The sequence below is a fragment of the Lottia gigantea genome (genome assembly GCF_000327385.1).
Source record: "Lottia gigantea unplaced genomic scaffold LOTGIsca_31, whole genome shotgun sequence".
Classification (NCBI taxonomy): domain Eukaryota; kingdom Metazoa; phylum Mollusca; class Gastropoda; family Lottiidae; genus Lottia; species Lottia gigantea.
In genome coordinates this window covers 165636-237724 of record NW_008709027.1, presented here as the reverse complement: position 1 = coordinate 237724, position 72089 = coordinate 165636, and the positions used below count along the sequence as shown (strand labels likewise).

General features: G+C 32.7%; 6 protein-coding genes across 6 annotated transcripts in view; 5 read left to right on the top strand and 1 right to left on the bottom strand.

Annotated features, from left to right (window-relative positions):
- Positions 1 to 8579, top strand: part of LOTGIDRAFT_161773 (hypothetical protein) — a gene marked incomplete at both ends in the record, with an annotated part of 8612 nt that extends 33 nt beyond the window's left edge. The window contains 13 exons of the mRNA XM_009057678.1: positions 1 to 15; positions 2217 to 2348; positions 2917 to 3100; positions 4192 to 4280; positions 4429 to 4496; positions 4669 to 4719; positions 5984 to 6129; positions 6637 to 6772; positions 6972 to 7098; positions 7431 to 7526; positions 7734 to 7867; positions 8151 to 8266; positions 8521 to 8579. The exon at positions 1 to 15 is cut by the window's left edge and continues 33 nt beyond it. Of these exons, the coding sequence (XP_009055926.1) occupies positions 1 to 15; positions 2217 to 2348; positions 2917 to 3100; positions 4192 to 4280; positions 4429 to 4496; positions 4669 to 4719; positions 5984 to 6129; positions 6637 to 6772; positions 6972 to 7098; positions 7431 to 7526; positions 7734 to 7867; positions 8151 to 8266; positions 8521 to 8579 (1353 nt within the window). The remainder of the gene's footprint in view (positions 16 to 2216; positions 2349 to 2916; positions 3101 to 4191; positions 4281 to 4428; positions 4497 to 4668; positions 4720 to 5983; positions 6130 to 6636; positions 6773 to 6971; positions 7099 to 7430; positions 7527 to 7733; positions 7868 to 8150; positions 8267 to 8520) is intronic.
- A 4258-nt stretch (positions 8580 to 12837) lies between these two features.
- On the top strand, positions 12838 to 24489 carry LOTGIDRAFT_161772 (hypothetical protein; the record flags this gene model as incomplete). Its single annotated transcript, XM_009057677.1, has 13 exons — positions 12838 to 12885; positions 17538 to 17669; positions 17946 to 18129; positions 18886 to 18986; positions 19138 to 19205; positions 20542 to 20592; positions 20992 to 21137; positions 21767 to 21902; positions 22072 to 22198; positions 22477 to 22572; positions 22766 to 22899; positions 23937 to 24052; positions 24431 to 24489. 13 exons carry the CDS (start codon positions 12838 to 12840, stop codon positions 24487 to 24489), a joined length of 1398 nt encoding a protein of 465 aa, XP_009055925.1.
- Positions 24490 to 29799: 5310 nt separating this feature from the next.
- On the top strand, positions 29800 to 32715 carry LOTGIDRAFT_119476 (hypothetical protein; the record flags this gene model as incomplete). Its single annotated transcript, XM_009057676.1, has 8 exons — positions 29800 to 30075; positions 30358 to 30465; positions 30678 to 30835; positions 31098 to 31256; positions 31401 to 31510; positions 31745 to 31856; positions 32123 to 32250; positions 32564 to 32715. The coding sequence occupies 8 exons, from the start codon at positions 29800 to 29802 to the stop codon at positions 32713 to 32715; spliced, it is 1203 nt and encodes a 400-aa protein (XP_009055924.1).
- A 10515-nt stretch (positions 32716 to 43230) lies between these two features.
- Positions 43231 to 49046, top strand: LOTGIDRAFT_161770 (hypothetical protein; the record flags this gene model as incomplete). Its single annotated transcript, XM_009057675.1, has 7 exons — positions 43231 to 43320; positions 46754 to 46924; positions 47060 to 47147; positions 47652 to 47751; positions 48007 to 48156; positions 48522 to 48643; positions 48862 to 49046. The coding sequence occupies 7 exons, from the start codon at positions 43231 to 43233 to the stop codon at positions 49044 to 49046; spliced, it is 906 nt and encodes a 301-aa protein (XP_009055923.1).
- A 372-nt stretch (positions 49047 to 49418) lies between these two features.
- Positions 49419 to 54668, bottom strand: LOTGIDRAFT_161769 (hypothetical protein; the record flags this gene model as incomplete). The annotated part of the gene is made up of 12 exons (XM_009057674.1): positions 49419 to 49541; positions 49956 to 50062; positions 50752 to 50808; positions 51093 to 51203; positions 51403 to 51626; positions 51861 to 51985; positions 52246 to 52340; positions 52520 to 52636; positions 53261 to 53360; positions 53698 to 53766; positions 54239 to 54349; positions 54603 to 54668. 12 exons carry the CDS (start codon positions 54666 to 54668, stop codon positions 49419 to 49421), a joined length of 1305 nt encoding a protein of 434 aa, XP_009055922.1.
- A 905-nt stretch (positions 54669 to 55573) lies between these two features.
- LOTGIDRAFT_232675 (hypothetical protein) lies at positions 55574 to 66432 on the top strand (the record flags this gene model as incomplete). The annotated part of the gene is made up of 25 exons (XM_009057673.1): positions 55574 to 55590; positions 56340 to 56576; positions 57096 to 57184; positions 58018 to 58087; positions 58282 to 58364; positions 58860 to 58936; positions 59228 to 59373; positions 59721 to 59859; positions 60054 to 60118; positions 60250 to 60366; positions 60657 to 60714; positions 61143 to 61209; positions 61464 to 61533; positions 61893 to 61996; positions 62251 to 62771; positions 63158 to 63212; positions 63496 to 63560; positions 63762 to 63924; positions 64322 to 64439; positions 64589 to 64645; positions 64817 to 64893; positions 65479 to 65556; positions 65818 to 65917; positions 66159 to 66213; positions 66374 to 66432. Exons 2-25 carry the CDS (start codon positions 56367 to 56369, stop codon positions 66430 to 66432), a joined length of 2643 nt encoding a protein of 880 aa, XP_009055921.1. The 5' UTR covers positions 55574 to 55590; positions 56340 to 56366.
- Between the last annotated feature and the right edge of the window lie 5657 nt (positions 66433 to 72089).

Sequence of the window (72089 nt, the reverse complement as noted above, 5' to 3'; positions counted from 1 at the left end):
GATGATGGATTGCAAGTAAGTAATGGCAACTCACTATACGCATCTTGAATTCACTACCATTTTGTTTACTGTCATATTGGTTACATGATATACATTCTTTCCAATGCCATATGTTAATTATAGATGGTATAGTACAGTATGTTACGATCGATCGATTTCATCACCGCACTATTTAATAAGGCTACACACCAATGATACGATCGATATTTTCAATATCTTAATCGTTATGCTTACCAAGAGGTAAAATAATGTCAACATGTGAAATTTGTTCTGCAGTGTTGCTTTCAAAGCAGAATATGTTGAATGCTTAACATGCCCGGGCACATAGCAGGCCTACAATAGCAGTAACCATTGCCTGAATTAGTCCTGATATTAGATTATAGGTATGAGTTGATATGCAATTTAATCTTATATATCTTGCCATGTTGCAAACTTAACATATGTGATCTAATCCGAGAAGTCCGACAGACAAAGTCAGATATAGGAGATTGATTTCAGTGTTGAACATATGTAACATAATTTAACATTCAACGCGAATAATTTTGGACACATATGGATTTGTAGGCACAAATTTCGACCATTATTATTGATTGACTTAGCTAAAAAAAATCCCGTTTCTGAGACTAAGGTACGATTGATCATAAATTGGCGCATCTGTCTTTAAACTTACTATCTAGTCTACAATAACAGAACCCTATGCCTAGACATTTCTGTGGATGTCTACAGAACTTGTAGACCATAGCTAACAGCTTGTGGTTGAGACCTACCCCAAACACCTCAAATATAACGAAAGAGCTACATAGGTGACGTACTGACAAGAACAGTTAAACACAGTGCTAGACGTTATGTTTGGGTACTCTTTGCTTTTACTGCAAATACTATCAACTCGTCACTGAGAACTGGATTGAGCTAATTAAAACAAACCAGGTTGATTCTACTATATTGGATAAGAATTATTAGCCGTTTTTCAAACAGAACATGTCCTTTATAAAAGAAACGCCGTCCCTTGTATATCAACAGCTGGTTGTCAGAATTGTCAAAAAAAGAAGCGAAGATTTGTCATATAAAAATGTCAAAGTATGTGATATATACATCAACAAAAAAAAACTAAAATAACTTGGTTAGAAGTACATATAATTCGAAATATTTTTTAAATAGTCTTATAAATACATTAATTTTTACGTTTCTTTTTACCATACACGAGTTTTACATTGGTAAGATGAAACATTATATATATACATAAGTCTTGGAGATTACAAGCTCAAGGAAAGCTCACAATTTTGCAAATTGCGAAAATATAAATCGTACGCAACTATGGAATAAATAAACCAAATCTGCAACATTATAGCAAATGTACTTACATTTTGAATATAAATCATTGAAAGTACATAAACTTTTTACATTTTCAAGGTTATATGGTACAGATTTTTTCATGACATTTGTTCCGTAGTCTCAGAAACGCGATTTTTTTTTAGTTAAAGGGGCATTCAGACTTTTTGTAGGTCAAAATTGCTCAAATTTGTGAAACTGATCATATATCAAAAAGAAATGTATCCCTTAACGTATCTTAAACTTTTTAACTATAAAAAATCCAACACTTTAGTTTTAAATGGTCAAAACTATTTAATAAAAAGTTTACAAAACATTACCAGTGCGTTATGCTTTTAAGAATCTGTCTTCTATGTATTCTAAAGGTCCACTATTAATATCGAGCCATTATAAAGCCAAAACTAGGTCAAACTGCTTAAATAACAATTAGTACGATCAGTTATTATTCCTTGTAAAACAAATTCAGTTTGATCAAGTAGATACATAGACGTAAATAGCATATTAAAAAAAAATTTCAGGTGTAAGTTACGACGTTTTTATAATGAAAATTTTGCGAACTGCCCCTTTAAGCTCAAATCCATGTGTATCCAGAATATTCCACGTTTGAAAGTTAAAATGTCGAGCCGTCTTTTCTTAAGACTGTGTCATATATATATATATATGTATAGTAAAACACGCGTAGAAGTAGACAGTGACATTCCTAGTTTGAAGTATTTTTGAAGGAATTTTTCTGTACATTTTTAGTATACTTCCGAAGACTATTTAGTTATATTCAAGACAAAAATCAGACCTCGAAAATGGCGAATCTGTCCCTTTAATGAAAAAACTTTAATGTCTGCTTTATTTCAGATTTAATTGGTAAAATGGAGTTTTTTTGTTTTTTTCAGTTAACTAAAGATATTGGAAGTGGTGCTCCTGTATATTTAGAAGAAGTACAAGACACAGAAGGCAGTACTACTCTCTTGTTTTCGCTCAAAGAAAAAGTTGGAGCTTTGGCCGAAGCTTTGTCGATATTTGATGTGAGTAGGTTTTTATTCTTAATGGTTATTAACCTCCCGTCTTAAGACACTTTCATAGCTTTCATATATCTGAAATATGGCTGGAATGATCTAAGAATTCAACAAAACAATGAGCAAGATGCCATCTGTCTTTGAAATGAAATGAATTGAATGGAGTTTTACGACTTTTCTGATCTATCTTTGAAGAAATTAGAAGCTCATGGTTGGGTTGACAACCTTTCGTTTTTTTTAATTTTGCTTTTAATGTAGCCACTTCAGTTAGAGTCTAACGACACCTTCTTGAACGTTCGTCAAATTAACCTGATAAACACCGCGTCACAGCATGCCGGCACTGGAGAGGGTAGAGATTTGATTGGTTAAAGTAAACGTCATCGAGTTAAGTCTAAAGGTTAATTTGACGAACGTTCTTTAGACCCGAACTGAAGTGGCTATATTAGAAATAAAAGGTGATAAAAAAGGAACGAAAGTTTGGTCTAATTTTAACTATAGGATGACAAGAATCAAGCATTCATGTAATGGTAAAACACTCACTAGCGATTTTTTATCTTTATATCTTTTCTGGTTACAGACTCATCGAGTAAATCTACATCATATTGAGTCTCGACCATCAGTAGAAGATAGTGAAGATTATCAGTTCTTTGTCGCATGTGATAATCAGAGAGGTGGTCTGAAAGAAGCAATAGTTGCTTTGAAACAGAAATGTAAAGATTTGACCATTTTATCACGTAACCCTGGGGAACTGAAGAATGAAGGTATATAACTGTTTTTATGGATACTTAAAAGGAGGATAATTGCTAGTACGTTGAACGTGAACAGAAATTGAGAACATTTAAACTCGAAACTCGAAGTACGACCCCTAACGCAGACTTAATTAGATTGCGGTGTTTCGAAATAGATCTTTTTATAGGATACAAGCGGATTCGGAAAGACGAACATAATGAGTTTGTTTTTGGGTTTAAAGTCTCACTAATTACATTTCACACTTATTTTTTTTTCATTTAAATTCTTTTTTTAAAAATTTATTTATTCAGTTTTCTGTTTTGATATCAGTTTGCCGTTTTTTTTCTCTTTATTATTTTTATTTCACTACTAGGAAAAAATCTAAGATTACAAAATGGGATAACAGGTAGTATTTCCATCATTCTGATTTCCTGTCATATACAGTCTTTATCTTTTTTAAAGCAAAAAAAAAAAAAAAAATAAATAAATGAATAAAAAATGAAATAAAAATTGTCACACAAATTACCATTATATCTTACAATTGTAATGATTTGTTAATTTAACGAATATGACAAAACTTTAAAACAAATTCAACATAATCAATTTTTGCTTTTACAATTTCCATTCAGTATTTTTTGGCCCACTGTGTATTCTCCGAACCTGAAATCTTTCGCCATTCCTATTGCTTGAACCCCAGTCCTTTCATTTTCTTTCCTTTTGAGATTTCCCTTTGCCCAGAAGCTTGATGACCATTTACCTTACCAGTTTTTCCTAGCTCAGTTGTCGCCGACAGCTTTTAACATTTTTGGTATACTTTTGAACGTGTGAAATAAAGCTGAAAGTACTATTTATCCTGAAGATAGTGATCCGTGAAAGTAAATACATTTTGTAATGTAGATTTTCATTCAAACTCCAAGAAAGGAAGTCCAGGATCAAGTTCACAATGACAGCTTCGGACAAAATGATATTAAATGTATTATGTGACTGACCCAAAGGGGGTCATTTTAGGAAATAACACTTATCGAATACATTTGAACCATGGAATATCAATGGTATAAGCTACCTTCTGTCTCCTAAAGCAAGTTGATACCCACATGTAATTTAATGTCTGTCTTTACTCTAGTACCATGGTTTCCGAGGAAAATTGCTGATTTAGATAGATTTGCTAACCAAATATTGAGTTATGGTTCAGAACTGGATTCAGATCACCCTGTAAGTATCATTTTCAGTTTTAAGTGTTAAGCACAACATGATTATACTACACACCCTTGACCATCATAGATTCAATTGCCAGATAAGAATGTTGTCAAAAAGAAGAGAAAATCACAAAATCTTTTACACCATTTTTAATCTCTTACAGGGTTTTACAGATTCAGTTTACAGAGCAAGAAGAAAGGAGTTTGCTGATATTGCCTTTCATTATAAACAGTAAGTATTCTTTCTTGCTTCGTACTTCGCCCATTTAGTTACATATATTGCCATATTAGATGAATATTTTGTTCAACGAGATGCTATATATGGATAACAACATAAGATCATTTGAAGATATACTCTCTTCTTGCATCGTAATGAACATAAGTGATATGTTTACATTTTTCAGTGGACAACCTATTCCTCGAGTTGAATATACCCAAGATGAGATTAAAACATGGTACGTACTCTCTTTGTAACTGGTGTGCAAAAATTGTATTATGTAAGAGAAAATTTGTCTTCTGGTATTTTGTTTTATATGGAAACAAACAAAATACTGTTCCTGTGGGGGCCTCCTTCTGCGTCTTTTCACCGACTGTTTTACCTTTCCTATATCTGTATTTTTACATTCAGCTTGATATTGAATTACCTTAAGAACTTACTTACTGTCATTATCACTAAAAATACACAGCTGAAAAATAACGCGAGTCAGTTCATTAGACCTTTTTGCATTTAGATGAAACTTGGTGTGAGTGTTCGTAATCAACCAAGGATAAACCCTTGTTCTTGAAAAACAAGTTCAATTTATTGTGGACACAATAAGGGGCTGGTTTCTTGATGGATTTTGACAAAACTTGATGTGAGGGTTCATCAATAGGGTTCATACTTGGGTGATTACTAACTCTCACACCAAGTTTCATCTAAATCCGCCAAGAATTGTGCCTTCTGGAGTGTTTAAGAGCTAAAAATTGAACGCGTTTTCAAGGGCAATAACAAAATATTTTTCGATCTTTCTGATTTTCGATAGGGTTCACCCTTACACTCATACCAAATTTCAACAAAATTCGTCAAGAATTGCTCCTGGAAATTTCCAAGAATGTAATCGAAAGTTTTTTTTTGACAGTACTAGACTACTAGTATTTAATCTTCGAAAGTGTCTCAAAAGATGAGGTAATTCAATACAAAGTTCCATTTTGAACAAATGTTCACTATTTTTTCCTCTGGCCAAAAATGTGAATAATGAGTAATTTAACCCGGATGTGCCAGGCTCACCTCATTTATTTGACATAAGTTAATTGATATTCAAAATGTTATGTTATGTTCCAAATCTAAAGCTTCTACATCATACAGGTCAAAAGATATAAGTCAACAAAAATCAACAAAGGTCAAAATTGAAAATTGAAAATATGGAAATTTTAAAACCCGTTCCTTTTTCTGAACTAAAAAGCTGAAGCAACTGAGCTGTCACCGGTTTGCAATAGCAAAGTCTCACAATAAAGATTTAGTAATATGACAGTTTCCGCAAATTTTTACGAAATGCATTTACATGTAATAGCTTTTGCCTTGTGGCAACCTTTTTTAAGACCCTTTACTTTGATTGTGGAAGCTTTCACTTTCCACCTAGTGTAGTTTATGGTTCCTTCTTCATTATCGAGATCAAAAAAGGTTCCCGTGTCTTCACTTTCTAGAATTTACCCTTTGGACTCGACATAATTTCGTTGCAGGGGAACTATCTTCAATGAATTAACCAAACTATACCCTACGCATGCCTGTCGTGAATATAATCATGTTTTCCCACTACTTGTTGATAACTGTGGTTTTAGAGAGGATAACATACCCCAACTAGAAGATATTTCAGAGTTTCTAAAAGGTGCGTGTATAAGTGTAAAATAATATTCATTATTAATCAGTGATCCATTATCTCATACAATTACTGCAAACTCGTTTGTTGGTTTATAATGGGCAAATTTGTATTAAAATGACTAAGTCTTACAACACTTATGTATAAATTGTCATCTTATAAGGGACAGATGCGCCATATTTTTTAACAATTGTATTTTAGTCTCAGAAACGTGATTTTTTTTTTAGCTAAGCCAATCAGAAATAGTGTTCACATGTCACCGTCGCAATTAGAGCCCTCAAATCCATGTGTGTCTAGATTTACCCGCGTTTTAAAGTAAAAAAAACTAGCCGTCTTTTCTTGAGACACTGCTATATATAGAAAAGACATCTATAGAAATAGGAAAAGAAATTCGTAGTTTGAGATAATGAAGGAATTATTACATCTTTCGTATCTTTAATATCACTATAGTCATGATGAACTGTAATTATTGATAGTCATTTGTCTTCAGTTCGAAACCGTTTTTCTTGTTTTTAGATTGTACAGGATTTTCATTGAGACCAGTAGCTGGACTGCTGTCATCTCGAGATTTCTTGGCTGGACTTGCATTTCGTGTATTTCATTCTACCCAATATATTCGTCATGGATCTAAACCAATGTATACACCAGAACCGTGAGTGATACTAAAATTTCAATTGCTCTTCTTAAAATATTCTTATTGAAGAATTGATAAAATTGTGTTAAGTCAAAGGAAGCGGTCACTGTAAGACCCTTTAGATATTTAAACTTTTTTTTAATGAATCCATTGACAATGATGAATAATAATTTTTTTTTTTTATCTAAATGACATACAAACTATTTTTTATTTTCAGTGATGTTTGTCATGAATTGTTAGGACATGTTCCTTTATTTGCTGATCCAGCTTTCGCCCAATTTTCTCAAGAAATCGGTTTGGCTAGTCTTGGGGCTCCGGAGGACTATATTCAAAAATTGGCTACTGTAAGTTTACATCTGGAACATAACATTGAAAAGAGTCGTCATCGCCACTTCATCTTATACTTAAAAAAACTTATAGCAGCACGTTAATGAGTCGTGTTATACCAGAAGAATTGGAAATGATATAATTTTTGAACACGATCGTTTTAAGATGTTATTAGCATCATCCATTTTTCCCTCAAATACAATAATTATTACTCTCTAATGCATGGTAGTCAAGGATCCATAATTGAGCTATGTCAACTTTGTTTAATTAATAATTCCTAGCATGGTGTTTGTTGATTTAAAATACCAATATATCTATTTATCAAATATCATTGTTATTCTTTCGTCAGCTTTACTGGTTTACTGTTGAATTTGGTCTCTGTCGACAAGAAGGACAGTTGAAAGCTTATGGGGCTGGTCTCTTATCATCTTTTGGAGAACTTCAGGTTAGATTCCATTATGTTGTATAATAATGCTGTTGTTATCTTTATTTTATTTGATTTGATAAAAGCCAGGCACATTTTGTTATCAGTTAAATATTCTTATGCTTTTACGGTCCATTCAGTTCGCATTCAAGATTTTATTTTGAAAGCACAATTCGGCAGCGAAGAAGATATTTTCTCGATTTGAATAGAAACTCATATCTTTTTTAGTACTGTATCTCTGATAAACCTGAGAAAAGGGAATTTGATCCAACAATTACAGCTGAACAGAAATATCCAATAACTGAATACCAACCAGTGTACTTTGTCGCTGACAGCTTTGAATCAGCTAAAGTAAAATTAAGGTGAGAGAAATATCTCAAGTATTAAAATGGTTAATTTCAAGAAGATGTAACACAACTGTAAATGTAAATTAAGTCCCGTCTTATTCACATGGCAATCAGTATCTCGCAAATTTTCCGGATTGAACCATGCATTGGCTTGACCGAATTTATTAACCCAATATTAGAAGTAGAATAGTAAATTTCAATTTTACTCCATTTTAAACGACATTTTTTCAAGCACAATTTGCAAGTTTGAGAACAGTTATTCGTTTATATTGACAAATATTTGTTTCCAATTCTTCAGAAATTATGCATGTACCATTCCAAGAGCATTTAGTGTACGTTATAACCCATATACACAGAATGTTGATGTCATCAATAATAAACAACAAATTGTCAACCTTACCAAAGTAATCAAGGGTACGTCAAGCACTTTGTTGAACCTTTTCAAAATCATACAAATAGTTGTATGATCAGATCACAGCTTTTTTTTACCTGCATCATTAAGAGGAAAAAGCAAATGCTCAGGTTGTCTGTAAACAAATTATATGTACGGATGGAATTTACGAAAATCTAAGTCATGAGGTGCATGATTTTGGCATTTTCACTTTATGCTATCATTGGATATTTCTACGCGGCAGAATGTCAATAATAGTTTTTTTTATATATTTTAGGTGATATAGACTTGTTGGAGGAAGCTCTCGTGAAGTGTAGAAATATTCCTGCACATTGAAGTTCACCATAACTGGTTTGGACAAAGTATAAATAAAAGGGTTTTAAATGTTAATATTTGGTATTTTATTATTACTTCATATATAAATTGTATTAGATAAAATGGTTCCATTAAGATTTATCATTTTTATACGCCCACATGAATATGTGGTCGTATATTGTCGTCGGTCCGTCCGTCAACATTTCTTGTGAGCAGTATAGAGACTACAGTTTTTATCTGATTTTGATAAAACTTGGTGTAATGCTTTAGATTGATAAGATCTCGGTCAAGTTCGAATTTGACATATTTTCGATGAACGGTTTTTGAGTTATTGCCCTTGACTTTGTTAAAACGTGTTGAAATTTGTTAAAAATAGTTTTTGAGCAGGATTGAAGCTACAGTTTTCAACCGATTCTGATGAAACTTGGTGTGATCATTGGAATTGATAAGATCTCGGACAAGTTCTAACTTGACGCATTTTCGATGAACGGTTTTTGAGTTATTGCCCTTGACTTTGTAAAAACACGTCAAAATTTGTTAAAAATAGTTTGTGAGCAGGATTGAAGCTACAGTTTTCAACCGATTCTGATGAAAATTGGTGTGATCATTGGAATTGATAAGATCTCAGACAAGTTCTAACTTGACGCATTTTCGATGAACGGTTTTTGAGTTATTGCCCTTGACTTTGTTAAAACGTGTTGAAATTTGTTAAAAATAGTTTGTGAGCAGGATTGACGCTAAAGTTTTCAAACGATTCTGATGAAACTTGGTGTGATCATAAGATCTCGGACAAGTTCTAATTTGACGCATTTTCAATGAACCGTTTTTAGTTATTGCCCTTGACTTTGTTAAAATGCGTCGAAATTTGTTAAAAATAGTTTGTGAGCAGGATTGACGCTACAGTTTTCAACCGATTCCGAAGTTCTAACAAGAGATATTTTTGATGAACATTTTTTGAGTTATTGCCCTTGACTTTGTAAACACGCGTCAAAAGTTGTTTTTTGCCCTTGATTAGAGCTGTGTGATTTAATTGTTTGTTGTATTTGGGTTATTGATATTGATCTTAAAAAATTTTGTGGAATTATTCAGCATAAGTAGTTTCTTCAATATGAGAAAATTCGTACTTTAGTCACTAAAGACTGTTTTATCATTTCTGACAGCTGCCAGTGGGCGTATGTTACCTTGCATCGCAAGCTATCTTACCATAATTCTATCGTTTTAGTTACATTAAGCTCTCCGTCATCATGAATCTTATAATGTAGACTCCTGTTAGACAAATGAAATCTGAAAGACTAAGCGCAACGTTTATGTAAGCTTATTGGGACTTTCCTATTGAACGTATATTGAGCCTCATACGACGCATACGACCAGTTGAAACGTGGATCCTAAATTTTCTCGTCTACTCGTCAATTTCTGAAATTATCTATAAGAGGTGAGTTATGAATCATCAAGAATTGAATTGGTACTGTAGTGGGCATGGGAAATAAAATAAAATATAGATGTTTTAGAAATTTCGACTTACAAAAAAAGCGAAATGTCCCATTAACAGAAGGAAACGTAAGCCTGTATCTTGCATTTTTATGTGGACGTATATTGTCGACACCCCTGTCCGTCCGTCGTCCGTCGGTCCGTCAACATTTGCTTGTAATCGCTCTAAAAACTAGATTTTTTGATGGAATCAATGAAATTCGGTATGTGTATACATATTCATAAAACGAAGATCAAGTTCGAATTTGAGCTATTTTCGACCGTTAGAAGCAGAGTTATTGCCCTTGCCCCAAAATCTTGAATATGCTATCACTCTGTTAGTTTTCAACCGATTTTGATGAAACTTAAAATGGATGTTATTGGACCTAAATCGAAAGGTTTGAAAAAGTTTAGTTAACTTCTGATTAAATTTAAGCCTTTTTCAAGATTTAGGCCTCTTACGTCAGTTTTGTGGAGTTATCGCCCTTTAACCTCTATACAGTAAGTGCTTCTATCAACATCAATTGCTCATAAACACTCTAAAAGCTAGAGTGTTTGAAGGAATCAAATGAAATTCGGTATGTGTATACATATTCATAAAACGAAGATCAAGTTCGAATTTGAGCTATTTTCGACCGTTGAAATCTTGAATATGCTATTACTCTCTTAGTTTTCAACCGATTTTGATGAAACTTAAAATGAATGTTTCGTGAAGGGCGTGTATGTCCACTATCTTACAAGTAAGCATTGTTATCCACCATTCAGATAATAACGCCACGATTGGATTTCTCATTTAAACCTAAAAAACTGACACCCTCTTTTAATTAATCAATCCCAAATCCGGATCAAAACAGCACAAATATTAATCTCTTGATATCAACTTGTGTTGTGGCTTAAATGTCATGCCTTGCACACACTTAATTATGTGTTCTATTGACAATATTCATATTTTCATCGATTGAATAACTGTTTTAATATGTTTATATTGTAGTGTTAAAAAATGTCTGCGTTAATTTAAAATGTATGCTAGACAGAATATTCTAGCTATATTTAACAGATCAATATTGATTGGGATTCCTTCTCATCAATTAGCATTCGACATCATTAATCTACAACTCCTTAACAGTTAATCCTTTCGGTTATGAGAACGTCAATAGCGAACAAATACCTAACAAGAAAATCATTAAAGATGAGTTTCGTTATTTTGTATACGCCCACATGGAAATGTGGGCATATATTGCCGTCGCCTCAGTCCGTCCGTTCACATTTCTTACTACATTTGAGGCTACATTTTTATCCTATCTTCATGAAACTTGGTATGCATGTATGTATTGATGAGATCTCAGTCGTGTTCGAAATTAGTGATAATCGGATGAACGTTTTCAGAGTTATTGCCCTTGACTTGTTAAAACGCGTCAAATTAGGCTTGTAGGCACGATAGACTACAGTTTTTATCTGACCTTGATGAAACTTGGTACGCATGTATGTATTGATGAGATCTCAGTCAAGTTCGAAATTAGTAATCGGATGGACGGTTTCAGAGTTATTGCCGTTGACGAAGTAAAAACGCGTCAAATTTGGCTCATAGGCACGATAGACTTATCTGATCTTGATGAAACTTGGTATGCATGTAGGCCTATATATTGATGAGATCTCGGTCAAGTTCGAAATTGGTAATAATTCGATTACGGGTTTCAGAGTTATTGCCCTTGACTTGATAAAAACGGCTTACAGGCACAAAAGAGACTACAGTTTTTATCTCATCTTGATGAAACTTCGTATGCATGTATATATTGATGAGATCTCATTCAAGTTTGAAATTCGTAATAATCGGATGACTGGTTTCGGAGTTATTGCACTTGACTTAGTAAAAACGTGTCAAATTCGATGGTAGGCACGATAGAGACTACATTTTTTATCCAACCTAGATGAAACTAGGTATGCATGTATATGTTGATGAGATTCTTAATTGGTAACAGTCGGATGAAGGGTTTCATAGTCTTGACTTAGTAAAACTTGTCAAATTCGGCCTGCAGGCATGACAGAGACTACAGTTTTTAACAAATCTTGATGAAACTATATGCATGTATGTATTGATGGGATCTCAGTCAAGTTCGAAATTAGTAATCATTGGAGGAACCGTTATTTCCCTTGTGTGTGAACAGCGAGGAGAATTTGTTCGAATTTGATGATAATTTTATAAACTGTTTCTGAACACACACCAGATTTCGTCATTAAGAATTGTACCTTCTAGAGTGTTTACGATCTAAACTTTGAACGCGTTTTCAAGAACAAGGGCAATAACTCATACTATATATTTCTCGATTTTCAGTAGGGTCCATCCTTGAAAGATAACAAACACTCACACTAAGTTTCATTAAAATCAGTCGAGAATTTTGCTTTCTAGAGTGTTTACATGCAAAAATTGAACTCGTTTTCACAACAAGGGCAGTAACTCATACTAAATATTTATCGATTTTTCTGATTTTCAATAGGGTTCATCCTTGGGTGATTAAAAACAATCATACCAAGTTTCGTCGAAATCGACAATCTTGTAGAGTGGTTACGAGCAATTGTGGATGGACGGACCAACGGATGAATCAACCGACGCACGGACATGAGTGGTGCTAATAAATTTCATGTGGATAGGACGTAATATAAAACAGATGTGTGAATTTGTACTGATTGGATCGTCACGCAATGATGTTAATATGTAGGGTGGCTTGATGAATTAACCAATAAGAAGCCATTTAGCAATTAGGTCATTGTTTCCATCTAATTTCTGGTAAACAAACCACAAACCGAAAACAAAATGGATGCAGGTATCTGTAAAAAGGCAAAAGTTGATGATGGATTGCAAGTAAGTAATGGCAACTCACTATACGCATCTTGAATTCACTACCATTTTGTTTACTGTCATATTGGTTACATGATATACATTCTTTCCAATGCCATGTGTTAATTATAGATGTAGAGTACAGTATGTTACGATCGATCGATTTCATCACCGCACTATTTAATAAGGCTACACACCAATAATGTCAACAGGAGAAATTTGTTGTGCAGCGTTTCTATCATAGAATATGTTGAATGCTTAACATGTCCAGGTACATACCTGGCCTACAACAGCAGTAACCATTGCATGGATTAGTCCTGATATTGGATTGATATGCGATATAATTTTATATATCTTGCCATGTTACAAACTTAACATATGTGATCTAAACTGAAATCTAAAAATCTGAAAAGTCGTCAAGGTAGAAAAAAAATTACATTGAAGTCGTCTAAGTAGATTTTAAAAAACTGAGATGTTGTCCAATACATGTGTATGTTAAAATATTTACATTTCTAATATCACCTTTTCTTTAAACCAGTTACACCAGCTGGCGTTTAATATTCGATAACCTGTAGTTTGCCATGTCATAATACTGCATATTAATTTATCTCTAAACAAAACAAGGACTCGTTGTTGTTTCTTAAAAAATTGTGGAAAATAAAAATAACCGCTTATATAAAATAATGAAGTTGTAATCATAAAATATCCAAATTTTAATATAAATTAAACGTGGTCTCAACAGCATTATTTGAGGCAAAACGCATTTTACCTTGCCTCAAACAGACATGAATGGCATATCATTTAGTTTGTCACGTGATGAATTGCATTTACACACCAATAATGCTGTTTAGATCAGCTCTTAAATGGTTAAATACAATATTTTCCATTTAGAAATACTGTATCAGGGATTGCAGACACCAAATTTAAGCATTTACAGGCCACATCTTTTAAATCAAAATTTAAGTGTTTGTAATCTCAATTTCTGAACCTCCAAAACGAAAATAGATTAAACTCTATCTCTTAATTGCGACAGATTGGTCCAATTCAAGAACACACATGTTGTGAATCGTTGATTGAAATTTAACTGACCTAACCAAGCCATTACAATTGACCATGAGAAAGGGTTTTTGTCCGTTAATAAAACCGAAATCCGGAACAGAGATACAAAATAATTTCTCAGATAATACGACAGCGATAAGAGATCAGTTCTTGGAATAACAGATAACACCACTTTATTATGTGAAAGCCGCCTCGACTTTGTCAACCGAATCAACATATTTCATCAAATCGTCTACGTACATGCTTTTCTTAACAGTTGAAATTAATTCACTATTCCGTCATTTCGATTTGATTCAGCACAATGTTTGATACATATTTTATTTTACTCTTGGAGAGGATATGGTCTTCAAATATAGTATGTTTAAGCATTCTATACTCTTCAATGGGTCCGTTTAAATCATGATCTTTAAACCATAGAAAACAGAAACGTTGCAATCAGCCATTATGACACACTCATGCAAAGACCGCTTTCACCTTTTCGGGTTTAAGCGAATGGAAAACGGAATGGTGGGACGGATACCACACTTTATACTTTAAATTTAAATCGGGTTTCAGTTTGACCCTTTTTCTAAATAGTCTTATATACCAATTTTGTATTTTTCATATAGACCGGTACGTCGAATAAACCGTTTCTTCAGACTGTTTAGTCTACCCATGACAACTGGTTTGGTGCATGATCAGTTACGCCGTTGTTGACCTCTTCACCAACATGCCAAAGAAGAATCCTTAGCAACCCCAGCACAGTATCAAACATAATATTATCAACACCAAACTCCCAACAGATAGTTTCATACCAGGTCCTAAAAGACACCAAACCCCAACAGAATAACCTCAGCACAGCAGAACGCCGAGTCATAAAAGAACTTTGCGACGACAACACCATCTCCCACCCATCCCATACTGCCCAGTACATTCATGCTGGTTCCAACCATCCCGCCTAAACCAAAGCAAGCATCATTTCCACCTTTACCATAAGAGCCAACTCCATTTGCAGTCAAGAACACCTCGCAGATGAAATCAACCACCTCAAAGCATTCTTTACCACCACCAACCAATACTCTCACCACCTCATCGATAACATCATCAGCAGGACCATCAATAATACTGAAACTCAAACCCCAAAGAATCGTCCATCATAATCCATATTTAACAGCTATAAGTTCATTTTCCCTACCATATCCACACTCCAATGAGATGTTTGGGTTTTGCTTGACTCCAATCAGAAGAGTCACTTACTTCAGACTCCCAACAAATCGCCAATAGAAATGTTCCGAAAGTGATAACAAGGCTTCAAATCTCCTGAATTACAGTTTTGAATATTGGCAAATCCTTGCTTCTAACTATTTCGCAGTCCCAAAGAAACACGCAGGTTTTAATAAAGACCCTGTCATATATTTTCATTTTACAAGGAACCCCTTAACAAATTCTTTTCTCGCGAGCCCCAGTTGCAACAGTTGGAGAAGGGCGATTTGTAGAAACATATATATCATTCTTTCTAAACAAATAAAAGTCAGCTTCATGTAATAGCGTATAATATTATGATTCCTATCACGTCTATTCCGCATTTAAAGTTTCGTTTACAGGTTTTAGAGGAGTATCCATAATTTAAACATTTTAAACACAATCAGCTTTCATTTGCAAACTTACCACGATCCTGAGACGAAAGGTTAGAAAATGAATTACACTTCCAAACAAAATGCAACTCTACAATAGTCACATTTCCAAATTAAAGTTAGATTGTCTCCTTTACTATATTACCTATTTTGGTTTTTACTTTACGCAGTCACCAACGTTGATGCAGGTCTTAGAGTAGTAACAGTCTTAGTCTTTGGCCTGATCGAATGTTTACCAGCACTATGTGCATTGAATTTCTCGTCGAATTTAGCATGTACTTTTAAAATTACGAAAACGTCATTGAATTTTGGTTTCGTATCACTCTGGATCTTATGACCAGCTCGTTCAATCCACTTACCCTTTAGAAACGTAGATAATTTGAGTGAAAATTCAATCAAGGTCTTCGAATGATTCAAATCAGACAAATAATCCGAACCCATTCCTACAAGAAGTCTCTAAATTCCGCTCAAATTCCAATAATTTAGTACCATCAGCCACTTAAACATCAGGCACATTTCGTAATTTCTGAGTAGTAATTTCATGTGGAGATCCAAAAAGCTCTCTCAAAGTTTCTTAAGTCGTACAATGCGCTTCATTAGGTGGTAAACTCGCACAACTTTTGTTGTATTATTGTAATATTGTAGAATCGCCCAGAGCTTGACCTTCAAGGCACGATACGATATTATGTAAACAAGAGGAATAATTCAAAAGATTTCTGTTGAACGTTTAATATTCCAATTTAGAAGTCGTCATGGCTTCTCAAAGTTCGGCCATCACATTTTCTATATTGATAGGCTTAATTTGTTTTACATTTGGCATTGAAGCATGTTCATACTAATTATGAATAAAAACAGTAACAGGTACATTGTTTTTCATTCATTTGCTGTAGGAGCATAGTTAATATTGCTTCATTGATGGACCAGATTACAAAACTATCGCTATATGGGTCAAATTCGAAACATTATGACTAACTTATGGGTTATTATAAACAGACGTTACATTTGCAAAATTATGATCAATATTATGACTGACAAGAGGATTAAATTCTAATGAAAATCATAAATACATGATAGAACAGGCACTGTAACATTTTCAACGACAGATATAGAATTTCCAGGAACATTTTTCACATTGACAGTCTCTGACAACAGTTACCGATTCACTTCAAGGGGCTTGGGTTGATTTAAATTCATCAAATCTTAAATTTAATTCTTAGCTAAGATTTTCAAACTAGTTTCAGCTTGTTCTTCTTCGTGTTGTACATCTACAAGTTTTTCTTCTTCTTGTAACAATTCTTTTTGTCTCTATATATGACGAAGTTTTCTATAGCTATCTCGTATTGTCTTTTCAAATTCTTCACAGAAAATTCAGCGTTTTTAAGTTTGATTTATACATCACAATGTCCGATAGGTTAAATTTAACAATACATCATGCAGTTATAAAATTTATTGACACATTGTCAGCAAAATTACCAAAATATCATAAAAATTTTTTTTTTAGCCTTTTCGTGAAATGAACAATTCACTAGCCACTTCATGAAATGACTAGGTTTTTCAGGCTTTTCGTTATAGGTGTTATGGAAGATACTCTCCTATAGAAGCACTGGCCTAGGTCACAGCTAGAGACTATGGATTTCAACATAAAAACTATTTCAATTCCAACAGAATATGTTTTACTGAAGATTATTCATAGATTATTACTTCTGGAGAGATTACAAGAAAAAATATATTCAACAAATTGCAAACTTAAAAACAGTGGATCTCGAATTATGCGACCATATCGCGTTTTTCACCACGTGTGTCAGATCGCCAAACCTTGGCGTTTGTTTTGAACATGTCCAAGATAAACGCCATGGCTCGGCGAATAGTGGCGACAATTACACGATGCCATGTTTATGGCGACCTTAACATGCTCTAAGCCAATTTTCCGTCGCAGTAGCAGCGCAGTAAGAACGCTTTTCCGATGTGACGGGGCCTTAATATAGCGTTTGATTCTATTTCTAGTTAACTAAAGATATTGGAAGTGGTGCTCCTGTATATTTAGAAGAAGTACAAGACACAGAAGGCAGTACTACTCTCTTGTTTTCTCTAACAGAAAAAGTTGGAGCTCTAGCCGAAGCTTTATCGATATTTGATGTGAGTGGTTGCTTAATCGATCTTAACCTCTAGTGTTAAGAATCATAGTCACATTCGAATGTCTGCGATATAACTTGAAAGATATGAATATTCAACAAAACGAAAACTAATTAGCCTATTTTGCTGTTATAGTGCTTTCGTTATAAGAGGTCGTCTGTCTTTGAAGAAATCATATTAGTTCAGGGCTGGGTTGAAAAGAATCACAACTATGTATAACATAGATTAAAACATTCATTTATTAAACGACTCTTTATCTTTGCATCCTTCTGGTTACAGACTCATCGAGTAAATCTACATCATATTGAGTCTCGACCATCAGTAGAAGATAGTGAAAATTATCAGTTCTTTGTCGCATGTGATAATCAGAGAGGTGGTCTGAAAGAAGCAATAGTTGCTTTGAAACAGAAATGTAAAGATTTGACCATTTTATCACGTAACCCTGGGGAACAGAAGAATGAAGGTACAAAACTGTTTTTATAAATGATTTGTAGTAGGCTACACTGAACGTGAACGAAAACTGTGTAACACAAAACTCGAAGCTCGAAGAATCAGACACAGGAACCCGTACATATGTTTTTGCTTTAAGTCCAAGTCCAAATCTTGGTTGAAGTTTATGTCATGTAGCCTACTTATTAAGTTTTCGGGGTCATTTTGAAGTTTTATTTTTTCTTCTCATTATTATTTTCATTTCAATCTAAGATTACAAATTGGGATTACGGGTAGTAATTCCATTATTCTGATTTGTTGACATATCCAGTCTTTGTCTTTTTTTACGAATATGACATAATTTCCGAACAAAATCGAGTTAATTCAACATGATTGATTTTTGCTTATACTGAAATCTTTCGCCAATCCATTTCCTTGAACCCCAATCTAATCATTTTCGGAAACGATGCAACCTTTGCCTAGAAGCTTGTTTTACCACTGCACTTTTGCCAATCTCTGTTGCCGTCGATATATTGAGCGCGTGAAATAAGGCTAGAAGGACTATTTATCATGTCGATAGTGGTCCATGAAAGTAAATATACTTTGTAATGTACATTTTCTTTCCAACTCAAGTAAAGAAGTCCAGAATTAATTTTTACAATGACATGTTTGCATTAGACTAAGGTCCTCAGAATACTTCTTAGCTTTCTTTTTTTGCACAAAAAAGATCAATTGTAGCTACCTTCTGTCTCCTAAAGATTGTTGATAAATGCGTGTAATTTAATGTCAGTCTTTACTCTAGTACCATGGTTTCCGAGGAAAATTGCTGATTTAGATAGATTTGCTAACCAAATATTGAGTTATGGTTCAGAACTGGATTCAGATCACCCTGTAAGTTTCTTCATATATTTTTTTGGAAGCATCAACTTAAAATACAAATAAACTCCTTATCACAAAAACAATCGTCAGGTAGGGGAAATATGTTTTTCAAAAGGGGAGAGAAAATCACCAAATCTTTTACACCATTTTTAATCACTTGCAGGGTTTTACAGATTCAGTTTACAGAGCAAGAAGAAAGGAGTTTGCTGATATTGCCTTTCATTATAAACAGTAAGTATTCTTTATTGCAAAAATACTGCTTCTTGCTAAATACGATACTCTGAGAAAAGAATATATCACTTCTACCATTTTTATGTTTACTAAGAACGCGGGAGTCTTATTAGCCATAAATACCGATTGCCTTTTACTTGATATAGTTCGTCATAAATTTATATATATTTTTCGACATTATGTAAGCGATGATTTTGCGATGCCGTTGCCTATAATAGAACGCTAAATCTTATTTTACTATTCTGATACCATATTATTAATTATTGGTGTCCGTATTATAAGGTGTGTCATATTTGTTGTTATGTACACTATATACACTATATTCTTTTTGTACAACTATTAATTGATGTCGTTGTGGGGTGTTCCCACTTTCCCGGCAGATTATCCGGATTAAATTTTCCTAATCCAGATTAGTTGGTTTATACGGATTAGTCGGATTAGGGCAGATAAAATTCTACTAATGAGCTGATAGTTTCATTTTATTAATTTTACAAGCCAACAAGATGGGAGGCGGCATCTCCATATTCCATCATTGTCTTGCTGTTATTCTGAAGACAGACTTTCAGGCGGTCAAGTTCATGCTCCAATTGGCGATACTGTCTCTTCTTGGGGCGTTTCTTACCACCAGACTGGAGCTGACTAATGGTCACTTCGGTCATTGCTTGCTCAGCTTTTATCAGGGTGATGAATCTGAAGATCTTCGGTCACATAGTCAGCAAACTTTGCAATTGAAGGATCTTCCATGTTAGCGGCTTCAAGGGCATTGAACCAGTATTCTTCGATATGTTCAGTTCTAAGTAGAGGTAGGGCAGATGCTCTCCTCACGAATAAGTTCACATCTTGGTTGTTTACAAAGGCACTTTGCAAACCACAATTTTGGAAATTGCGCCAAACTGCCTGTCGATAGTGAAAGAGTTCACAGTCAAAGTCTCGAAGTCAGTGAAAATGGTTCTTGGTCTAAGGTGCAGGTTGCGGATCCCAGCCTTCTGTTGGAGGATGATTTTGACATGTGAACTTGTATCACTAATATTCACTTTCACTTAAGTGAACATGGTTTATATCAGCTCATTAGTAGAATTTTATCTGCCCTAATCCGTTTAACCCAACTAATCCGAATTAGAAAAAATTAGAAAATCTGTCGGGAAAGTGGGAACAAACCGTCGTTGTGTCATATTTTGTTGTCTTAATGATATGTTGCCATTTTAGATGAGTATCTCTGTTCAACCAGTCGAAGCTAATGACTAGTATGGTAGCTCTTAATCATTTATATAAAAAATTCCTTCTTGCTTTTTTTGGTAACATAAGTGTACATGATAAGTTTGTTTACATTTTTCAGTGGACAACCTATTCCTCGAGTTGAATATACCCAAGATGAGATTAAAACATGGTCAGTATACATCTTTTCTCTTTTTATGACTGATTTGCAAAAATTTTATTACATGAGAGAAATTTTTTTCTTTTTGTACTTTGGGTGCTCTATATGGAACTTTCGTTTCAAAACCACCGGAAACCTAATTTTGTGATTTTACACCGAATATTCTTTCTACTATTTTTACATGCGACTTGATGTTGGATTACCTGAAGAACTTACTTATTGCATTATCACTTGATATGCACCACTGAAGAAGAACCTTACGCCTGGGGCAGTTTATGTGAACTTATTCTTTGATTGTGGAAGCTCTCACTTTTCATGTAGTATATACGTTATGCTTCCATCTTTATTACCACTTTCTTTACTTTTTACGAGTTTCCCTTTGAACTCGACATGGACTGAATTGCGTTGCAGGGGAACTATCTTCAATGAATTAACCAAACTATACCCTACGCGTGCCTGTCGTGAATATAATCATGTTTTCCCACTACTTGTTGATAACTGTGGTTTTAGAGAGGATAACATACCCCAACTAGAAGATATTTCAGAGTTTCTAAAAGGTAATAACAGTATTTATATCCTTGAACCATGATTCAGAAAAGGACTGCGGACGCGTTTTTTGTCGTTTGTTGGTTTATAATGGTCAAATTTGCATTAAAATTACTAAGTCTTATGACCCAAGCTTTTTGCACTCATCTTACATTCTACATGGTTCAGCAAATTTTATGTCCCTATAGAATGAATGAACAGTAATGGAGTACTTTGTACTAACCATACCTATTCATAAAAAAGCTGCAAAAGATATGTTACAAAATTACAGGCCTATTTCTATACTTCCTACTATTTCAAACATATTTGAAAAATCACTTATTTCCTCAACAAATCTCTGACTTCGCTCGCATATCAATTAGGATCTTTATTAGATATACCTTTATGTAGCGTCATCAACACGTTAATACCCTTTTCTACAGTTTTCGTTTCATTGGATTCATTGCCTTGTTGTATGTAAATATTGTGTATTATAGTTTTGTATGTGTGTAATTTATTTATTTTTGTATTTGTGTATTTCATAATTTTGTATGTGTGTGTTTTATCGTATTTGTACGAGTAGTTTAGGAGGATACCAGGGAAGATTTGCTTTAAACTGATTTTCCTGTCAAATAAAGTATTATTATTATTATTATTCCAGATTGTACAGGATTTTCATTGAGACCAGTAGCTGGACTGCTGTCATCTCGAGATTTCTTGGCTGGACTTGCATTTCGTGTATTTCATTCTACCCAATATATTCGTCATGGATCTAAACCAATGTATACACCAGAACCGTGAGTAATACTAACATTTCAATGTTCTAGAGTTGATTTGCAATACAAATGAAGCGGTCACAGAAATACCCTCAATAGATATGTAAACTTTTATCTAATGAATCCATTGACAATGATGAATAATTAAATGTTTATCTAAATGACATACAAACTATTTTTTTATTTTCAGTGATATTTGTCACGAATTGTTAGGACATGCCCCTTTATTGGCTGATCCAGCTTTCGCTCAATTTTCTCAAGAAATCGGTTTGGCTAGTCTTGGGGCTCCGGAGGACTATATTCAAAACCTGGCTACTGTAAGTTCACATCTAAAATATAACATTGAAAAAGTCGTCATCGCTACTTCATTTTGCACTTCACAAAACTTATAGCAGCACATCAATGAGTGTTATACAAGAAGAAATGATATATTTTTTACCACGATGTTATTAGCTTCGCCCATTATTCCCCAGATACAATAATTATTACTCTCTAATGCCTGGTAGTCATGGATCCTAAATTATCTATATCAACTTTGCTCAATTTAATATTAGATTAGATACCAACCCTACATAAATCTATCTTGCTTTTTCAGCTATTCTGGTTTACTGTTGAATTTGGTCTCTGTCGACAAGAAGGACAACTGAAAGCTTATGGAGCTGGTCTCTTATCGTCTTTTGGAGAACTTCAGGTTAGGTATGTTTATAATAATGCTGTTGTTATCCTTACATTTATATAATGGGGATAAACAGTTAAATATTTTGATGCTTTTACGATCCATTCAGTTCGAATTTCAGATTTCATTTTAAAAGCACAATTCGACAGCAAAGAAGATATATTGATCAAAATAAATAAATAATTCATTTTTTCTTGATGTTTTTTAGTACTGTATCTCTGATAAACCTGAGAAAAGGGAATTTGATCCAACAATTACAGCTGAACAGAAATATCCAGTAACTGAATACCAACCAGTGTACTTTGTTGCTGACAGCTTTGAATCAGCTAAAGTAAAATTAAGGTGAGAGAAATATCTCAATTATTAAGATAGCTTGCCAGGCAAGGTAATATACGCCCACTGGCAGCTTTGATTTTGAATAAAAATATTTAGCAGTACAGTAACAATCATCAGTATGAAATATTCAACCTTCAGTCATACACGTCTTTTGAACTCTTGAGGTTGATACTGAATAATATTGAGTATGAGTTATTGCCCATTTTCTTGAAAACGTGTTCAATTTTTAGCTCGTGAAAACTCTAGAAGGCGAATATTCAATCTTCGGTACTGAATAATACAAGTTTGAAAGCGTTTTAAAGAACGAGGTCAATAACTCCTATGAAACATATTTCGATTTTTTTTTATTTCGATAGGGTTCATCCATGGGTGATAATAAACAATTTCACCAAGTTTCATCAAAATCTGTCAATAATTGAGACTTCTAGAATGTTTACAAGCTAGAAATTGAACGATATTCAAGAACAATAACTCATACCAAATATTTTTTTTGATTTTCTGATTTTCAATAGGGTTCATCCTTGGATGATAACAAACACTCATGCAAAGTTTCGTCAAAATCCATCAAGAATTGTGTCTTCTAGAGTGTTTACGAGCTTAAAAATTGAACGCGTTTTCACGAACAAGGGCAATAACTTATAATAAATATTTTTCGATTCGTCTGATTTTCAATAGTGTTCATGAATCCTTGGGTGATTACGAACACTCACACCTGGTTTTGTCAAAATCCGTCAAGAATTGTGTCTTGTAGAGTGTTTACGAGCAATTGTGGACGGACGGACCGACGGACATGGGTGACGGCAATATACAATATTTCATGTGGGCGTATAAAAATTGTTAATTATAAGGAGATATATCACAATTTATAGGGAAAGAGTTTAATCTTACCTCTAAAATACGACTTCTAGATTTTGCTTCATTATAAGCTTACAGCAGCTGATAAAGGACGAGTGAATTGTATTCTTCACATAGTCAATAGCTGACAAATTTTCCTGATTTTATCATGCTTTGGTTTGACTGAAATTTTTCTTCAAATAATTCAGAAATTATGCATGTACCATTCCAAGAGCATTTAGTGTACGTTATAACCCATATACACAGAATGTTGATGTCATCAATAATAAACAACAAATTGTCAACCTTACCAAAGTAATCAAGGGTACGTTTACCTTTTTGTTTGAGTCTTGTCTTTTAAATAGTTGCTGATACAGCTGATATAGCGCTCCAGTTATCTGTATCAAGTATAAATCAAATAAAAAGTACGGGTACAACTGACGAAACTGAGATTTTAGTTAAGTGGTTATGACATTTTTCCGGAAATATCTACACTAGAGAATGTTAATAATGATCTAGAAACTTAAACTATCGTCACTTTCACTGGTAGATTATCGATATGAAATGTTCGTCTGAAAAGGCATATATATATCTGAAATTGAGCTCATCTTCTTGTAAACTGTTTAACGACGGTTGATATCTTGGATGAGATAGAATTTGGAAAAGTTCTTCCAACGAAATTCTCAAATTTGTTTGATTTTAGGTGATATAGACTTGTTGGAGGAAGCTCTTGTGAAGTGTAGAAATATTCCTGCACATTAAAGTTCACAATATTAACTGGTTTGGGGGTTTTAAATGTTATTATTTGGTATTTTATTATTACCTATTTTATTTTTTTATTTAAAAAATTGGTTCCATTGAAATTTATCATTCTTCAATAGTTCTATCGTTTTAGTTAAAGCTTTTTATCTTGCTGAATATTATAACCTATCGTCAACTTATTCTAAAAAATTTGAAATAAAAATTTGATAAAAATGTATTTTATTTATACTATTTCTGCAAATCATCAACCAATCAAGTCAGCAGCAAAAATTCATTTTATATATCATAATATGCATGATTCTAGTTCAATGTAAATATTTTGTAAGCAGTGGTGACTCCAGCCAAATGCAGAAGCACTCTATGGATTTTCTGAGGTGTTTTGAAATTTCTTAGAAATGAAGCGGGGGTAATAAATGCACCTTCCTTGTTCCCCATTGGCACCGCTTCTGTCAGCAAGGTTTGTAGTTTGTGATAGTCGGTTGATTTTGACTCTGACCTCTAACAAGCTTTTTGACCGCTGTTGGAATATGAAATCTGAAAGAATAAGTGCAATGTTTTTATATTCGGATGAACATAATTATATTGAGCCTCATATTGTGTTGAAACATGGATCCTAAATTACACACTTTTGGGGTGCCTCGTCTGCTCGTCAATTATCTATAAGAGTTCAGGTATGACTGTGAGTCATCAAGTATTGACTTAGTACTGTATTGGGCATGGGAAATAAAATAAAATAAGATATAGAATAAATTTTATATAGAAGTTTGTACCCCATGAAACGATAGTCAATGGACCACTGGCAGCAATAATCATATTTGCACGATATTTTTGCATTCCACTATTTCCTTGTATTAATAAACAATCGACACCAAAATGAAGTACGTTGTTGCCCAACAATAATCTACAATCATCGAGATGTGAATTTCGTCTTTATATAGGTTCATTATTAAATGATTTTAAAATGCTTGCAGAACACAGTAACTTATTGAAGCATTGACCTTTGGAAGAGTTCGTTTTATATTGTTTAATGCAGACGAGCGTATTTGTTCGTCCAATCGATTAAGATAGCTTGATTTTAAATAAAAATATTTAGCAGTACAGAAACAATTCATAGTATTAAATATTCAACCTTCAAACATACACTTCTTTTGAACTTTTTGAGGCGATACTGGATAATATTACCAAGTTTCATCAAAATCTGTCAAGACTTGGGCCTTCTAGGGTGTTTACAGACTAAAACTTGAACGCGTTTTTAAGAACAGCGGCAAAATTTTTTTCGATTTTTTTTATTTTGATTAGGGTTCATCTTTGGGTGATTACATACACTCACAATTTCGTCAAATTCAATCAAGAGTTGTGACTTCTAGAGCGTTTACGAGCTAAAAATTGAAAGCGTTTTCAAGAACAAGGACAATAACTCATATTATATATTTTTCGATTATTCTGATTTTCAATAGAGTTCATCCATGGGTGATTACTAACACTCATACCAAGTTCCATCTAAATCCGTAAAGATTTGTGCCTTCTGGAGTGTTTACTAGCTTAAACTTAAACGCGTTTTAAAGAACAAGGGCAATAACTTATACTAAATATTTTTCAATTTTTCTGATCATCCGTGGGTGATTACAATACAAACAAAGAAGACCCCCCTCCACCTTTTATTGGATTCGGTTCATTTCCCTGTGGAGGTCCTACTTGTCGCACATGCGAACACATACATGTTACCCATTTTTTCAAAAATAACAAGAACGGAAAATTGTTTGCGATGAATAACCTAATTTCTTGCGGAGATCAAAATATCATATACCTAATTTCTTGTAAAAAATGCGATGTACAATATGTTGGCGAGACTCAAAATGCGCTTCGAACGCGATTCAATGGCCATCGCTATGATATAGTGCATGGCAAGGATAGACCAATTGCGAATCACTTCAACCTTCCCGATCATTCCATTGATGACCTTCTCATCATGCCTATAGAAACCGTTTCTACATCACCTAGTATGAAACCTAAGCTTAGACGTCTACAACGCGAAAGTTATTGGATCGATCAACTGCAGACTGTGAGGCCAAATGGACTCAACATTCAACATGATAACCAGATAATACCCTTTATAACGACATTTGATTCTACAGCTACCAAAGCCTCCATAATAGTCAAACGCCATTACTCGGAACTTCAGAACAAATTTCCCCATGTATACACAAAACGTTTGGTTGTAGCTTACAAAAGAAATCAAAATCTTAGCAATTTCCTCTTTCACGGTAGACTTGAACCATTGAACAATGTCCATTCATCCTAGGAGCATAGATTTGTTAATATAAATGTATCATGTTCTATCAATAAATTAATCTATTTCTGAGTTAGATTTCAGGGAATACTTATTTCAGGACTGGTGCCATGGCTATATACAGTATATTATATAACATGCAGTGTATTTTTGTGTTTGTGTCTTTTCAACTAAAATCATACTATTGACTAACTAATTTTCGCATAATCAATAGACTTATCTATTGCTCTGTGACCTAGGCCAGTGCTTTCATTGCGACTCGTCTCAATACACCCTAACACCAAGTTTTGTGTCTATTTCTTTTATCGGCCGAATTTCTTCGTCGTTCATGTCATGTGATCAGTACATAATGGCAGACGGCCGAAGAAAGGTTTTTGTCGCTTCTGTCAGTGCTATCTATTTATTTCTCGGAAAGAAAAACGCAGATGAAATCGGAACTCATAGTCCAAAAGTTGGATAATTCTTTATATACATTGAGTCAGCATTAATGACATTTTAAATTACCACAAAATGACTAGGTAGGTCTAGGCCTACCGATACTTACAAGCCATTGCAAGCCTCTGGGCTCAAACCCACTTACAAACCAGTGACGCAAGGCCTAATCCCGCCAACATACGTTCACAGTTCATAATGCTGTGAATTACGACGAAATAAACGAGAAAAAGACACGAGACAACAAACAAAAGTTTTATTATAAATAGCTACAATATCGGTGAACATATCTATACAAATTACATAACATAACACCTAAAACCTGAACAATTTTAATGAGCAGATAGATCAGAGTTCTTAAAACTCACGTCAAAAAATACAAACTATGTGCCAAAGAATCCATGGTACAGGACGAACGATATATGAGCTAACATACTAGAGCTTTTATACCCTACGATCTTGCACACTGCACGTGGAAAACCGACATTGGCTGTCATTGGATAATAATTCATAACTACTACGAATGGAGGATCTGGCACGCTAAAATACCATGCGCAGTTTAAATCAAGTGCGACTAAACATTCTAGAAGGCATCATATTTCCGGTAAACAAACACAACCGGAATCACGCTGTCTAAAAATAGACAGCCTATAAATATCAATAAACGTACAGCATGCGGACCCAGTAATTAATTTTATTCTAATGATTGTATCTGTGCTATTTTTAGATATCCTCTTTCTCCCTTCTTTTTAGGGGTTCCGTATGCCTATTTTAGATTAATTTTTGGTCTAGATTTGGAATTTGATGCATTTTCTTTCAAATTTTGTGAGATGATGAGAGATTTTCATGCGGAAGGATAATTCTAAAAATAGTCGTTTTGTGTGCATTGACAGTCAAGCCAATGTTGGTAAAATGTAGTGGTCTACTTTCAGTTTAGCAAGTTCAAGATTTTCATGATATATTGAATTTTTGGAAAGTGGAAAGTTTTCAACTAGATTTCTGGAAAATAATTATAGAAGGTTGAATTTTGAGATTTTACATGGAAACAGATGTCAAATGAATTACCGGAGTGTGCCCATGCAGCAGACGAGAGGAACTAGCTTCAAGAGGGGTGGGTGCTGAGCTGTTTCTCTCGTGTGCGCTGAATTTTTATTGACATTTCTGTCTCGAGAGGGAGGAAAATATCTATCCTATATTTTCTGCTTGAAGGCCAGAAATGTGAGGACCGACGCCGTGTGCCAGCTAAGCTAGAAAAAGTAGTTAACCAATAGAAACGTATTGACGGACCTCGTGGTATCAACATGAATTGTGAAAGATCAACTAGCTGAACATGCCAAGACTAACAGTTGCTTCACACTGTTAATTCTGAAGGGCAATGAGGTCATTTTGATCAGTTGGTGCAGTCCAAACCTTTTCGTTGACGTACGGAATTGGTAGAAAATTTTCTTTTGAGACAATAGCTCCGACGAGACTTAAGGGACATATCCAAGTAAATCTTCTACAAAAGAAATTTTGAGGGTTTGACTAATCACTCAATAGAATATGAAAATCTAATGAGATTAAAATTATGCAATTTGGTTTATTCACAATAAAGTAAAAAAAAAAAAGAATTTTCCCGACATAGTATCACAATGTCTTAAATGTGTACTTTATTTAAAATTAACCTTAAGTTGCAAAATAAATATTTTTTTTCATCATTGAGTCACTAGTCAAACCCTTTAAATGTGTTACAATCGATACCCATGAAAATAAAATGGACTGGATGTTTTTATGTTTTGACGGTATCTGGATGAGCAAAAATATCAGCTGTGTTTGATTATACAACTGCAGACGTGATATAAACAGAGGCAGATGTTTCGGACTAGATTGCAACAAACGATTTTGCATTAGCTAGAGTTTAAACATAATGTCCTCATATCAAGTAATCATCAAATACAATAGAAAAAAATACATACCACAGTTTGTACTCCTCATAATATGCATTCTTCTACGTAGCTCAGGTAATACACGATTGATAAATTTATACTCCATGAACTGGTTTTAGACGCCATCAACCTTTGTACTAAAGTGCAAGTAAAAAGCTATTAGGTTTAGAATACTTCACAGGTAAAAATCTATGTTTTTACCCTTCAAAATAATATAGAGGAATCAATGTTACCCAATTTATCTCTAGGCTACACAAAGAATCATTTGGAAAGCAAAAAATTGAAATCTATGGTGCGTCTTGTCACTCTCGTGTAGCCCAAATAGTAGTGGTGGAAAGGGACGAAGTATCTTAATTTTTGCTTTTTGCCTAGGATTCCTCTCTTTAACAAGAGATGTTTTATGTTTATGTTTTTCAATGTTTTATAATACTATAAATTAAAATGGAAGTGGCTTCAATCATATTATCTAATAATTCTCTAATCGTCTATTTTTTGCATCAGAGGATCATTCTGTGAGTGCCAACTCCATTTATTCTAAAAAAAATATGATTCGTTTTCTTTTGTGAATTTTGTTGGCCACTTTGACACATTTCCCAGCAATCTTAAGCGCAATAAAACTATTCTGTCATTAATTCAGATAATAAGTGCTGTTAACTAGTCATCATGATCTATCTGATGATATTTTTAACCTGTTTACCAATATTGGCTCTCTACCTCCTGATACCAGAGAGATCACCTATACATGGTGTTTACAGACAGAAAGGACGGTGGTATTATCTGAAATACTGGATATTTAGAATGATTTTCTGGTTACGATCTTACCAGAATAAGAGATTAACAAAGAGCACCAAGAATAATAATGCTGGGTATGGGTTAAGATCAAGGGTATCACCAGGGGAAATGGACAAAGTTCAGACCTTGAATCATGACCATCCACTGGTAAGCAAAACAAATGAGCAATTGCATCAAAATATCCAGATTCCAATAACAAGAACAAGAACAATACGAATGTTAAACAAATTTGTCTTTGATGGTTGAACAAATTTCGGTAATGTGTTTCGGACCAGAATACGACCATGTTCCTCCCTTTTGTTAAAGAATAAACACTCGATCCGTTTTTGTCTACAAGTATATAATGGCACTTAAGCGAATAAATTTCAGTTATTGAAGGCCAGGTTACATGTATAAGTAAATTTGGTTTCTCTTTAATTGGTGTTCTAGGCTGTTGATGCTGTATATTTTAATGGTGGAAGTAAAGATGGTGTTTATATGGTTTTAGCTACAGCAAGAAGACACAACAATTTAACACAGACTATTCTTATACTAAGGGTATTACAATTAAATATTGGTACTTTTAGCTGACACACCAGTTTCATACTCGCTATGGACGGGGAGATCACCAATTATAAAATTTAATCGAACATTGATATATATTACTATTTCATAATTCATAATATATTCAAATTAAAGACACAATTAACACAAACCAACAAACGTACATCACACTCCATTTATATTATATTCATCTATAATTATTTAAGCTACCAGGAATTGGGTTATTAGAAATGCCAACACAGCCAGACACTAACCTAGTAGGAAAGTCAAAACATTTTTCAGCAGGTGGGCTAACACTGAAACCTGTTGAACCAATGAAGAAATGGAAATTATCATTTAATGGTCAACTAAGGTATGTGGGCTCGTTACAGAGATTCTAGCATTTATATTGATGTTTTCGATTTGTACACAGCTATTTGTCAACAGTTTTTCATCGGAGCTCTAAAGTATTATTCTCTCCTTATGGTATAAATATCTCTTAATCCATAGGTTATGGTATTCAGTCGTCATTCCTTCTTCCTAACCATTCTTTATACGTAATTGTATCCTTTTTTTTTATTCATATGTTCTTTGGTTCTTTGATTTTTGTCAGTGAATCCCAAGTTGGGTGTTTTTTTCTAATTTAGGGTGGAAGAAACTAACAAATATTTAACAGTTTCATTTGAATTAGAGTGGAATTGTTTAACACCATACTTTGATTTTGATACTGATCTGAACCCGAATGTTATGTCTGATGCTATAGCAAGAGAAAAGTGGTCTCGGGAGTATTTTAACACTCTTCAAAAGTGAGTAATCAGTTCATTTTTAAAATCAGACACAAACACACACATGAGATCAAGCAATTCCTTTATAACCATGTTACTTTTGAATATAAATACCATCATTCTTCAATAATTTATGGGTATAAAGTTTTAAATGATTATTTTCAGAGCACACCAAACACATTATGAGCAATTTGGTGAAATAAAAGGTAATATTGGTATAGAGGGATACCATACTTATCATATTGAGATTCAGGGTGTTCGAGATCATTCTTATGGTTAGTAATTAATGCAAATATTCAAGCAAAATCATTATCAGAAACTTCTGTATGTGTTTGTATTATCGCAATGGAAAATGTGCTAAACAGCGACCGAAAACAAACAACTTCCATTTAGAACTTTTTATGAGATAAAACAAAACCCCATTCGTTTCCCTGTAAATGGACTGTTCATTGTAAAGTTTGACATTGTTGATTATTTTGCTTTTCCATAGTAAATTGTAATGGTTTTAGGTAATATTCGTGATTGGAAACACATTCATAGATATGGTATACAGTATATGTATTTTGTTGATGGAACATCAGCGTGTATTGGGGTAATTTGTATGCCATCAACTATGTCGAGGTATATTGTTTTTAAGAATGTTATGTAATGTGTAAGACACATGCTAACGCTAGGTTTGTTTTCATTTGCCTTCGTTATAAAAAAATATATCAGCTAAAGTCTTCATATCCACAATATTGTCAAGCTCTATCATCTATTTCGTGTAGCTAAAATGTTGTTCAAGCTATGTAATATTATCATCTTCTGTTTTTATCTCTAAATCATTTCAAAGCAAGCAACAATTGATATAATTATTTTTCACACTTCCTTATTATTCTTCATGCTAGGTTAGTTATAGGTTACGTGTTTAAACCTAATGGTAGCATGGAAACCGTATCTAGTACTGATTTTGAACTGTATAATTTTGGTGATGATGGTAATCCCCCGGTGCAGCTGAGCTTCAATTTTACCACAGGTATTATTTGATCCTAATTTTGTTATAAATCAGCTCAAGGTGTTTTCGTTATAGTCTAGGGTAGAGCCACTGGACCGCATATACAAGTATTTGAACTTTCAACTTTTGCATTCTTTTAATCTACTTCAGTTGAGCGTAACAATAGTATGCAAGCCACGTATTCTTAGCGCTAGGATGTCCTAGGTTCTTATCTTCCAACATTGATTCTTGGACATCCTAGCGCTAAGATCGTTTGGAGAATACATGGCCAGGAACCACACTCATTTCATATTGATTGCATTACGTTATTTGCATGATTGTGATAATTTGACAGGTACCACGGAATATAAACTAGATATAGAGGTAATAGAATGTCCTGTATTTTACATGGGTGAAAATTGGGATGCTAAAATATATGAACGATTTTGTAAATTTCAATTAAATGGTGTAGTTGGATGGGGTATCAGTGAATGGGATTATAGGTAAGTAACTATGGTCACTAACACTTCCTATATGGCATCTGTCATTCTGCAACATCTAAAAATGATCAAAGATTTTCCCGACCTTGTCTTGTTTGTTTTATGGATATTGAAAGTATCTTTTTGGTGATTAAGAAACTTGGTAATATTTAATATTAAAGCAGGCATTGTTCATTTTATCCACGTGTGCTTTTATGAAAAAGAACCACTAGTGTATAAAAGAGGTTCCTAATGTCACAATACACCTCAAATATTTGTGAGCTTGAATAGAGGTTATGACGTATGAGCTAGCTTTTGATCTAAATTAACTCTTTAATTTCAGGAACGAAGGTGGAAAAGCAGTTGATTCCATATAAAACTTTTTTTTAGATTTATATTTAATATATATTTACAATTTACATACAATTTATACATGTTATGTTGGAAAAATTATTTTCACAAAACGATTTTATAAATTGTTCATGGTTTAAGAAAGCTCAGTGGCCATAACGATTAATCATGCGAAAAATGTTTCACAATAACCACCTTACCAAAGGCGTTGCTACAGTATGGGTATGTAAAAACATTACTTTCTTTCGAAGCGTGAAAGATGACGTGCCAGGTACAAAAGTGGCAAGGTATAATGTGAGAATCGCTAATTGGATGCGCTGTAGTTGACAATAAGTATGTATATATTATCAGTTTTAGATTTAGATAAATAAGGAAGGATCAAGAACAAAATTTTATTTTGACAACACGCAAATTTAAAATCCATTTTGATAGATTTTTTCAAAGGTCTAGATAACTCAAACTACATGTGACATAAACTTGACTTAAAATTCTCAAACTTGGCCAATAAGGGTAGATAGGGCCTACTAGTCTTATGACCTACTCAATGTAATAACTACATATCATAATCTCTCTATAATTCCATAAATCCATTAAACTAAGTAATTATCCTTACGTAATTATGAATATTTTTTCAATAATTACTTTGTCTTATGGATAAAGTGGATTGTACAGAGAATTTGTTGTATGTTTTTACACAAGGTATGTTAACGATGAATATAAAACCCTTCTTCGCAAAGTTTCAAAAGTAAAATTGAACGTGCATTCATATAGGTAATGATACCACCCATTAGTTCTCTTTCGGAAAGCTACTTTAAGGTATGTTGATCTTGAAGTGTAGCTTTAGTGAAAAAACATTCCTTCAAGCAATAAACTGAAAAGTAAAAGAAATAAAGTTTGAAAACAATATCTGAAAGGATTAGAAACGTATCACCAATAGGACATGGTCATATCAGGTTGAACAATTGACTTATCAATTTACATGTGGAGATCTAACATTACACAGTATCTGACTGACATAATGTTGATAGATGAGATTATTTGAACGTTTCTACACCAACTATCACCTCTTTTATATAATATATTGTCTGTTAATACACTATTCTCTAAACAAATGACTAACTATGAAGAGGTCTAATCTACGTACTATATTTAGAAACTTTTTTACAAACACTTACTTCATATCATAAGTGCCATTTTATTATACTCACATGTTTTACTCTCTTCCTGAGCAATTTTCATAAAGCAATTTTTTTTAACAAGTCCAGAACAAACAGGTGTGCCTTGGTGAATACTTACAATAGCAAATAATATTTACACTGCACGTAGAAATTCAGTTAACTTATAATCACAACATGGATATTGATAATACTAGATAGGATATAATAAGTTATATTAGAAAATTACCATGTAAATTAATTGGATTATAATGAGACTAATACAGGTAAGATGGGTAGGATTTTTTTAAAAACATGTCTTGCAGGGAAAAGAATTTTACTCGACTATAAAAGTGCTTATCAAGGCAATGCCCTACAAAATATGCAGCACTAGAACGGAACACATTAACATAAACAAATTCATCCGAGACCACATCAATCTCTGAAGTATGGAAGCAGATTTTGCTTTAAAACAGCCCGGCAATATCGCCATTCATTGAAACATCAGAAATTCCATCAATTCCAATTAGTATGAAAAACCAAAGAGACAGATTCGTAATTTTCGGCGATTGATTTGGATCTTGAATATATTTAATATTGTTCATAGGTTTTAGACAAGTACGCAAATCGCAAAATTCCTCACAAATATCTCAAACAAGGAATTTCACTATCTATTTCTATGTACTTTCTATAACAGAGTCTCAAGAAAAGGATGAGGATAATTCTGGACACACATAGATTTATAAGGACAATTATTACAGAATAACTTAGCTGAGACTAAGGTACAATAAGTCAAAAAAATAAAAAATGACGAAACTGTCCCTTTAAACTTCTAACAATGAAGGTGCTTTAGCAATGCTTGTCTCAAATCGTTCACCGAAACATCGTCAAATTCAATCTCTTTAAAGAGAAGCTGACATGGATCTCAATATCGCTATTATTTTTTATTATTATGTCTTACCAAAGTCGGATTAAAACGCTGACATTCAATATAAACGGATTATAGACCGGTCGACGAATGTAAGCTTACTGGGTCGATGGCAATAATTAGGCCTACGTGAATGCCATATAGATAACTGTTCATATTTCAACTTAGTTACGGGGTAGGTCACTATCATGCTTCCCCAAAACTTAATACCACAGTTAATATAATATCAAAAAGTGTGGAATACGTTATTTTATTGAATATAGGAATTTGACTACATAGATTGGGTTTTAGTGTAAATGTATAGTTTATATAGGCTATTATACCACTGTGAACCTTGTATAAATTCTTAATTATGTGGATTATTTTGATCATTCCTATTAATAAGTAAGCTTTACAGATAATATCGTAAACAGATCGTTACAAATAAAAATTTCCTTAAACAAGGGGGGATAATATTATAAAGTTAAATTATTAATTGCGGACTCAGACCCCTAAAACTTTTTATGTAAATGATTGTATTTGTAGTCCGTGTTATTTTTAGAATGTAGTCCGTTTAGAAATTCTCTTTCTCCCTCCCTTTTGGATATTTTGTATGGCTATTTTTGACTTAATTTTGGTCTAGATTTGGAATTTGATGTCTGAAATTGCATTTTCTTTCAGATTTTGTGAAAACAGTGCATTAACAGTCAAGCCGATGTTGGAAAAATTTAGTGGTCTACTTTCAGTTTGGCTAGCACAAGATTTTCATGGTCATGATGTAATATTGAATTTTTGTCTAGAAACTAAGTATTAGTCAGGCTTTCATGTGACATATTGAAAAGTTTTCTGAGATTTCTGGTAAAAGTTATAGAAGGTTGAATTTCGTGATTTAACATGGAAAATATGGCAAATGAATTACCGGCCTGAGTCCTTGATTTACATCAAGGGAGGCTACGCTCGGTCAAATTTCATGCAATCAAAAAAATGATGTACAAGTCGATACGCTAAAAAATATTTCACACTTAAAGGAAATAACTGTGCCAACTAATTTCTGATTCGAAAGTAGGTCAACCGGAAAATGTGTCCGACAGAACTGTAACTGATAGTCATCTGATATGATGGAATATAGTACTTCATTGTCATAAAGTTATTTTAGTTACAACTTTCAATTTGGTGGACATAAAACACTGTTAAAAAGTAAATAATTTACATCCTGCTAAAAGATTGCATATGAAAACACCATCCCTTTGTTGCTTAAAATAGCCGAATTAGGTTATATGAGGTGTTCCTTACCTGCAAATGTAAAAGCGTCGAGAGCTAACACGAACTCTTCCAACTGGAAGATATGATAGGTTGATAAACTCCAGTAACAATGGGAGAGGAGACAAGGATCTTCAAAAAGGGGACAAAACTCGTGTATCTCTACCATATAGAATTATTTCTAAGAAGTGACGCAGTGTGTTACTTCTATCATTACATTATTTATGTCCTGATGACATTCTGGTGAAGACAAACCCAGCAGCTTATTCGAACATGGTCAGTAAATCATCTAAGACAAAGATGATTTTCATTCACCATACTCCAGCATGTTTTTAACATTATTATTTTCGTTTTCTTAAAAACAAATTATTGGCAAATACCCATGCCACTCATCATCTCATCAAAATTGAAGGTCCTTATCGAAGAGTTTTCTGGTTGACATCACGTTATTTTTGCCAAATGAAATCACTTTCTTTGAGAAGTTTGCTCGGAAACAAATAGATATTTCGTTAATTTAAAACTCTAACAATATTTAAATATTCTAACACAAGTTGTTTCCCCTGAGATATTCTTTGGATTCTAGTACAAGCTTGCCCAGAATAGGCGCTCACAATAACTCGTCTTAAGGAAAATAGGGGTCGAGCTTTCATATTTAAGTGTTTGGACTTTGCCTCTCACTTGTGCTACTACGTTGAAGTATGTTCTGAACACCTCGCCTCACTAGTGAGTTTCAACTTTCTAAAGTAGTGAGACTACTATTTCAATAAAAGATTTTGACTTTACCTAGTAAAATGAAACAAAAATCTTTCTGTTGAATGATGGCTTGAACGCTATTTGCGACATTGCCTGATCAAGTTTGTCCAGAAATACATTCCTTTTCTGTCGGTTACTCCACTAAATATCTATCTCGTTGTTCTGGGTAATTCTGGAATATTCATTGATTAACATTGAAAACCTATTTTAAACTGCTTTATATCGGTTATAGCATAGATTCTAATATATCATACTGGTTTCGGGTTACAATATTTTCATAGACATAGTAATTCACAACTAAACACAAAATGAAACGCTTATTATTTAAATTCATATTGATACTTATTATCGATGCGAGCAATTACGAAAATTTCCATTTTTTCTCAAAAGCAAACCTTGCCAAGGTTATGTGGTCCTATATTTTCTAGGTTGCAATGTCAGATAATATCTGGATCAAGAAAGTTTGTCCAAAAAATTTCGACATCTTTTCTTACTATCACCTTAGAGTAGATTTTTACGGTGGATTCAGATTACCGTGAAATATAATCAGCTGATAAGATAGTCGCAAGATATATAAAATACCATTTAATATAACATTTTTATTAAAATGAACCCGAGAAATGTGATGTTATCTAAATACTTTAATCAGAGAATGGTTGCGTCAATGACACTTTTATAGTAATATCCTTAGAATCTATCCTTAATATGTTAGAAGGGCAACAGTAAATCTTTCATTTCGACAATGACAGCTAACTTATATGTCTGCGTTTACATTCAAAAGTTAACTGCCGAATATTACAATAATTTTTCCCATCTTGAGAAAAAAAAGTATCATGTCATTTTTATTCAAAGCCAGAGATCGTCGTTCTTTTGTTATATCATGATTTATATGCAAGTTATTGTATAATCATCATATTTGGAGGGCATGGTGACATCTGATGAATTCCTTAAGAGTGGGATTTCAATAGAGTTTAAAGGGATGTACTTGCTTCCAAACTAAAGCGCAACACAGCTATCAGTGAAACTTTGTATAATGAAATAAAACATCTGGTTTGTCTGCAAACAAAAAAATAAACTCTGGTCAAGTCATTACTAGAGCTTGAGAAATTAAACACTGAATCCATGTATCAATTTATCACAACCAATTAAAACCTAGTTGGCTCCCAATTGACTTTGCATGGATCTATATAGATGGGCAAGCAAATTCATTGACGAAAAAAGAAAACGATTGATAATAATGATAAACGTTGTGAGCAGCTATGATTGATTGATGGCTTAAATCTCTCAAGGTCAAATTAGTTGATAACCTGTTCACTTGTGTATGTCATTTATTTTTTATCTAATCACTTAAAAGGGAAATTATATTTATAACATTCTGTAATTCTACATAAAGGAAATTAGCACAGAAATTATGAAAACATAGTTTTCCGACTTAGACCGACTTTTGAAAATCTAACAATAATTTAGATTTTTAAAACGGCAGTGAAGACTTTACTGAATAAACCTTTAAACTTGGTCCTTTGTCTTGACTAAATAGTGGCCTAGTCAGAATTTTGAGAAACATGCTTATTGTTTAAATATCTCTGGAAGTACAGAAAACACAAACACACAACATGAACCACACAGATAGTTATTGTATGGATGCTTATTTTTCAAAATTTATATTAGTTATATAATGTGAGTTTCGCCATTTGAGGTGAAAATTGGCAGTTAACAATCTATCCGAAGAGAACCTTTCAGGGTAGCCATGCTAAAGTTATCATCCATTTTTCTATTGTGAACATTGTCGATCATATTTAACCACGAACTTATAGGATATTAATTTAATATATTAACTCTGTTGATTAATGCAATAATGTGATTTATGATAACTTAGCGGTTTTTGAGTTATTGTCCTTGACTTAGGAAAAACGCGTCAAAATTTGTTTGTGAACACAATAGAGACTACAATTTTCAACTGATTTTAATGACATTTGGTGTGATCATTTATATTTCATGTGATTTTTATACGCCCATATGGAAATGTGGACTTATATTGCCGTCGCCCCTGTATATTGGTGAGATCTTGGTCAAGTTCGAATTTAACGATTTTTCGATGAACGGTTTTTGACTTATTGTCCTTGACTTAGATAAAATGCTTCAAAATTTGTTCATAAACACAATAGAGACTACAGATTTCATGTTATTTTTATGATGAATGAAATGAAATGAATAGAGTTTTACGTCTTTTTATTTATATTGGTGAGATCTTGGTCAAGTTTGAATTTTCAACGATTTCACTTTTAACAATTTGATAACGATTTTAGAAAATTTTGTGGAATTACTCAGCATAAATAACTGGACGTAAATATATATATCATTGAATCAAACTAATAAAATTTCTCTGATATGAGAAAATTCGTACTTTATCACTAAAGACTGCCTTATCATTTCTGACAGCTGCCAGTGGGCGTATGTTACCTTGCCTGGCAAGCTATCTTTATGAATTACACCACCCCTCTTTAATTGTTATATGTCTATGCATTTTGATTATGAATTACACCACCCTTCTTTAATTGTTATATAAGTATATGCATTTTGATTTCTACACTTGTGATATTAAAAGGTGTCATTTTTGTAAATACCATAATTTCCTCAGAAATACGTTTAAAAACTAGAAATGTGTGGATACCTCGGTAGTCAGAATAGAATAGGTGTGTATGACAGATGAGAATATACAGATAACATTGATAATTAATATACAAATAATACATTTACATACCATCAATTGGTCATTAGTTACTAAGACACTATAAAATACACAAACCTACCATAGACGTCAGCAAATCTACAGATACCCCAGTTAGTAAAGCTTTAATCTATAAGAATCAATATAAGATCTGACGTTACGATAACGACTACGGCCACTGTAATATGTTAATGGTAAAAATCTTAGATGAAAAAAATGTGTAATTAAATTCAATTTAAATTACTAGAATTTTTATATAGGTAAATTTAAAGAAATTTGTCAAAGATACTAATTTTAAGATTATTTACATTACTTTTGTTGAGCCCTGAGTAGATATGGAACCATACATGTATATCACAGATTTGTCATATTTTGAATGATTTTACGATGTCGACAATAAAACTTTTTAACTCAGTTTTTCAATTTTGAAGAGATCTAACCTCGCACGTGAAGTATAGAAACCATTGTTCCAAATTTCTCATATAAAAACAAGCTGGAGCAAAAGGATTCAATTGATTCTGGTGAACACCATAGGTTGATGACTGTGAAATATTACTGCTTATAAAAGGAGAGTTAATCTACAAAGATTATCTAACATTTTTATTAAGTATTTTCTAGTAGAAATATGCGAAGAACTGATTTGAGCGATGTAGGTCTTTTTTTGTTAACGGCGTGTCCCAATTCCAGACATTTTTTCCTTTCCTTACAAACAGGTGTCAATTTGAGTTTAAACTGTGTTAAATGCTTTGTCAAATGTGTCTAGGTAACTATATAATGATTGTTGAGATTCCTAGATCTTACATGTTACATTACAGTTGTAATATAATATATTCATAGAATTTCAACCGTACGTCTAATCCGACATTTTTGAAAAATATATGTATATGAATGGATTTTGTTTTATTCATCATTTGGAAACAAGAGGAAAGTAACCTTGGTCACTGAAAAATGAAAGTAATATCCTTGGTATATTTAACAAAAGGATTATACTTTGGCTTGTGGCATACACGTCAACTTTGCAAAAATAATGACCAATTATGGTCTGAAAAACAATAAAGCGTCGACATGGAATATGTTGTCATACACCAACATGCTTTCAACTGTTTTCTCTGATGGCCCTTTTTTGCAAGTGTCCGCATGCCTAATATAGGCCTTATATGTGTGAATGTGATAGCCGAAAACGTTTTAGTTTTCGTTTCTTATATTTTTTACATTTTACAATACGTTCAATTGGATAAAAATGTTACTCGAATTCCAATATTGAAACATTATACATAGCTTTAAACTTGAAACAAAAAGTTGGGATTTGCTATCTGTTTGTATCAGATGGTTTGAATTTCATTTGGACGACATTAAGATGATAAGATTGGTTTAAAAATCCCCAAACAAATAGCTAAACACCAGGCAATGTATTTTGATGTGAATTGATATGAAAATGTATTGTGGTATGAAAACGAACAGCTATGAACAATGAAAACTTAAAACATAAATTATCATCCGATACCTAATATAACTCTTGTTCAAATAATAAGACATTGCTATTTCTCTATTTCATTACCATACAATACTGCTAATATATCAGATTACTATAAGTTAAATGCCCGAATAGTCTGATTATCTAGATTTACAAAATTTCACATTTATAACCAGAAATTCATTTATAAGAAGAGAAAAAATGTGATTTTTTAATAAACAAGTCCTTCCTTAGACAAAATTATTTTATACTTGCTTGGCAGTAGCAGGAGCACAAACACAAATACAACACTGACAGCAACACCAAAACGTCTACAGGGCGAAAGCTACTAAAGACTGAGAGCAGCAGGTGCCCACCAAACGCCAAAGGACGAAGCAGCACCATAACTGGCAGCAACACGGACCCATTGGCGATAATATACAGGGTTTTCATTACCTAAAATAATGAAATATACATCATTAGCAGCACACACAATATATACATTTAAAGACTAGCAGCTACAGATACACATTAAAGACTGACAGTAACCCAAGCAGCAACAAGTACACATATATTAAGACCAGCAGCAGCGGATACATATCAAAGAGTAACATGAACATTTAAATATCATGAATAACCTCGACAGATTACAGACCAAAGATTAACAGCAGTAGCTAAACATTATTAAAGCTTGACAACAGGAGCTACACACTAAAGGTTGACAAAGGTATCTACACATTAGAGCTTGATAAATATGGCTAAATATTTACAAACGATAACCTACGAAAGATTGATAAAGATACCTTAACATAAAGCTTAACATATATAGCTTAACATTTGCAACGATGACCTAATGAAGATTAATGAGGATAGCTTAACAAGATTTCTACACATTAAAGCTTGACAAAGTTAGCTACATACTAAAAATTTATAAAGATGGCTACACATTGGAACTTGACAAAGTTAGCTACATACTAAACATTGATAAAGATGGCTACATATTGCAGTTTGACAAAGTTAGCTACATACTAAACATTGATAAAGATGGCTACACATTAAAGCTTGACAAAGTTAGCTACATACTAAACATTGATAAAGATGGCTACATATTGCAGTTTGACAAAGTTAGCTACATACTAAACATTGATAAAGATGGCTACACATTAAAGCTTGACAAAGTTAGCTACATACTAAAAATTTATAAAGATGGCTACACATTGGAACTTGACAAAGTTAGCTACATACTAAAAATTTATAAAGATGGCTACATATTGCAGTTTGACAAAGTTAGCTACATACTAAACATTGATAAAGATGGCTACACATTAAAGCTTGACAAAGTTAGCTACATATTAGAACTTAAAGCTTCACGTATTTAAGCTTGGCAACGTTAGCTACATGCTAAAAAATTGATAAAGATGGCTACACATTGAAGCTTGATAAATATGGCCGAAGATAGCTTTACAAGATTTCTTGACAACGAAGATTGACAACAATGAAAGATAGACATATAAGATGTATTACAGACAATATAAGCAAAATGTGAATTAAACATTTAAGCAAGTGATAAATTTTACATATTGACTTCAATAGCAATTAAAACAATTTGCACATGTTCAAATATTAAACTGTCTTTTTGAAGTGTATACCGATGCTGAAAATTTTAAAACTAGATAAAATAAAATCACAATAAGAGGGACAAAAGGCATTAACACTATGACGTAGGTCTGTGTATTGGGTACAAAAACGTAGAAAATAATAGAAGATGGTGTCAAATTAGCTTCATGTATCATCATATCAACTTTTCCCTTTAATATCCTACAGTCTATGTGTTTTATAAGAGAGTAAGGGTCTTTCGCTCAGTGAATGGTGCCGTATGCAACAATATAAAATAAATGGATATAGATATAAATGACATAGACACTAGTAAGCTTGACATGAACCAAGATATGTTCACAACACATCTGACATTTTTTGATGATGATGTGGATTTTAATTTTGGAGAAGAGGATTCAACCTCTATTGAGGTATGCTAATTTGTCTAATTAATCCATTTGTTAATTACAATTTTCGGATGTGCTAATTGAATTATCCATGTTAAATACTAAAGAATAACAAAGACATTACCTTCTTCAAGCATTTTATTTTTTGGAAATTTATTCAGTCGAAGACCTTATAATTACATAAACGTGTAGTATTTTAAGGGCACATTGTAAAGAATGCCGGGTCAACTAGTCTCGATAACATTGTAGTATCTAACTCCTTAAATTATCGTGGGCTATATGTATATACTCATATCAAGGGCATAAAACTATGTGGATAACACTTGAATCAAAAATGCTCCAAGATTTAATCAGAGTAAGATATTTTTTATGTTTCTTAATTAATGAAGTGATATTTTCTTGTTTTTGAGAGAATAATTGGCATATTGCAAGCTTTTATATATTGCAAGCTGTGAACAGTGTTTATATAATTGTTTATTTTTGTATGGGATTTAAAATTCTTTTATTTAACCTTAGCAATCAATAACTTAATTTTAAAGTACACACTAGTATTGACAAGATGCAGTGGGCACATTGAGTCCCACATTGGTCCACTTTGATGGTAGTGTTATATCATCAAGTATGACATTTTAAACAGTGTTTCAACCTCAGTGAGATCATTCCTCTTCGAAAGAAATCTTCCAAATCCATTCCTAACCATAGTAAATCAGTGATTTTGAAACGTATTTAACTCGAAAAAAATATATTCAACGATTAACCATGGATAGAAAATCATACTCCACATATTGAGATAATTCAATGTGACCCTGTGGCTAAATGTTCGTTTCCTCCCCGATATCTCAGTTCCTTCCAATTTCCCCATGCATCTGACAATAATTCCTCTCCACAGTCTTCCAATTCCTTCCTCTGGGGGACTTCCTCCCTTGTTGAGAGGCATTGATTTAAATGTTTAAAGGGTCGTTTTAACTAGTATTTATTATGAAGTATAAGTCTTGGGTTAATCTGTATCGGACTGTAGGCTTATTTATAGAGTTGGAAGAATTTGGAAGAAATCAGATTCAACATTAAATTGCAGTTTGCGGTCCCTTAAAATGTCTGTGGCTTGGAGCTCTAGAATAGTACCAGAACTATGCTTTAACTACGTTTCAATCAAATTCAGAAACGAATATTTACTGTCAAGCAAAATGTAAACTGTCATGATGACGCTGGTAGAAGAGATTGTCATATATCAAGAAACTTATTGATAAAATAAGAAAATTGTTGTGAATCTTAGAGACAAAACAATTTTACGTTAATGTAAACGTGTTTTGCAGTATAGATCTTCGTTCTTGTAAACTTTTAACTTGAAAGTAATAAGGAAAATTTTAATTAGGGCAATTCAGAAAAGGACATCGCATTGAAACTGTTTGCACAACTGCATAGATTGTATCAGTTCTGATTTCTAACTATTGTATCAAGAAAGAAAGGGAAGGAGCAGTTTAACTCAAATAACAGGCTTATAACAAACTGAAGGTAGTGTCTGGTGGTATTGCTGACTCTACAAGAAAGTGTTTTGACATGGACACTATTAATTGTAGAGTCTGCTGGTTTTTTATATACTTTAATTTTTATATACAAATTTAACATTATAAAAAGTTTTTATGGAAGTTATTTTCTTAGAAATGAAAACGTGTAAAGAATTGTCAAGGAATCACTTCACTTCACAAAAGTCAATTTTATTCTATCATAATAATATGATGCGATTGCACTTCAATGACACTGATTGAACGTTGGGCAGATGGCAGCATAAACCAAAAATTCAATGTGTTCTTTAATTCACCTTGGCTTGTCCAATCTTCAACTATTATTGAGTACACATTCTAACATAATAATCTAAAAAATCGGATTTTGGTAACTTGGTCGGTAGCGTAGTCTCGTATAGAAACTTCGAACAGAGTTGACGTTTCTATGTTGACTTGTTTCACAAAAACCTAGAGTTTTAATCTCAAGCCTTTATATAGATAGGTTGAGATTATACCTTCAACCCGGTTTCCTGCTGCCACTGTCCTGGCAAAATTTCCTTCATTGCACCCAGCATGGCATAGCCCGTCTTCATTAGCTCACACAGTGCAGAAAAGTAGGAGGTAAAACTGAATTCATTTCATTTCATTTTCATTTGATAGATAGATAGATGCATGTTATCTTGTGACCTTGACTAGGGCATGTAAAGGAGAGTATCTTATACAACACCCAATACCGATTAAAATGAAACTGCAGGATATTATGCTTATGAGGGTGATCACGGATAAGTTCGAAGTTGAATATGGGTTAGTGAGTAATTTAAAAAAATAAAATGAATGAAGTTATTACGTCCTACTTTTCTGCACCATATGGGCTAATGAAGACGGAGTGAGTAATTGAAGAAGCAACGAGCTAGAGTTGACAATATTTTAAAGTGTTCAATGGCTCAACTACCATATAAGACTGGTCGAAAAAAAGTCCACGGGCCTCAACCACTTAGGGGCCCTCGGGAAAAAAATGCATGTAAAATTTTCCGAGAAGGGGATCTAGTTGAACCACAGAATGAGTTATTCCTTTTTTGATCAAAACCTGGGCATAATTAATATATATAGATTGCTGAGATATGGAATTGACCTTGACAATTCTACTAAGGTACGAGTATATGATTACATGGTATAATGTACAGAGAGTTATGGGAGAGATGTTATATCCTGCTGGGAAAATATTTAAATATTATATAAAGTTATTTTTTATTAACCTTTTTACTATCAATTTACAGGCGCAGAACACCCAAAATATACTTTTTACAAACCATTAAATATTCTTGCGACAAATTTCTGAATTAACAAAAATTAAATAAACAGTGTTGACCATTTCTGTAGCATTTGCGACGAATTTTTGACACATTTATTGCCGTTTTATTGAAATGGAAACAATAAAATGATGTAAAAATATCACGAGAGTCGTAAATAATATACTCATTGTAGGATCATCTTTTGTGAAAGGTTATTTTTTCGCCACTTTTTTGTACATAAAGTTATATACCTGACTTCATTTGAGTATTTTTTTTTGTTTAATAGAAATTTTAAACGAAATAAATCACACTTAAAACTTTTACATTTAATCGCTTGGAATATGATATAAGTTTGTTAACATCATAATTTTCTATATATTATAATGTACATTTTGAATTGGCAGACACATTTAGAGTACAATTCAGTGTACGGTGGCGGAGCCAGGTTTACGTCCGAGAGGGAACGAGATATCTGAGATTGTTCGAATTTCTTACCTAGTTATGAGATTTTTGCCCCCCCCCCCCCTCCCTCTTGCCTCCGCCACTGGCTATATGGACACGTGTTAGTTTAACTTTAATTAATCTATTATATAATTTATAAATGTATGCCAATGTTTGTAGTATATAGCATAATGAATAATATACGTATGTATTTGATTGCAGGGAAGTGTACCACCATCAATAACTAAAACCGAAACAAAACTTCATACATCTAAAGACAATTTAACACCTATCAAAGTCAAAAGAAAATGTGGAAGACCTCGTAATCCTATACCCAGACATAAGCGTGTGTCTCATATAAATGCTGAGCACAGAAGAAGAGGCAAAATACAGGTAAATGGTGGCATATTTTAGGGCAAAAAATCTGCTCATGAATAATAGTTCTTGATACTTGCGAAACTAATTCAACTTTACTTTGCCATCGGATTCTTTACAACGTATTTTCATAACTGATATTTCCACTTGCAGAACTGTTTCCGAACATTGAAAAACATGGTGCCAAAACATGGCGAAGTTACTTCCGGTAGAGACAGCAAATCAGACATCTTATTTAAAGGTAGATGTTGAAGAAAATAAATAACAAACTTATCAATAATATTTTTTTAGAATGCAATGCCGGAAGGGTATAAATCAGTTTTCAATAAAAAATAATTTACTGTACTAATACTATGATTTATCGATGAATGACTCTACCGTGAATCAGAAAATTATATCAATGTCGCTATCAAAGTAAGCGGCGTCATTTATAAAAAAACAACAACAAAAGTATCGCTATCAAAATAAGCGGTGTAGTAGTATGGACAGTAACATTTTTTTTATATTGGGACTTTGCTCCAATGAGATACTTGAATAGCCAGTCGACAGGAGCCCTCCAACTGTTCAATAATGGTAGTTCAGTAATGAATTGTATGTACTATCTACTGGAATAACATGTGCAGACTCATTTCGAAATAACCAAACCTCGCTCATCCGGTGCATTTTTGCCGGTAACTATCCACTTTACATGGAAAATGTTCTGGTTTTTTTATCACTTTTTCTTAAGATTTAAATTATCTTGTAGCTATAGATTACAGTAAGAAAGTATTGGCAGAATGTGAGGAACAAAAGGTTTTAATAGAATCTCTTCAACAAGAAATACAGCAACTAAATCTAGAAACACAGTAAGTAAAATTCTATACTATGACTGCAGCAAATTAAAAAATCGTATAAAAGGCACTTTTACCTTCTACTTGCCCTTCGCTTCAGGAACCTAGAATGAGTATTGGTGCATTTGAAAGTATATACTCGTTGGAAATCTTTTCCAGTCAATCTTGAACTTCTTCTTTCTTGATAGAGATGTGATTTCATGTCCGATGGACACTCTGAATATATATTCGTTTTGTAGACTAAGGTGCTTTATTTTTCTTTATTTCCAGACAGTATCAGGACTATCTACCACATACCAATATCTTTGATACTTCATTGTACACACTCGATGATCGACTAGAAGAATATATACAATATCGTACTCGAGATAACTGGAAATTCTGGATTGTATCCTTTGAGAACTATTATCTGTTGTACAGGTAAACAAGTTGTATTACCAGAATCTTATGTTAATTAGTGATTACAATCTGAAGGCTTTCAGTTCACGCCATATATTTCAATCGTCAAGAAAAGTGTATAGCCATATTTTACATCCATGGATTCTCCATAAGACCTTCAAGACTTGATTCTTCGTTGTTCGTGGGAGAACATCTAAATTGTCGGACCCCAAGAGAACCCATATAGGTAGAGGCTTTATTCAAGGGCTTTCGCAATCCTGTTTTTGGCAGCCGAAGGATGTGGTATTGGCAAATGCTATTTTTTCTTCCCTAACTTAAACCAAATGAGAGAAGACGCCCTTATAGTAAAATATTAAAGATATTTTTCTTAACCTTTAATAGTTCAGCTTTTTCATTCGTCCAGTATTTGAATCATTTAAACAAACCGTTATATCAGCCACATTTGACACGTTTAATTATTCCATATTAGATTGGGCAACTAATGGTATATTGTGTTCACTTAGAGATGGTAAGTATTGCGTTTTCTCAGCAAAAGAGCTTCGTTGCAATTTTTTTCAAATCCAAAAAGTAGTTCCTCTCATTTTTTAAGACTGCTTATCGTAGTCAATGGAAATTTAAGGCCATTCTTGCAGAGGTAGTAAGCGATGACGATTGAAGGTCTCTGAACAAACGTGCTGTGCAAAAGTACTTGAGTTTGAGTTCACATTCTTGAAAATTAAATTTCAGGTATGTCGAGTGTGTTGCGTCAAATCAGTACTGATACATCCATAATGACTGATCCTAATTATGTACCACATGAAGCCTTAGTACAAACTGGCAATATGTATGAACAGAACTATAATGATATTAATCCTACAATAACGCCTGATCCAGAATTAGGATTATTACAAATGTGTTATACATCCCTCTGATATACATAATACGTGTAAATGTAAATATACGTCAAGAAATGGCAGGAAATGAATGTTGTGATTGGATATGCAAGTGAAGTTAAAGTTTATGTGATAATTTGGTAAATGTTATATGAGTAGCTGTTTGTTTTAAATTTTGTACATCTAATGAAATATAATATATTTCTGAAATACAAAACTATTTTTTATCAAAATATTGGGATTGGGAATAAAATTTCTTTTGCATTAACATCTTTATTTTGCACCAAAAATATCGTTTGATTTTTCCACATCCGCAGCATTCATACTTTAAATTTTATCTGATACTTCGAATTCAAATATGAATTAATTAGACTTTGTTAGGTTTGATGGGTTTCATTCTTAGAAAAATGGTTAACTTGACGAGTCACATATTTCAAGAATAGCTTTAGCTAGTTTTTCATACTCCTCTATTCGGTTATAAATGTGTGCTGAAATACGGACACATAATCTTTTACCCACCACCTTTATTGGTACCTGAAAAATCAAATAAAAAAGATTGACAGTCTCAGATTCATGTTAATATAAAATAACAGATCAATCAGTTACAATTGTAATTTTTTTCTTGAGAATCTCAATATGTTCCTTTCTAGTAATTATAGAAACTTTCCTAATGCAATCAAGCATGCAATCTGCAGAGTTGAGTCAGTATATGACATTAAAAGTTTAAAAAGTCAAAATCTTTCCTTTCCATTATTTTGGCTTGTTAAATATTATAGCCTTCGTTTCACTTTGTTATAATTGCTGTCTTTGGTACATGACAAACTTATCTGAAAACAGTCAAAACACCCTGTCTTTTCGTGAAGTTTTACAGTGTTTCGGACAACATGATGATGTTATGCTGTTTTGTGTCTGTTATTTTTATTACTTTTTGTTATCTTCACGACTTACCTCGATATTATAATTGTGGTAAAGAGTATTTTGTATGGCTTCAGCATCATCATATGTTATTTTATCTCTGTCTCTCTGGGCTGGTAATTCAACTAGAACCATTGATCCTAAAATCATAAATAGTAATCAGATTTTAAGATAGCTTGTCAGGCAAGGTAATATACCACTGGCGGCTTTGATTTTAAATAAAAATATTTGGCAGTACAATAACAATTACCAGTATGAAATATTCAACTTTTTCGAGGCAATACTGAATAATATTACCAAGTTTCATTTAATCTGTCAAGAATTGGGCCTTCTAGGGTGTTTACAGGCCAGAACACGTTTTTAAGAACAAGGGCAATAACTCATTCTAAAATATTTTTCGATTTTTCTGATTTTAAATAGTTTATCTTTGGTTGATAACGCTCACACCAAGTTTCATCAAAATCCGTCAAGAATTGCGCCTTCTAGAGTGTTTACGAGCGTTTCAAGAGCAAGGGCAATAACTCATACTAAATATTGTTCGAATTTTCTGATTTTCAATAGGGTTTATCTTTGGGTGACTACTAATAACCATACTAAGTTTCTCCGTAATCATTCAAGAATTGTGCCTTGTACAGTGTTTACGAGCAGTTGTGGACGGACGGACGGACGGAGGTGGGTGACAGAAATATACGCCACCCATTTCATAAAAAATGCCCGAAATTTGATATAAAAATAATTACCGACCAATTCTCGGCTCATGCAGAACTAAGCCACTATTTTAAGGCCTGATATATCAAATTGTTTAAAAGAGTATCTTTGAACAACTTACCAAACATATTTTCCGGTGCCATAAGTTGTGTTTTCCAAGATTGGACTAATAATTTACCTGAAACATACACAATATAATTTAGTATTATTATGGTTTAGTTCTGTGGGCTTTCAAATCAAATATTACATAGCCTTTGTGGTGAAAACCTAACCGAACAAAAAAACTGCACGACAAGCTGTCATACGAAACTAAGTATGATTCTTACCATATGTAAATAACACACACAAACGTAGTTCACAACCGTTTTGAATCTGTTCCTCCTAAATAAGTCGAATTTTAAAAAAGACTATAATATTTCATAATATGAAATACTAAAGTCACAAAGAGAGTAATTATAATACCTGCATCAACAGCTAAACAGTGATTATGTTGAAGAATATCATGTAGTCCGATTCTCTGCCAGAACTCTAGTACTGTGTACAATGATAAATAAGCACTGTAGTCATGTAAACCTATAACATAATACATAACATTGTAACTGGTAAAAGGTCTAACATGTCACCCTTGCCATATTTTCGCTTTTCGAGATTTGCTGTTCAAAATGGTAAGGTTAATACCGATAGTCAATACTCCGAACATTTTCAGAAATCCCTTAAACTTAAAGAATGTGTTTTAAAAATAGTAGACATGAGAAGACAATAATCCATATACCTGTCCAAATAAATTCTGAATTAAAACCAGACCCAAATCCATGTGATATAACCAAAGGTCTAATAGTAGCTTGGTATTCAGTTCTTACATATAGAAAAGCGGCACCCTTTGGACAACAAAACCATTTATGACAATTGGAAACATAAAAGTCTGCATTTATTGCTTTGATATCAAGTGGAATATTACCAAAAACATGAGCACCGTCCACTAACACGGGAACATTTCTGAAACAGTATACATTTACAATGAACATAATCAAACATGACTAAACAATGAACATAAACAAACATGCACTAACATTGCATAAAGAATGAAATGAACATAAGCTGCTACATTGTCAATATCAAGAGAATTTTTCATACAAAAAATATAATCAAAAAAATATCAGAAGAATGAAGATGTTCGAGCAAAAAGTATACTATTAAAAACATATATACAATTTTTGAACAAGTTCATACCTTTCATGACAAAGATGTACAAGTTCTGGTATTGGTAAAATAAAGGGTGTATTACTGGGAATGTGATCAAATACGGCCAGTGTAATCTTTTCTCCCAGTAATACTTGTTCCGTATGACTTATTATCTGAAAAAGTAACATAATCAGAGATGTTTGAATATATCTTGAGATGGGAATAAAAATTCTTTATTGGTTTGTTATAGTAGTAAAAGTAAAACTACGGAGCTACCTATAACACTTTACAAACTGTACATGCTCCTTCCAGTATGTCTTATTGGTTATCAATAAATTGGTCTGAACACAATGCAGGTTTTCTGGTGTCACAAAGGCGAATATTCAGACATATACATTATCATAATATTGGTCAAAAATGATATCAGTCTAACCTGTTCATTTCCTTCTATCGGAAATTTAACTTCTATTTCCTTTACAATAGCTCCAGTTTCCAGACAAACTTGTTTAATTAGTTTCTTTACTGCTCCTAAAATAGCATACAAAACAACGTCTGAGATTCAATTATTTTGATGTTGTTCAGCAAAGTATGCTGAAGTGACAACAGTGGAATGATAACAATTTCTGCACTATTTCATTGGCATGTTGTATTAAAGACGCCAGATATATGGTTATTTCAAGTCTTTAAAAAGAAATCAAAACACGTACCATAAGTTACATTCAGCATAAGAATAACATCCCCAGGATCAAATTTAAAACTACGAATGATAGAGTTTAAAGCAGTTGTGGCATTTGATATCAATACTAAATCAGTTGCATCACAGTCTGAAATAAAAGTGGTTGCAATTTTACCAATTGTGAATTTTTTTTTTTTGAATGACAAAATTGCAAATAGAACAATCTAGATAAAAGTACTGATATGCTGCTAGCATATGTGAAAAATAAGTTGACTAGTGCTCGGATTCCACATACAACAAAGGAGAATGTAAACAAAAAATCAAAAAGCATTCATGAACTCCATAACATAGTATCCTTCATCTTGACAAGCATGCATTAGTCGGAATATTTGATTGGACCTTGCCATTGATACTCCTCTGAAAGAAAGATAGTGGATGGAGATGGCATATGGCTAATTACTCTTGATTTTGCCATGCTTTGGACGGGATTTTGATAAACGGAATTGTCTTTCTCGTACGAATTTTTACTTTTATACTCTACATAATGAGATGAACAAGTAAATACACGGGTTCTGTCATCTTCAAAATCATTGATCGCAGAAGTGGTTACCATCAAATTGGATTCAAATCATTTGTTTCGTCGGGCTCCAGACATTGACGAGTGTCGTCTGATAGTTTTTCGTATCAACTATAATTGTCAAAAGAACAAGTTAGAAGTTTCCAAATTATCAAGGCAATTGTAGATGGTGCTTTCAAATTATCATTAACATACTTATAAATTTAGCTAGATTCCTTGTGACATCAGCAAGTAATGGTAACAACTCTCTATCATAAAACCTCAATGGTTGTTTTTCTGCATAGCATTGCCATTTCTGTAAACCAGAACGACATATTAGATTCATAATCTTACAATATGACAATAGAAGTCTTAGACTTAAGGTGAAAAAAAGACAATTTTATTCTGAACACAGCCATAGATCATCTCTTACAATCAAAATAAGGTTACTTCACTCATGAGAAAGTAAAAGCTGAACTAACTCCTGTAGGGTTTCACAGACGCAGGTCATCATGTCCCATTAGATTGTGAACTATGTAAACAAAATGGACATTTCCTGTAGTCAGGAAATGAGTAAGGAGTCTAATGTGTATGTTATTTTTGTCCACTTGTTGAATGTTAATATAAGTTATGATATATTGCAAGATGGTTACCTGTGCATATTCGAGAGCCGGTTTCAATACACCACCAAATGCACCATGATTTAAAAATGTACAATCCTCCTTTGGATAAACAGAAATTTCAATAATATATTATTTATTGTACTTGCACATTGCACATGAACCAATTGTTGACCGAAATGTATATATTCCTTGATAACGGATAAAGACCGATTTCAGCATTTTTCAGGCCCAAATAAGACCAGAGGTTTTCATGCCCTTCAAAAGTGACCCGTAAAGCTCAGACTGTCGCTGATGCCGAACCTCGTTATATCGGAGATTGCATAAGAGCCTGAAATCTATACTTTTTTGGTTGAATTCCAATATAATAAATGTAACAGATGGCTAAAATGAACCCTATCAGCTGATATTAGAACATATTAAGACGAATTGATCAAAATAACCTCCTTGCAATTTATGAAATATGACATTTTGGAAGCGGATTTTGTAAGTGCTATATTATGTTTGATTTGTAATGTTTTATTTTGGGATGTGTAAGATTACAATCTCAGATTGGTACATACATCATACCCACCTCAATTAAAAAATACTTTCTTCTCGCAACTTCGCCAAAATCAAAATCATCTCCAGTGACAAGTTTGGACAATCCGCTGTCAACGGGAAGTAAAGGTGCTTGGTATTGTTCCTAAAGCATTATGTTATCAGGTAAGTTCTAAGTGAATAAATTTTTGTAAGAGTGTCTTAAATGACTTTAAACATCCTTATCGACTTCGAAGTTCATTATTAGGTCCTATTCATTTCATTTCAGAAAAAGTTTTCAGACTGAAAATGTGGGGCCCTTATTGAAATATCTAAGAAGAATAGAATACATATGCAGTCAACAGCGCAACCTCACCTCACTTGAAAAATATACCCCTGGGGCCACCACATTTACTTACCTCTGATAAAGATAACAGCTCTTGAACATTTGAAGCATGGAACGACCCGAAATCTCTTTTATTCATCGTTAAGCATCAATATTGTAAAGGAACTGTCTTTGCCTTAAAGAAAAATATACCAATTTGTTTTCATAAAAAAAATTGACATAGAATTTTCAGTTCGCATGTTATTTACTTTGTTAGGCCTATATATACGAATTCATTCATTTAAAAGGACTATATATTAATAATAATGTCGGTCAGTAGGGCGAGCATACGAATAAACGTGTCCAACTATCTTGTAGATAGTGACACGATGGCAGTGTGCCACCATTGATCTTGTATTGATATGACACTAATTTTATGTTTTTGAACAAATATCTTATGTGTATTAACAAACAACGTGTTATTCTTAATTAACAAGTACAGTTTAATTCAAATAGGGCATCAAATAGCCCGTTCCAAAAAACCGACATGTCCCCAAATATCATGGGTGCTCATTGCTACTGAGAACTGTTTGTGGTAAAAGAGCATTTTCCTCTGGCCAGACTGTAAGACGAATGTCTGATTGGGTTTGTCTTCATAAACTATATTATGAATTATTGAAATGTTTCTATAACTGTTTTCTATTAGCTATTTATATTGTCACACTGGGTGATGCGACATTTAATGCAACAGAATCGGAAACATACCTCTACTTCCAGTTTTCTTTCCAGTGTGGGCGAAAATCCATGACTAATCTTTAGGCGCTTCTGCATTTCAGGCAAAGTTCGTTTGATAGTAGTTACTGAAGCACTGTCATATTTATTATTTCAATTAGTATTGTTACTAAAGAAAAATTGATCATGGCCAAGTCATAGAATTGATCTCAATCAATATTTCTTGTTTACGAGGTTAATGAGATGTAAAGATACAATAATTAAAAGAAATCAGCAACAGCACTATCATCTTTTTCACTCAGAACGAATATACCCAATATGGCCGTATTTGCAGTTTTATTATTGAAACAGTAAAACATTTTCTTTTAATTCTCGTATTTTTGATAGTGATTGTCGCAATGCACGATTAAAACACTGAAAAATGGATATTTTGCAGGCATTCCTCAAATGTGATAAAGGCGTTATACAATTATGGGCTTTTACAAAGACAATACTCATATCAGTATCTCCCACTCATCTAGTCCGAAACACCTGCATCTATTCCAGCCTTTGAGTTGACGCCTGGTGTAGAGTCAGAAAAACTAACCCCTGTTTAATTGTTATTTCCACACCACCGTAGATGCCTTTTATTCAACATAATTGAAATTTACCCTTATGATGACTGTAGTTAAAGTCTCTGTGACGCTTGAACGTTTGGCTGAACCCATTTTTCAGACAAGAAGTCGGTTTCGTTTAAAATACTTTGATGTAACTACAGATGTGACCTAAATGGTGTAGTGGGCTTAGGATGATATATGACTGAACTACAAAAATATCCATCTTTTTGAATATATCTGGGAGCGAATCCAATTTAAAAAAATCTATAAGTTTTAAAAAAAACATCCCCACCTCTATAGGTGTGAAAAATCCCCACAAAATGGGGCTAGTTTTTCAGCGACAACTTTCAAAATGACTATCAGAGGCTGGAATAGAGGCAGATGTTTAAGTCTACCACTCATCATATATAATATATATACTTAGCGTATATTATAGGCTAGGATAGGAGAATGATAGGGACATAGTTAGAGTAGGCTCAATCACTTTCTTTTTTCTCATTTAGACAATAAAATTGTAAGCTAAGAAAAGTATGTTTGGTGAATATGCTCAAGTTGCTAGTTATATAAACCAAGATGGAACTCAAAACCGAGGTGGTGAAAGGGGAAATTCATCTTATCTACCATCATATTTATTACCAATGTATCAATCTACTAATCCTTGGCAAACTGGTCATGATATGTCTCATGATGATTTCATTATCATAGCTGAATTCTCTGAAATTGAAGGACCAAAACCTTTGGTATGTTTCATTAGTAGAATGCTTATTTCATATTTCTAGAGCCAAGTTAATATTCAATGTAATTTGTGAAAACAAGGAGTAAATTGAGATGTTTACATCAAAAACATAACTACAGCCCAGTATATAGTAGTAGACTGGCGTATTAGTTTAATGTCTTGTGTTCTTGGGTAGTATGCAACTATGATAGTCTTCATATGGTAGAAATGAAATGAATGGAGTTTTACGTCCTACTTTTCTGCACCATGTGGGCTAATGAAGAAGGGCAACGCCATGCAGGGTGCAATGAGGGAAATTTTGCCAGGACAGCAGCATAAGCCTGTTCTTTTTCGATTTCCAACTGTCGAGGTATCTTTAACGTGCACAGCCGAACGACTATTATCTCGACCTATGCCGGGATCGAACCCTGGACCTTCAGGTTAGTGAGCAAGCGTTTTACTCACTGAGCCACCACGTCTCCTTCATATGGTAGAGATGCAAGACCTATAATTTGATGTTATATATTTGAAAGTTTGTTTGTAGATGACCATTCCAAGAGATGGGGGATCAGAGTTTGATAAAAATGCCTTTTCAGTTAAGATTATGGCTGTAGATCATCAAACAAGTACAAGGTAATATTTTAAGGCTTACATCTTGAAAGTAATTACTTTTATAACAATTGTTACCAGTAGAACCTTAAAAAACCTTTGACACAATATCTGCGTTAAGACAGCCACAAATTATCTGGACCGAGTACGGTGCGACAGAAAAGTGGTTGTGTAAACAGGTTGAGAGGGCTCGGCACCATGCTATTTTCAAGTGGGTCAAGTCCAAGGAGAGGTGGTCTTGGTCCGGACCAATACTGTATGGCAAAAAATATCTTTGCAGTGTTAACGCTCCGTTGGGCAGAGTCAGCTTATGGAGAAGTGCGCATGTGCAATAATGACTTTGACCCTATGTTTAGTGTTTGACTTCTTAATGGCTTAATAGCGTAATGTTATTAGATATTTTTGGCATAAAAAATTAACGACTGGATAGTTTTAGTTAAAACTTTCAGATACGTTAAAGGGCACATTTCCCTAGATTTTGGTGTTACAGTTTTAACATATTTTAAAAAAAAAAAAAATTTGTCCTACACAAAAGCAGAATGTCCCTAAAACACTATTTTAGTAAGAGTTATTGCAGGTTTAGTGACTCAAAATTATAGACTATTGAACACACCATATTTACTTTTCTTTATAAACTACCCATCAATAAGAAAGAGAAAGTGTGTGACAACTGAGTTCTACAGTTATTTTGTCAGTAAGGAAGCAGTCCTTGTTTTATGCATTTCACTTGCTTATGAATGTTTTAAAAACAGGTTTTACATTAGCTTTTATTCCATTTTGCAATTAAAGATGCTTCTTAATAAAAATACTTCGTAATTAATGAACATTATCATTTCATTGATTTTCATATTTTATAGTGGATTTAGTTTATCAGAAGATACACAAGTTATATTGACTGATTCAGGAGAATTTAATGTTTCTGCTTTTGTAAGTAAAACTTTTCTAATATATGAAAGACCATTGAGAAGTTTGAGTCTAATGATGCTACATGCGCCAAAGCTTAAGTTCAAGTAGTAAATTGATTATGAAATGATTTATCACTCTTAACAGAGACTATATCAAGCTATTTTTCAGAGTAATAATGCAATATGCCCATATCTTATCTTTATTAATATTTTCAGGTTCATCACTTTGCTTTATATGATAATGAAGCTCGAGGGTTTGTCAGACCGTTTTGTATGGCATATGTTACTACAGATCAGAGGTCAGTCACTGTTACCATTTGATTAATCATTAAAAATATTTTATATGCCTAAAGTTACTAATTACTAGACTGTTGGTTTATTTGTTTAAGTTATTAGTTTATAATTCGTGTTCTTAAAGTACAATGTCTGTCATAATGTAATATATATCTGTTCCTGTTTGTTTTGTAGCAAGTTGATAAATTTTTATGATGAATTGTCTACAAGTTTTAGAAAGGCGAGTAGGAATTTTTAGAATTATATTTCTGTTGTATTTGTCTGAATGAAACAAATATACCAAGTGATTATTATCATCTAGGTGAGCTTATGGTTTATTGGTTGAATATTATGGATGACTTTGTAACAGTCTTGTCTCCCAGAAGAGTTATCAGACTATTTTTGACGCAGACGCAGAAGATGCTTTTTAAAGCTACAATATTTTTGAATGGATATAATTATGTGTTTTATTATAATGGTACACTGAGAATGGCATTCATATTTTTTTATTAGGTTGCCAGATATTTTAAATATGGTAATAAAATGGTATTTGTTAAAGATTTAGAGCAACATTCATCTGATTTAGAATATACTAAAAGTAAGTCTTGTTTAATTATTTTAAGCAGATAAATTTAGAATACAACTAATTTGCAAGATGGCTAATGAAGTCATAAGAAACTTCTCATTATCGAAAGATGCTTTAAAATTATGACTGCTAAAAGGATACAAAGTCTTAATTAAAATATCTCATTGCCAGTCTTATCTTGAGGTAGTAAATTAAAATATCATTGACTATACTACATTATAAATTGATATAACTGGATCTAGTTTGGAGTTTTCTCATTGGTTTTTGCTAGCCATTTAAAAGGGTTTATTATTGTTTCTGTAGATTGTTTGATTGTAAATTACCGTAAAGCTGCGTCTGATGAATCTATTACTAGTCCTACTGATGATAGAAAATATCAAGATTTAAATAATATACAAACTACATTAGAAGAAATCAGAGATATACTAGTTATATTAAAACCATTATTGGTAAGTCAGTTGGAGATCTAAGTTCGATTTGATTGGTTTTGATGTGCTAGCGAATTGGTTCAATTTCAATTAGTCGAGCAGTGGTCTACAAATGCGAATTTGATATCGGTAATTAGGCAATATGGCTGCTTCCACTGACAAAAAAAAAAGTCATCTCTGTTGGTTATTATTATTGTTGAACTTCCACATGCCGCCATCTTTAAAAAGTCTAATGTAATCGCTTAACCACCTCTTGAGACAATTAGGATGATCAGTTTAGGTAAACTTTCTCACAAATGTATCGATCAGCCTAAACTTCCTGTCTCACAAATTGTGTTGTTTTATACAAGTGTTATTGTATTTTGTAGAATGATAAAAGGTTAGAGAATAGATTTTATACATTAGAAAAGAGGGCCTGGCATGACTGGAATAGACCTAATAAATCAGATACAATGAGTCTACAAGAAAATTGGTTTACAGATCACACTGGTACTGCTACTGCCCATTGTAAGTTTCCTATATCATTTGATCAAATACTTAGGAATTAGTTTCTTTAAAAATTTCTAGGTAGTGTACTATAAATTGTTGAGAGTATCAGGTACAATATATTCTGTCAATTGCCGTTTTTCTTTTGGATATGGTCTCAATATATTTATATGTGCTTTAAGAAAAGGCTTTATGACTACATTATTTTGTTATAGATGGTTCATTCCATGAAAAAAATGAAAATCCACTCCATCTGTTTGATAGAGAAAAAGTATACATTGTAAGTATTATGTTTTAACTCATGATTTTTTCACTCTTGTTCTTAATGTCTGATCTGAACAAAATATAAAAAAATATCTCAAAGACTGCTGATTACTTAGTGTTATTTGATATTGATTTATTCTTTTTCAGCCAAAGTTAGTTGAGACCAAAAGAAAGAAGAAATTTGACAGAACATTGAGAAGTTTACATGAATTATGTTCATGGGGAGCCAAAGAAGGCATGAAAAAACTACGCTCGATATATGAGGTTAGTAGTTTTGTTTTTCAGGATATTGAATATACAGAAAGCATTCTATACTAGATTAACGGTATAGGGTGTGTAACTATTAGGGTTACTATAACTGATCTAAGTAATAATTAGATGACTTAGTACCTAACACTAGCTACCCGTCAAAATGTCACTTGATCTAGAGATTCTTAACAAATAAGTATCCACTTAATAGAAAATTAAGCCACTGCTGAATGGTTGATTAGTTGATTAGGTTCTAATTCCTAATTAAACTCAAATCAGGTAAAGAATTTCTTTTCCCATTTCAGCATTTTAAGAGAGATGGTATGATATTAGAAATAGAAAGTAATGAAAGTTGTTTATTGGGTAAGATAAGTCATTGTTAGGCCTTTATTTGTGAATTTTAATATGATGAGTGGTCAACATGTAACCCTTGATGTAACCAGCCATTTTCCACACTACCTAACACTATTGTTCAATGTTTTGTGCTTCCTAAAAGTTATAAAACAGATGAATCCAAACAATGATCGTAAATACATTAACTAATATAACTTAAAATCATTTTCCTATGATATTTTGTTCCAATTCCAAATCTTGAATTAATCAACTTTATTGACGAGAATATTGGCTTGTTGGATCAAGGGTTTAGATATTGAAGACTCTGACTACCTTTAATAAAACAAAATAGTATTAACCTCAAAGTTTCGAGTAGTTTAGGATGTGGTATTTGATCACTACTTTTAATTTCTTTTATAACGCTATAAGTTTATTACACAGTTTTGTTATGTTTTTAGATTCTCCTTCATCAGTATTATCAATAGGACAATGTGTTACTCATAATTTCCTCTCCAATCTTTCATTGTGAGTATTAGTTTATCTTCTATATTATTTTTAACTCTCCTTACCTTCTACTTGTCTGATATCAACCTATATATCACAACAGATTGTTACTGTTTACAATTTTTCTTGGATATGATCAAATTTGTTCATATCAGTAGATAAAAGAGTATTCCCAAAATGAATGAAAAATTAAACCTTAAACCTATGATATTGCCATGTATCAAATATAGGCCTTTTGGTTCATTACAAATAGGTAGAGTATTTTTCCATTATAGGAGACCAGCTGACTGTTCTTATTTAGATATAAATAGTAAACCTATAGATATTACTCAACGATGGTCTTCAGTACGTATAGTTATATTTTGTGTTAGCTAATAAATGTTGCTCCCCCCCTCTATTCTCAATACAACTTAATATAAAGGGTAACAATTGTCTTAATATTATTGCTTTACCATATTGCTTTTCAAAATAAAAACGTCTAGTTCTCCACATGCAACATGTAGACTTTTGCGATCTTGGGGCAGTATTAACCTTACTTTCAGTTATAATATCTGTACCTAATTACTTAATTCACAAGAGAACAGAGTTAATCATGAATTAATAAGTTGGTTTTAAGAATTTTCAGGTAATCAATATCCTTACGTATATCTCTGTTTGTTGATGATCTTATTCTATCTATATAATGTACTATGATTTATTTTCAGTTAGACACATTAGAAAGTTCGATGGAATCATTTAAATCTGTAGTTAGTTTAGATTCTTTACGATCAGCCCAGTCATCTGATAGTTTTATTATAGCTACTGATAGGTGGGTACACAATTGTAAAATTATCAACATAAACAAAATGGGATTTTACAATGTGTTATATAACCTTACTCTTCTTTCCATATTTAAAGCCTGATGGTCGTTCAAATGATATTTAAATCCTTAGAAATCAGTTTGAAAGCCTCAAATAGTATAACTAGCTGTTGGTATGTTGTTTGGGTTGATAATAGAAGTGCAGAAGTCTGTATAGACTTAATTGAGATGGATATTTCTAATTTCTTATCATTTTCTTTTAGATTCTCTGATGAAGATGAGATGTCCAGGCAGAAAAGTGTTCCAAGAACTGATAGTAATTTTAGTATTAGTAGTTCACATACCGATACCGATACAGTACCTAGTGTTTACGAATCATTCCCTAACTCACCAGTCAAGACTGCTGATAAAACATTTCTACCAGGTGAAATTTCTAGTACCGAAGATAGAAAATCTTCTCTAAGTGACTCAAAATCAGACACTTCCAAAGGTTTTAGTGAAAATGAGGACAGTGGAATTCATAGTGAAAATCAGAACTCAATACACAGTATTTCTGTGGAGGAAAGCATTTCAGAAAATATTCAAAATAATTCCATACAGACTGACAATATAAGAGATGAAATAAAAGGTAGTGAGTTAAGTCGAGTGCCTAGTACATCAAGTCAACTATCAGAGTCTAGTGAAAGACTGGATGGTATTATTAATATTGGTAATAGTAGTGGTAAAATAGATGTATTAGATAGAAGTTTATCTAGACAATACTCAGAACCTGATGATAATACAGGTAAAGTAAGCTATATATTTTAGACAAGGGTCAATTACTTTTTACTTTTCATTTTCTATCATTATTACATCCCATTACTTTTACCATATTAGATTAATTGTAAATTATGTCTGGTAACAGTTACAAATTAAAGTAAAATTTAAAGTGATAATTGGATATACAGTATATAATCAGTATATAATACATGTATCTAAAAATTAAGTCAGAAATCTCAACTTATAAGTCTGTAACATGATGTCATAGTTAGTTATGAATTCAAAACATTCAATTTAGCATGTTAGATAGTTGAAAAAAAAATGGTTATATCTAAATGACTAATGATTACCAATCAATAATATCAAAATTATTTATACAGTGTAATGATTATTGTTAGGATGTTATTGTAGATACAACTCATAGTAGTACTGATGGTATCAGATGTACATTTTCACCATTACTCAGGTTCGTAGTGATATAGTTTCTTGCTACTAATATAGTACACAAAGATATATCATAGGTTTAACAAAGGGCAATGAACCGAGGTTGTTGTTTTACAGCATTTTGTGTAAGAAACTATCAACAGCTTGACTCAACAAGTTTGTGAAAAAGGGAAGTGTAAGAGATATTGGATTGATAATTGAAAAACTGAATGAAAAAAAATACATCTTAATAATAAAGTTATTGCATCCACTGGAAAAGTAACCTATATCCTAGAAGTAACTAATTTATGGCTTGTTTTCTGTAGGAAACCACGTAGTGGAGTTTATACATTAGGTGATTTATTGTTTAATCTACGACCAGGTAGTCCAGGTATGTTATACAGTATATTATAAATTATTGTTTATTTTAAGTGTGCATATATATTAGATTGATTAGAGCTGATACTGATACATACTTCAGACACACAATAACTGTCAGGACAGCCAACTTAGGAAATGAGACTCAAATTAGCAAATTAGCCAGCTAATAGCAAATTACTAAAATATATTAATTATTGTTTTGTTGTTTTAGGTATTGGTATAATACATGTATTAAATAAGTACAGTAATTTACAGTTTATAATAAATAGTATATTAACTGGTAGAATTGTATTAGTTATTGGTACTATCAAAGAAGAATTAGAAGTTATTAAACTAGTCACTGCACTTAGTCTATTTCTTCCACAACATAGAAGGTAACAGGGCACTTTTATTAGCACTTTCAAACATATATAGTGACATTTTCTTTAGATTTGTTGGCCAAGAAAGAATTCTACTGCCACCTCTAGTACTATAACGGGCTACAATTTGGTTTGATTGGTGTTACATCTCCCTAAAACATTTCATTTTAATTGCTCTGAATTTCCAAATTTTTGCTGGTTTTAAAAGGTTTTAGATCCAGACCATAGTATTTCAGTTTGGAATATTACTTTATTTCATTCAGTCCCTATTAAGAACATCAGGGTTTAAGATTATGTCTGAAATCATCAACTAATGGCAACAGCATAACACATGATTTGTATGTGTGGTTTTGTCGTAAGCAAACCCAAGTCTAGAGTCTAATTACTTGAGAACTCTAATTGATTTTTTCAGGAAACATAACTGTATATTAGAATGGTCATCTAAACCATTAAGAATCAGTGATTTATCTAGAATTAAACTAGCTGGTGTTTGTAAATCAGATAAAAGATCTGTTGATTCTAATGTTAAGGTAATAAATGATAATTCTACAGATCTTGATATTTGATTGTAAAACCATTACCTAAAACCATTAATGAACAGTCTCTGGTCACTGAGAAATAATATCTTGTGCTAGTAAAACAACGAGTTCTCAACTTTTCTAATTTTTTTGCATTTCAGAAGTATTGTACTATTATAGATGTTGAAAAAAGGGTCATATTGGCTCCAAATTATCAGGTAAGCCAAGAAAATTGTTGTTATATTTTTATAAATCCTTGAATTATGAATTTATTGATCGTATAGAGCATCTAACACTATTAATGTTATTTGTCGAGCATTTAGTTGATGGTAATAACAAATTAGTATTATTTGTGTTATTTGTGTTAAAAGTAATTGTTGATATTTTAGGGTGTTTTGATAAATAATATTATAAGTAAGAAGAAATGTTTTAAAACTGATGCTGATTTTATAGCTTATACCCATTGGTATGTATTTATTTCACGTCTTAGTTTAGTTGTAAGGATGTTTAGATTAGTTTTCTGTGAGTTACGTTGGCTCAGTGAGTTAGAAACTTGCTAGCTAACCTTAGGCCCAGGGTTCAAACATATAATCTATTATTCAACATTCAGTTCAATCTAGATAAGATAATTTCATAATGATTAATTATAATTTAAAATGAGAATGATTAAATTTATTATTGCATTGTAAGTATGTTATGGCCCATCACACTGGAAAGGCATTCATTAGAAATGTTCAAAACAAACGCCAAGGCTCGACGATCTGTTCTGTAACGCATTGAGAACGTCATTCGATCAAGAAGATCGTCAGTCAAGTGTTGTAACATCTCCTTGAGCAGTATAAAAACACATACGCGTGACAAAGACTCTGCAAAAACGTTAGAACTTGCATATAAAGTCATATAAACTTTCTCTAGTTTACTCCAGCCTTGGTGTAGCGGGTCTATTATCAAAGATAATAGATATTTAGTATAAAAGGTGTAGTGTTGATTTCACTTCAATCATGTAATATTTCATGTTATTTTATGTTAAATTTCATTTATTGTCTTCCAGTTGGTTAATGGATATAGCATCTAAAGTTTTTATATTCTATCATTCCTTTTGTCTTGGTTCAACTAAATTATTAATAAAGTAAGTTACTATTTTGTTAACATTTCATAATAAGTGTCCAAAAATATATTCAAGTATCCCAGATAATTCATTATCAAGTGTTGCAGATATAGCAACAATAATATCAACCACCATGTAATTGGTAAACAAATTAGTATCTACAAGTATTTACTGATATTCGTTTTTTTCACTAAAGCTGTATTTTCCAAATCTGTTACATATAACACTTGAATATGATTTTGTTGACTATTATTGACTCAATCCTATGTGTTATTTTTTCAGTAGTTCAACTATATCTAGTTATAAACAGCAATATTGTAATTCTGTGAAAGGTTTTTTAACCAAGCTAGGTATACATGATAATGATTCACCAATTATAGAGGTTAGTGTTTTGGACTATTTTTATGTGATCTTGTAATCATTCTGAATGTACATTCCTCATAAGGACAAATTAATTGGAAATAAGAGCTATTTATGCATTATCATTACAAGGCATTAGAACAGGAATTATATACAGAAAACTATATATTCTTGTTTAAAACTCAAAGCATAAATGATTACCAAGTAAAGTGACTTCAATGCCATTCAAAGAGATTTCTAAGGGTAATTGTTTTATTTTGTAGTATTTGACTGAAGTGGTAAAGCTGATTCAATTAAATATCACCCCAAATGAAGATGGTAAGCATGATATTTCAACTATTGAATTCTCCAAAACCTTGGTATACTATATGTTCACATATTGTCAAAACTATCCTTTCTTGCTAATTCACATAGCTAAAGTTTTATGGTATCTTTAATTTTATGAAAGTAAAGTTATAATACAATGTTATTATTTCAGGTAGTAGAGTTTTACCAGTAGCTTTATCTTATAAACCATGTCAGTTATATAGATGTTGAATAGATAGTCAACATTGATACAGAGTTTTTAAAGACCTTAGATGTTCTTATCAAAGAATAAAAGTACCCAGAAATAGTACAATTCTTCAACAAGCCATCAAAGCAATCACAGGAAATAAAAGACAAAAGAGACTCATTATTCCATTCCAGTCTTCCAAATTCTGATGCTAATGAAACCGTTTAAAAAAATTCAAATTTTGTTTTAAGTAACTTTTTTGTGCCCATTTTTCTGAACACTTTAAAATTTTGAAATGACACTCATTAGTTGTAGATGTATAGCATTTAATAATGATTTTCATAATAATCAGTGTCTTGGTACCTTTTTATCTCTCACATTTATGTAAAAATTGAATTGTGTTGGCTACCTTAGGCAAAAGATTAAGTATGAGCTTCAGTCAGATTTGAAGATTATTTTGCTTACAAAAGTTTGAGATTACTATTATTTTAAGGATGTTCCTTGAAGGTTGGATTATTTATTTATTATTTATACTTAAAATAGAGAACTGTTCGTGACTTGTCCATTCAGAGAAATTCTTCTTAAGATATTAAATTTATGAATGTTTTTGTCATTTTATATGTAGTAATGTAAAAAAAACATTGCTATTTGTTTAAGCTTGTTATTTTTATCTTCGTTCAAAATTTTATAAACTATTAAATGTGCAATAGAATGAAAACAAGAGGTTTATTTTCTATCCTGTCATGGTTTCTATAAGCCAATATTTCATTGGCCACTAAAAGTTCATTTCAGTTTCCATTATTATTTTTCAAAATAAAAATATAATTTCATCTTTAATTAGATAAGTAAATAAGTATTATTATAAACTATTATGAACTAATGATAAACATTGATAATATCTGATGCTAGAAATTGTCTATCTGCCCTCATGTCAACAGGTTGATGTAATTCATGAAGTTTATGTTTTTTTGGCAGGTAAGGCCAAAATTATATAACTACATAAAGTTTAGTTTTGAACAGAATTGTCTGTCTTGACCTTTGTGGACAATAAATAACGGTGATTATTTGCCGATCCTCCTAAAAAAAAAAACAGGTGTTTGTAAAATCTGAAGAAGATGCATTGGCTCTCCTAGAAAAATGGCTTGTACCCCCAATTGTACTACTTTATTTTCAGCAAATGGAAAAATATGATTTTTATGCGTTTTGCCCCAAAATAATATGCGCCGGAATGTATCAAAGCAATGCATTATGACGCCTCCACAGAGTTGCCGCATTTCGAAATCAGCCTCGACAGTTGTCCCCCGATTGAGTTGGTTGGTTGGTAGATGACGAGTTTGCTTCCAGCGAATACTGATATCGCAAACTAGGTGGTTGATGGTAGTCGTAGCCTACTTAAATAGATATATAGATGTAAATTGCATACTTTAGAAATATTGTAGATGGTTTGGTTTGGTTTGGTATATTCGAAACAATCTGGTATCTGGCCTTGTTGAGGTTCCCAAGCTTATCCCCCCGACTCAGACTTTTACCGTCACCTGTACTGCTCCTGAAACCATCGGTGTAGATCTTCAATTTGTCGGCGTACACGGAATCAGATCTTGCTCCTACCGGGTTTTCTTGCTTGTTGGTACTCCGGAATGAAAGCAGCACTGATAATATTAATACTAATGATATTATAACATAATAATACTATATATAATATTATAAATACAATAAAGAAAATTGTCAAAATTACTGGGCTGAAATATATATCCCACAATGTCTTTATTGACTGTTTAAAATACAGTCGCCAGCATGTTCGGGAAAATGATCACAACAGTATAGAAACTAAGAGAATCAAACCGTTGTCTTATTATGAATGTTGGTGATTAGAAGAACATATCTTTTGTCGAAAACTCTAGAATAAAGCGACAATTTTGTCATTTAAATAAATCAAAATAATACGGTGCAGGTTAACCCAAATATGAATGCAATGAAAACGAACGACTCCACCCACTTTGTATACGTTTACTATTGGTTTCTAATTATCATTAAGACTTTGTTGTTAACAGGAAAAGGCCATCGGAAAAAAAGTAAAAAACTATCTACAAAGTAACGATTTGCATTTAAGCCGCAGGTTATAATTTGCATGATTGTTGCATCCGGTCAATTCATTATAAATACGCTTTTATTTACCCAAAACATAAACTTTACAAAATTTACATTTTTTAATTGTTTATATTTTGAATATAAAATGAAAAGATATATACAGTACGTTTGATTGATGGGCCTTGAGGCTATGTCACGATTAATGTTGCCACAAACTATCGTTTTATTTCTTATTTACAAGGTTTTTAACCAAGAGAGGAATTCGGTTGACGTATTGTGTAATTCACAATACAGTAGTACAAAAATAAACAGCGGGATTATCTTCAATAAAGGTTCGTAAGAAGTTATATTTATTCCGTTTTATCTTAATTGAGTAATTTGTTTACTGAAATTGATTATAGTCACGATCTCATTGAACAGCAAGTGCAAAATTCAATATCACAAGAAGCAAAAAATATATAGCAATATACGATTTATTGCTTAGTTGTCTTATGTGGGTACACTTTGAAGACCTGCATTTTTGATAGAGGATGTTACGATTATATTGCAATCAATGATATGTTACAAAAATATCACAAAAAAACTATTCTTAGGCAAAAGCTATTTCACTATAGCTGTTTTGTTTTATCAGTACGTTCCATGATATGTCAAGGTGCCAGGCTATTGACATATCGGACAATGTCCTCTTTTCAGATCAGATTTCTATCTAAAATTAGAACAAGGTATGCTTTCTTAAAGTATTGGTTTGTTTTCCATATTGGTGCATGTCTCATTTGCTAGGTATGCATTTCATGGCGTATCTGGAAATGCAGATACTGATATATGTTTGAACTAGCAATTGTTTGGGGCTAAAAAATGTGAAAAAGTTAATAGACTATAATAGGTATTATAAGTTTATTGTAAAAACCATCAATCATTCAACATGAATGATATTTTACATTTTTAAAAGACGTTTATTGTAAGCGGGCTTTAAAGTTGGGTTGCCACAAACAGGATGTTACGTCAAAGTTTGACGCGGGTTTCAAGAGAAAAAAAAATGAAAAAAAAAGCAGATTCTCCTTCTAAATCTAGAACAACGACTGTTTTTCATCAATGCAAGAGACTTGTAGTTGTATTTGAAGACCGGAAACACATCTATCCTAAATGAGGAATGTGGTGAATGAGAAATTTAGGATTGTTCACTCCAGAAATTCTCTTGCCACCTTCGAGGGCAGGAAGTCGAGTTTCATTTCTGAGAAAATGAAAGTTTAAAGAGTTGACATTGAGTGCCTCTAAGATGACATAGAGTAGTTTCGTGATGCAATTTCAAGTATTTCTTAACATAGAGTATATTATAGCTTCCAAAGTTTAACAAATAAGGTTTATTGCCCCTTTAATCATGCGAATACAGGGCGGTTTTCTTCATAAAAATTAAAAATATCTTCCTTACCTTAAAACAAACCCACAACCAACATGATAAACATCTGTCAAGAATTGCGATACAGGTTCTGCAGGGTAAGCTGGAGATAGTACTTGATGATGTCACCAGTATTATACCTAGCACACATTTCATTTCTACGACCTACCGACTAACCTTGCCAATAGTAGCCAAGATAATTATTACGATCCTCATTAAACCATTACAACTTCTTTACTTTGAAAATATTTCTATTACAATACACTACTGGATGCAATTTTAAGAAAATGTTATTATATAGACGTTATGAAATCAATTTATGTTTATTATTGAATTTAACATCCATTATATCTACACAATATAAACCGGGAAAGGTATTTTCTATCTTTATTGCTTTGCCAAGACTGTTTGAAACTATGAAGCTATCACTTGAAATTCAATTGTGCCACAAACGGATGACTGGTAATGGATTTGTGTCATCTATTTCCTGTGTTGTGTGAATAGAGGTATTGTATGTAATAGAATTTATATATTTATATTGATATTGGTTACCGGTAATAGAAATAGTTTTAATCAAAAATTGTCACAATAAATAAGTTATCTTTCTTGGTTGTTTGTATATCCTCATATTATTGGTTTAAAACTCTTTTTAGCTTTGAACACTATATTTTCAACATTTTTTAAGCATTGCAACGTTGAAGCACCCTCTCTGACATTCGGAATAGGTTTCCGACAACTCTTATATAATCGCTTTTTTATTTTCTGCTGTTGTTATTCGACAATACCGCTCCGGATACTATACCTCGTCTATTCTCATTTTAAAGAGACTGTAAAGAGGTGTTTCTAGATTTTTATTTGTAACGGGAACACTGATAGAATCAATTGCATCATTCCAATTTTCGAAAAGACGTCTGAGGTGCCTGCAATTCCACTAAAACTAATTGTTTGATGACGTTACTAATCGCAAAATATACTTTATAACATCAAACAAATAGTTTTAGAGGAATTGCAGGGACCACAGACGTATGTTGGAAACATTTTTGGTGGTGTTTGGTGTTTTTTAAAATAAACTTGGCAGTACATTAAAACCCATGCTGACAAATGACAAATCGTTTATGGTAATTACAATGTATATTAAAGTGTCAATTAATTTTAAAATTTCGAGTGAAATTATTGTTGGTACCTTGGCACATTGATGTTTTGTTTATAATTTATTCCTGAAGAATAGGGTCAATGATTAAATATTATTATACAATACATCAGTTTTTATGACAATTTAGCTTGTACTGAGCTCAAGGGATATTGAAAAGTTAAAAAAAAAATAGTTGTCTGTACATTTCGCCTTAGACCCTAAAATTCCAAAAATAAACGTGCAACTGTTTTAATCTTGATTGAATCGGTGATAACCATGTCCCACAAATGATAAAATCACAAGAGAATGTTACGTACAAGGCCATGTAATAACGAATGACTGTATCATAACCCCTATAAAAGTTCATTTAAACATTGGGAGCCATCAACAGAATTCCAGCGGGATCGGGGATTGTGTTCACATTACCGATTACCTTTGTTACACTCATTGATCGACTTAGGTGATGTGAGATTGCTGGTGACTGTAATATTTGTTCTAGATGTCATTTCATTACACTGTGAGCGAAGTATCGGTACGTCTTTGAAATAATGTGGCATAATGAACAATTATTGTCACAATTTACCATAATCGATTAGGCTATTAGTCAAGTGATCATTTATTTACATGTGACGAACTTCCAACACAATTTCCTAATGATCCTTGATATCTAATGATAGTATCACAGTTTCGTCTAGACAGCATTTCTGGAATCAGAACCTGGAATTATATTAAAATTGGAGGCGAGACCATTTGATTGTAGGCGATATTGTGTTGCCAATTATTTCCTTCTTGAAACAGTGCCGTTTATAATGTGTCAGAAAATACTTACTTGAAAGGAGCTATATTAAATATTATACCTATGAATGTAAGTTTTATCCTTTTTATTCTGGACAGAATATTCAGGCATGCTTTCAGTTCTCAGTTTAGAGATTTTACTTACCTTCAGTGACCTTTAGATTTGAAATGAACTACAGGTTAACTGCATGTTAGAATAGTTTTATACCTGATCTTACAAATTTTCGAAGCTTTTCCTTTTTCTGAATAAAATTGCCTGATGCCCAACAATGTTCTCTTTGAGTTTTTTC